Source organism: Mustela putorius, unplaced genomic scaffold (genome assembly GCF_011764305.1).
Source record: "Mustela putorius furo isolate JIRA1106 unplaced genomic scaffold, ASM1176430v1.1 tig00000842_pilon_pilon_pilon, whole genome shotgun sequence".
NCBI classification, from domain to species: domain Eukaryota; kingdom Metazoa; phylum Chordata; class Mammalia; order Carnivora; family Mustelidae; genus Mustela; species Mustela putorius.
The window spans coordinates 2,376,025-2,442,621 of NW_025421493.1; the positions used below are offsets into that span (position 1 = coordinate 2,376,025).

At 41.0% G+C, this 66,597-nt stretch overlaps 1 protein-coding gene and 1 non-coding gene across 6 annotated transcripts; one reads left to right on the forward strand and one right to left on the reverse strand.

Moving 5' to 3' along the window:
• Nucleotides 1–5,880: 5,880 nt before the first annotated feature.
• On the reverse strand, nucleotides 5,881–60,004 carry TRMT2B (tRNA methyltransferase 2 homolog B). 5 transcript variants are annotated; one of them, XM_004777161.3, is made up of 14 exons: nucleotides 59,693–60,002; nucleotides 57,734–57,956; nucleotides 50,377–50,646; nucleotides 49,619–49,673; nucleotides 46,728–46,862; nucleotides 45,826–45,925; nucleotides 44,750–44,820; nucleotides 21,559–21,705; nucleotides 18,845–18,939; nucleotides 18,115–18,329; nucleotides 17,643–17,744; nucleotides 16,728–16,844; nucleotides 16,182–16,281; nucleotides 5,881–6,509 (listed from the first exon to the last, which is right to left on the reverse strand). In XM_004777161.3, exons 3-14 carry the CDS (start codon nucleotides 50,640–50,642, stop codon nucleotides 6,383–6,385), a joined length of 1,530 nt encoding a protein of 509 aa, XP_004777218.1. In that variant the 5' UTR covers nucleotides 50,643–50,646; nucleotides 57,734–57,956; nucleotides 59,693–60,002; the 3' UTR covers nucleotides 5,881–6,382. The 5 variants fall into 5 exon arrangements, with proteins under 5 accessions (XP_004777218.1, XP_044941235.1, XP_044941237.1 ...); XM_045085301.1 differs by having other exon boundaries at nucleotides 6,370–6,509; nucleotides 16,718–16,844; nucleotides 59,693–60,004; XM_045085300.1 differs by lacking the exon at nucleotides 46,728–46,862 and having other exon boundaries at nucleotides 59,693–60,003.
• LOC123393433 lies at nucleotides 28,102–28,205 on the forward strand. The gene has a single exon (XR_006608209.1). It is a non-coding gene; the product is annotated as a U6 spliceosomal RNA (small nuclear RNA).
• Nucleotides 60,005–66,597: the final 6,593 nt, after the last annotated feature.

Here is a 66,597-nt window from a genome sequence, read left to right on the forward strand (position 1 = left end):
CAGCATCCAGAACTTGGTTTCTAAATACCATTCTCCATTAAAAGGAACGAGCGTTCCTTGGAAATGGCTGTTTCCAGGACTGGGGCAGGGAAATGTATGGTTGAGCCTAGGAATCTTGCACCAGAATCTAAGGAAGTGCTTGAAGACTCATTGAGGAATGTCAAAAGGACATGACAGTTTAGCCATTCTGAGAGGGGGAAGTGATACCTCCTTGTAGTTTTGATTTGCATCTCCCTGGCAATGAGTGACATTGAACATCTTTTCATGTGTCTGTTGGCCATCTGTAGGTCTTTTTTGGGAAAATGTCTATTCATGTCTTCTGCCAATATATTAATTGGATTATTCATTTCTTGGGTGACTACAATCAACAACACAAGAAAGAGCAGGTGTTGGTGAGGATGTGGAGAAAGGGGAGACCTCTTGCACTGTTGTTGGTGGGAATGCAAACTCATGCAGTCACTCTGGAAAACAGTATGGAGGTTCCTCAAAAAGTTAAAAATAGAACTACCCTACAATCCAGCAATTGCACTACTAGGCATTTACCCAAAGAATACAAAAATACTAATTCAAAAGGATACACGCACCCCAGTGTTTATAGTTTTTTATACATGCACACACACATACACACACACACACACACACGATTATTATTCAGCCATAAAAAAATGAAATCTTGACATGGATAGAGCTAGAGAGTATTATGCTAAGCAAAATAGGTCAGAGAAAGACTTCACTCATATATAGAATTTAAGAAACAAAACAAACAAGCAAAGAAAAAAGAGAGAAAGAGAGAGACAGAGAGAGAGAGGTAAGCCAAGAAACAGACTCTTAATGATAGAGAACAAACTCGTGGTTACCAGAGGGGAGGAAGGTAGGGGTGGGTTAAATAGGTGATGGGGATTAGGGAGGGCACTTGTTGGGACGAGCACTGGGTGGTGCATGGAATTCTTGAATCACTAAATTGTACACCTGAAACTAATATTACATTGTATATTAACTAACTGGAATGAAAATAAAAGCTTTAAAAAATGGGGGTGCCTGTGTGGCTCAGTCGGTTAAAACCTCTGCCTTCGGCTCAGGTCATGATCCCAGGGTCCTGGGATTGAGCCCCACATTGAGCTTCTTCCTCTCTCTCTGCCTGCCTCTCCCCCTACTTGAGATATCTGTCAAATAATAAAAATCTTTTTAAAAATGTACCAAAAAAGGACATGGGAGCCAGCCTCAAGGGACTATCACTGGACAAATGAGAAGATTTGAGCCAATATTACAAAAAAAATGTCTGAACTGAGTGTATAATACTGAATTTAAATATGAAAAACACTGAGTCAAGTGACATGAAAATAAGTCAGTAAAACTAGCTACTACTGGAACTATTACATCAACTTCTTACTCTGAAAATTGGTGTTCAAGGAGAAAGAATAAGGTTTTTACTTCCCCTTTTTGATTCATATTCCACAGATGAGGAAAATCTCATCAAAACACAAGAAACACAAAACACAAAACAGCTAAGAAATATAGACTGGGTGACAGAATTAGGAAATCAACATTTTCCAACTCCACTTAAATCACCAAGCCAGGGAATACATTTTAAAAATCAGAAAACCAAATTACTAAATAAGGAAACAATAACCAACATATAATGCTAAAATCTTTAGTTTCTGGGGGACAGGACAATCACACTATACCAAAGTAACACCCCACAGATTTCTTATTAATAACAAAGAGAAAATCACATGGAAAGTTCAGAGGGCCACCACCTAAATCATCACCCTAAGAGTGGACAACTGACACTACGTGCCTCCTGATAAGATGTGACTGTCATAAAGCACACAACATTGCTTATGAAGAATTCTTATCAAAATATGGTTTAATTTAATCAAATCAAGCTTCTGATCCCAAGTACTTCACATTTATGGGAAATTCAGGGGCTGGAAGGAAGAGCTAAAGACCACCATAAGGAAACAAAGCATCCTATCCCGGGAGGGATATAGGATCAGTCCTTAAAGCAGGACAGTCACAGAAAAACCAGGATGGCTGGTGACACTATAGTCATATTCCTAATGTGGGGCAGAGCCAGTCTCTAAATGCTAGTACCATTAAAAAAAAAGTGGAGAGACTGTTGTAAATTAAAAGAAACACCACACCCAAATGCAACCTATAAACTGGCTATAAAAGACATTTAGGAGGGTGCCTGGGTGGCTCAGTGGTTGAGCCTTGGCTCAGGTCATGATCCCAGGGTCCTGGCATTGAGCCCCACATCAGCCTCCCTGCTCAGCGGGGAGTCTTCTTTCTCCCTCTCCCTCTGGTGTGCGTGTACTCTAATAAATATATAAAATATATATTTTATATATTAAATAAAATATATAAAATAAATTTTTATATATTTATCTAATAAATATATTAAATAATTTTTTAAAAAGACATTCGGGGTGCCTGGATGGCTCAGTCAGTTGGGCACCTCCCTTCAGCTCAGGTCATGATCCCAGGATGGAACCCTGCCTCGTTGTTAGGCTCCCTGCTCAGTGGAGAGCCTGCTTCTCCCCTCTCCCTCTGATGCTCCCTCTGCTTGTGTTCTCTCTCTCTCTCTCTCCCTGTCAAATAAGTAAATAAATATATACATACATACATATACACATAAATACATAAATAAACTAACTTAAAAAAAAGACATTTAGGAGACAGCTGGGGTAATGTGAATACAGAGCAGTGCTACTCAGCCAGCCTAGAAATGTAAATGAACAATGTCACTAAGAACATTGTTTTTTTTTTTCAGCTGAATTTTTTTGTGACAAAACTTTCTCAGTGAAGTAGGCAGCGCATTGACTTACTACAGTTCAAGCTCCTTAACTCCCTGTGTACCATCAGGTAGTTTGCAAACCATACTTCAGGAAGCACTGGTTAGATATTAGACAATATTTGCAAAGATTGGTGAGGCAAAAATAGGTGAGGTGAAAGACCTGCGGATCCCCTTACCCAAGAATTCAACACTGCCACAGGATGCAAACAGCAAGAGGTTCTTTATTGTTTCGCAGGCGCCTGCAGGTGGTCAGCAGCTCCTGCTAGCTGAGCACACCAGGCTGGGGTAGTGCAGGATTTTTATGGACAAACAAGTTTCGGGAGGGGCTGAGCTGACTGATTGATAGCTTGAACAGGCATACTTGGCGTCAGTGGAGTGGATCAGGGGACCCACGTGCGAAAGCAGACAAAGCAATCTTACAGAAGCAGAACTGGCCGGTTAGCCCACGCATGCGAATGAAAGCACTATCAGGATATTGAAGGCCTGGTTACTATCAAGCCAAGGCCATTTTCCCTTTAATGAGGTCCTAACATAAAGACAATTGGGAGTCTCCTGGTGAAAAGTTACATTCCTGCTATCAAACGTAAGGTAACTTCTTTGTTGTAAATCTCAAGGACATTTGCAAACCAAGGGAGACTCCTACCCTGCAGGACTGTGATTTCTGCAAGTTAACTATTTATAATGCTACACATATGGAGGGGAGCGGGTGAAGGGGGGGGTGCAAGGCGCCAGCTTTTGCTTTGTCCTCAGCCAGCCTCTTGCTCCTTAGAGTTGAGGGTTTAAGCAATTTTTCATTTCTTAGCAAAGCATTAGAAGCATTATTATACAGAAGCCAGAAACAGCTGGGTTAAACACAGATTTTCGCTATTCGTTATCCTGTTATGCTGCTTGCTGACTCCCTTATCTATCGTCAGCTGGCCACAGTTTCTCAGCATAAACTGGTTATAAAAAGAATGTTAAAACTTATAGGCTATAGTATAATTCTGACCTGGGGTCCTTCAACGTACAGTTAATTTCTTTCAGCTGTGCTTACAGTATGATGTATCATAGAGTTACACAGAAAAAGGTCCTGCTTAGAAGATGCATGCTGAGGGATTAAAGGTGAAATGTCATGTCTACAACTTACTTTCAAATAGTTTACCAAAGAGCAGATACACAAAGCAAATATGGCAAAATGCTAACATTTGTTGAATCTCGGTGAACATACTGGTGTTCGTTGCACTAGTCTTCCAACTTTCTTGTCTATTTCAAAGTTTTCAGGATAAAGATGACAGAAGCATGATTCTAAAATCATCTTACAAGATAATGACACCAACAAAATTAGCAGGAAGCTGATTATTTACAGCTAATTCTATATTCCTTGGGGAATACCTAAGTTAAAAACATAAAGATAAGTAAAATTAGCCAGAATAGGCAATGAAAAGTGCATTCCAAGCTGAGGAACAGAGTATGAAAAGGACCAGAATAGAAGAAATTTATCTTTTCCAGGGAAAGGAATTTAATGCATATAGAAAAATGAGGCTGTTCAGATTATGAAGGGGTGTTGAGGGTGCATCAAGAATTTTGGACTTTTGGGGCACCTGGGTGGCTCAGTGGGTTAAAGCCTCTGCCTTCAGCTCAGGTCATGATCCCAGGGTCCTGGGATCGAGCCCCACATTGGGCTCCCTGCTCAGCAGGGAGCCTGCTTCCTCCTCCCTCTCTGCCTGCCTCTCTGCCTACTTGTGATCGCTCTGTCAAATAAATAAATAAAATCTTTAAAAAAAAAAGAATTTTGGACTTTTGGTGGCACCTGAGTGGTTCAGTTGGTTGGGTGTCTGCCTTTAGCTCAAGGTCGTGGTCTCAGGGTGCTGGGATCAAACCCCCCCAGGGTCAGGCTCCCTACTCAGCAAGGAGTCTGCTTCTTCCTTCCCCTCTGGCCCTACCCCTCAATCATGCTCTCTCTCGCTCTCTCTCAAATAAATAAATAAATAAAATCTTAAAAAATTTTTTGAAAAAAAAAAAGAATTTTGGATTTTTTAAAAGCAGTAAGAAGTCAATAATATTTTAAGCACTGGAGAAACACAATGACATTGGCATTTTAGAAAATGCACAACGGCTGCAGAGAATGGAATGGATAGGGGCAAGAGTGGATAGAGCAGCAGCAGTTAAGAAGATGGCCTTCTGAGGGGTGCCTGGGTGGCTTGGTGGGTTAAACGTCTGCCTTCGGCTCAGGTCTGATTCCAGAGTCCTGGAATTGAGTCCCGAGTGAGACTCCCTGCTCAGCAGGATGTCTGCTTCTCCCTCTTCCTCTGCCCCCAGCTTGTGCTCTCTCTCTCTCTCTCTCTCTCTCAAATAAATAACAAAATAAATAAAATCTTAAAACAAAGAAGATAGCCTTTTGGGCAATAATGTAGTAAGAAATTATGGAAACCTACAGGGATGGAGATTTGGTAATATGTTGGGTGGGGGAAGGAGATAGAGAAGAAGGACTCAGATATAATTCCCAAGTTTTCGACTTGAGTGACTGAGTAGATTGGTATATTCATCAGGACTGGGAATGTAGGAGCAAGAACAAGTTTGGGGGACAGATGTGAAGCTTGCAACATTAGACATTGAGTTTGGAGTATCTAGAAAATATCCAGGTGGAACCCCCTTTGTAGGCAGTTGGGTATGAGACTGAGAGCACTAACTCTGGTTTCTGGCTTAGATAATTAATAGATAGTTTTTCCATTTACAGATATGGCCAACAAAAGGAGAAGATAAAAGTCGTTGTCCCATTACATAAAATGAAAAATCAGGCAATGAAAATAAAACATCTGACTTCCATAAGTCAACACTTTTTTTAAATCACTTTATTTCCTTCTAGCATTTTTTTAAAATGGATATGTATATAGTAGCCTTAATAGCCACATTTTTTTTTTGAGAAGGAGCCTTCTCCAGAAGTGTTTAGGATTGAGAAAAATACTAGTTGACCCAATATCATTTTGTAAATCAGATTTTTGTACATGTCCTTAGGCTATTAAAAGATTCAAAACATAATCTAAATTGTTGGGGAAGTAACCAAGGACAACTCTAGAGCTGAAGAAATTATGGACCAGAGAATGTCAGTTTCCATATCCAGTTTATTATAGTATATACTGGATCATTAGGGGATTCTGGAGCTTTCTGTGTTCACACTACATAGCACAATTATAGGTATTCAGTCTCTTCTTTGAAGATCTTCTTTCCCAGTGTCTCTACTATAACCAATTCTCCTTCCACAGTTGAGAGCTGATTGGTGCTATTGTTCCTACCATTTTTAAAGGGTATTCTAGAACTTTAAAGCCTAGAAAACCCAAAGGAATGAAGCTCTGAGATCATGCAGTCACCCCACAATCACATTATAGCTTACTCTGCTTTTTTTTTTTAAGCTAGATTTTGGGGTACCTGGGTGGTTCAATGATTAGGCCTCTGCCTTTGCCTCGGGTCATGGTCTCGGGGTCCTGAGTTCGATCCAAAGGCTGGTTTCTCCAATAATGCTCTGAGGATCTACAATGTAGCAAGATGCCAAACCCGGAAGGAACTGAAACTTCAGCCTTAACAGCCTGCAGTCCCGCAGGAGGCTGCTTATCGAGTGAAGAGGAGCACCAGCTCACAGTGTGGGGTGTGGGGGAACAGATCCACAGGCACAGCTTTTCTCAGGACAAAAGGCTCACCAAGAAGCTTCTTAGCCAAGTCTGGAGGACAGCACAGCCTAGAGAAACAGAGCATAATATCAGTTTCTCAATACCAAGGAGAACCTATAGGAACACAACTTCTTAAAAATTAAGCCGTTCCGGGGCACCTGGGTGGCTCAGTTGGTTAGGTGTCTATCTTCAGCTCAGGTCATAATCCCAGGGTCCTGGGATGGAGCCCCACATCAGGCTGCCTGCTTCTCTCCCTGCTTGTGTGCTCTCTCCCTGCCACCCCCCATCAAATAAATAAAATCTTTAAAAAGAAACTTAAGCCCTTCCCTGTATTCTGACAGTCCCTTATGTTTCTCTCAATAATAGCATTTATCATATTTAGTGTAACTAACCTGGGTTTTTTTTTAAACCTTCTTCTTCAGTGGACTATAACCTTTTCAAGGGTGGAAACAAGGCAATAACTGCTTATTATTCATCTCTGTGTTCCCAGTTTGTGATACAGAGTTCAGTAGTGAATGGAGCAAGCTGTCTAAGTCATATATGCTTCTGTATAATTTGTATATGAAAGGTAATTAACAGATATTACTTGATTAAATTATTCTACTGAAATGTTTCAAAGCAGATTACTCTTTTCACTTATCTCAAAGATAGTCAAGTAAAAATAAGCACAAAAATTCACCTATAAACTCACCAAGAACCACTGCTGACTTCTCAGGATGTATCTTTCTAAATATGTATATTTAAATTGGTTTCTTAAAATGGAGTCACACTGTACATATTGTACATAATGCTTTACAACTAGTTTCTTCAGTTCATCATAGATCATGTCCATCTTTCCACTACATGTCAGGTTACCTCATATTTATTGGCTATATGGTATTCCATTAAATGTGTTAATCATAGTTTATCTGCCTAATCCCTAGCTACTGGAAATTTAAGCTGTTTCTAACACTTTGCTATTTCAAAAAGTCCCTCCATGAGTATCCTTAATAGTTACATCTTTGCATACATTTTTAGTTGTTTAGTAGAACTGCTGAGTTGAAGGGCCTATATGTTTGTAAGGCCCTAACATATATACCACTAAACTGTTCTAAATAAAGGTTGTAGCAATTTATTCTCAAACCAACAAAAGAGAAGAGTTCTTGTTTCCCTGGGTGACTCTCAACAGTTTAAATAGCACTGTCCCACTGAAATCAGAATAAGGCAAGATATTCACTATTCCTTCTATAATGGAACATGTTCTTTAAAAATTTTTTTAAAGGTTTTCCTTATTTATTTGAGAGAGAGCCCAATGTGGAGCTTGATCCCAGGACCCTGAGATGATGACCTGAGCCAAAGGCCAACCCTTAACCAGCTGAGCCACCCAGGTGTCCCTAAAATGCAACATTTTCTTATCCAATGTAATAAGAAAAAATGTATTGGAAGGAGAGAGACAGAACTGGTTTTGGGATGGTGGTCACATGGCCAGCTACCAAGCAAGATGATCAACTAGAAAACAAATAAAATGAATAAAAGAATGAGGAAGCTGGACACAAAGTTGGCAATAACCACTTAGAAAAAGTAATGAAAAAGATCCCATTCATAATAGCAATAAAAACTTTACAATATCTTATATTAACCTTAAGAAGAAAAGACCTATATTGGAAAAAATTAGAAAAAGCTTTATCTATCTAAATAAAGATATATAGATACAGATATAGATACAGATATAGCTTTAGAGAATTATGTAAGACTGGAGTAATTCAGGGTGCCTGGGTGGCTCAGTGGGTTAAAGCCTCTACCTTCAGCTCCAGTCATGATCCCAGAGTCCTGGGATGGAGCCCCGCATCGGGCTCTCTGCTCAGCAGGGAGCCTGCTTCCTCCCCTCTCTCTGCCTGCTTCTCTGCTTACTTGTGATCTCTGTCTGTCAAATAAATAAATAAAATCTTAAAAAAAAAAAGACTAGAGTAATTGAAGAGACATACCATATACTTGGACAGAAAAAATACTGTAAAGATTTCAATTCTCCCTAAATTAATAAGTTCAATGTACTTCCAATTACAATCCCAAAAGGATAGTTTTGATAAGTTGATTCTAGAGCTTTCTTAGAAAACAGCTGAAAATGTTTAAAGTAAATATCCTTTTTTTAAAGATTTTATTTATTTATTTGACAGAGAGAGAGAGATCACAAGTAGGCAGAGAGAGAGGCAGAGAGAGAGGAAGGGAAGCAGACTCCCTGCCTAGCAGAGAGCCCGATGTGGGGCTCAATCCCAGGACCCTGGGATCATGACCTGAACCAAAGGCAGAGGCTTTAACCCACTGAGCCACCCAGGTGCCCCAAAGTAAATATCCTTTAACTTAGCAACTCCACAACAGGAATTTATCAACTATACATATTATCACATACACGTACTCATCACTTATAATACCTACATACTGCATATTATGTACACAAGGATATTCATTGTAACATTGTGGTAACAACAGAATAGAAACAATCTCAAAATTCATAAGCAAAGGACTAGTTAAATGACATATTTAGGTAAGTTAAAATTACATAGCCTATTTAAAAAATTAAGTAGACCTGTAAGTATTGATGTAGATTCTACATCATTGTAGAACAATCTCAAAAATCTAATGTTAGTGAAAAAAAGTGAAAAGCATGGTGCAGGCGTGCCTGAGTGGCTCAGTCGGCTAAGCATCTGCCTTACGCTCAGGTCATGATCCCAGGGTCCTGGGATCGATAATAAGTCAAAATAAATAAAATAAAATAATAATAAAAAAAGAAAAGCATAGTGCAGAATAGTGTTTTAGTCTGTTTCTATTTGTTAAAAAAAAGAGAAGGATGGTATGTATACATACACATATGTGTACAGACACACATACACACACACAAACTTGTATAGTCACACAATCTCTCTGACAGGCTACACAAGAAACCTAAGAGTAGTGACATCTGAAGGATTAGGGGTCAGGAGTAAGAAAGAGAGCCATTACTCACTGTATATTCTTGTATTATTTGAATTTTTCTACCATATGCACATACTGTCTTTTTTTAAACAAATATTTTATTTATTTATTTATTTGACACAGAGAAAGAGAGAGAGAGAGAGAGACAGCAAGAGAGGGAACACAAGCAGGGGGAGGGTAAGAGGGAGAAGCAGGCTTCCTACTGAGCAGGGAGCCCAATGAGGGGCTCGATCCCAGGATCCTGGGACCATGACCTGAGCTGAAGGCAGATGCCCAGTGACTAAGCCACTCAGGCGCCCCATATACTGTCTTTTCAAGATAAATTTTTCTTACCTTTTTGAGGTCATGTTTATTGTTTTACTCACTATGTTAGCAGAATGCTAGCTTTACTCTAAATCATTACATTTTTGAATTTATTGTCTTGTATAATAAATATTTTCATTATATTAAAAAATGAAATAATAGGTATTCAGTGAAGTCTCCTTCCCAGCTAGGACACCCATCTTCACAGTTCTCTCTCTCCATGGATAGCTACTATTATCAGTTTCTTATATAAATTACCAGTTTCTCTATGCCGATACAAATATAAATCCATATTCTCCTAGTCTTTTGTATTTTTTTACAAAGACAGTTTACAATTATATAAACAATTCTGCACACCTTACTATTTCCACTTAGTAACAGACCTTAGAACCAAAATCAAAAGCTACAAAAAAAAAAAAAACAGTCTGGACATACTGAGAATTAGTATTCTTGGGGTGCCTGGGTGGATCAGTTGGCTAAGAATCTGCTTTCAGCTCAGTTTATGGTCCTGGGATCAATCCCCGCATCAGGCACTCTGCTCAGTAAGTCTGCTTCTTCCTCTCACTCTCCCTCTGTGCAATCTCTCTCAAATAATTAAATAAAATCTTAAAAAGAAGGAAATTAATACTCTTATGCTTCAAAGGACATCACCGAGAAAGTGAACAGAGAACCCACAGAATGGGAAACAATTTTGGCAAATCATGTATCCGATAAGGGAGTAGTATCTAGAATATATTAAGAAATCTTAAAACTCAATAATAAAGAGACAATCCAGTTTAAAAATGGGCAAAGAATCTGAATAGACATTTCTCCAAAGGAGATTTACAAATGGATGACAAGCACATGAAAAAATGCTCAACATCATTAGCCACTGGAGAAGTGGAAACGAAAACCACAAGGACATACCACTTTTTATCCATTAGAATGAATATAAAAGACAGACACTGACAAGAGTTGGTGAGGATGTGGACAAACCGGAAGCCTAACAGGCTGCTGGTGGAAATGTAAAGTGGGACAGCTCTTTGGAAAAGAGTCTGGCAGTTCCTCAAAAGGTTAACATAGAGTTACAACATGACCTAGCAATTCCACTCCTAGGTATGCATCCAAGAGAAATGAAAGCAAACATCTACAGAAAAAATTGCATATGAATGTTCGTAGCAGCCTTATTCGCAAGAGGTAAAAGGCAGAAACAACTCAAATGTCCATCAATTAACACATGAATATATAAAATGTGATATATTAGGGTGCCTGGGTGGCTCCCTGGGTTGGTTAAACATCTGCCTTCAGCTTGGGTCATGACCTCAGGGTCATGGGATCAAGCCCCGAGTTGGGCTCCCTGCTCAGTGGGGAGTCTGCTTCTCCCTGTCCCTGTGCCCACACCCCCTCTGTTAGTGCTCTGCCTCTCATTTTCTCTCTTGAATAAAAAAAAAATCTTAAAAAAAAAGAAAATGTGATATATCCACAAAATGAAATATTCAGCCATGAAATAATATCCATAAAGACGTAAAGTAGATTAATGGTTGCCTAAAGCCTGGGGCTTGGGGAAAAATGGGAAGTAACAGGTGAGAGGTACAGGGTTTCTTTCTGAAGTGAGGAAAATATTCTGGAAATAGTGGTGATGGCCACACAAGTCCAAGAACATACTAAAATCCACAGAATTATGCACTTTAAATAGATGAATTTTATATGTGATTATGTCTCAGTCAATCTGTTTTAAAATAACACACCTTAGAGATCTCTCTAGATCTGTACACAGAACATCTGTATTCCTTTTTATAGCAGCACAGTATTGCACTGTATGGCTAGAGCGTTGATTTTAACCAGTTCCACATTGATGGACTTTTAGGATATTTCATCGCTTGCTGCTTTAATATTGCAATAAATAACTTTGTATCTATGTCATTTTAGGTGTGTGTCAGTACATTTGAAAGAACAAGCCTCAGGGAGACAAACCGTAAGACTCTTAATCACATGAAACAAACTGAGGGCTGCTGCGGGGTGGTGGGGTAGGAATAGGGTGGCTGGGTTATGGTCATTGGAGAGGGTATGTGCTATGGTGAGTGCTGTCAAATGTGTAAGCCTGATGATTCACAGACCTGTACACCTGAAGCAAATGATATATGTTAATTAAAAAAAAGAAAAAGCCTCAGGAATGGAATTTCTGGTTTAAGGGGTATATATACACATTTACAATCTATATAGCTAAATTTTCCTCCATAAAGATGCTGCCAATTTACATTTTGACTAGTAATTTTTTAGAATTCATGTTTCCTCTTAGGATTGCCAACAGTGTATTATCAAACTTTTGAACTTCTTTCTGCCAATCTGAAATATAAAAAGTGGTATCTCGGGGTCCATTTAATTTGCATCTCCATTATAATAAAAGAGACTGAGCATCCTTTCATAGTTCATAAATTTATATTCTTTCTTCTGTTCATTTTTCTTGTGTTTTCTTTTTATTTCAAGCTTTTATTTAAATTCCAGTTTGTTAACATATAGTATAATATTAGTTTCAAGAGAATTTAGTAATACATCATTCACATTCAATACTCAGTGTTCATCACAAGTGCCCTCCTTAATCCCCATCACCCATTTAACCCATCTCCCTGCCCACCTCCCCTCCAGCAATCCTGTTTGTTCTTCCACAATTAAGAGTCTCTTTTATAGTTTGCCTCTCTTTTTTCCCCCATGTTCATCTGTTTTACTTCTTAAATTCCACATATGAGTGAAATCATATGGTATTTTGTCTTTTTCTAACTGACTAATTTTGGTTAGCATAATACACTCCAGCTCCACCCATGTCATTGAAAATGGCAAGATTTCATTCTTTTGGATGGCTGAGTAATATTCTCATGTGTGTGTGTGTCCATGTGTATATATTCACACACATATATACACACCACATCTTCTTTATCCATTCATTGGTCAATGGACATTTGGGCTTTTTCCAAAATCTGGCTATTGTGGACATTGCTGCTATAAACATCAGGGTGCATGTGTCCCTTCAAATCACTACTTTTGTACCCTTTGGGTAAAAACCTAGTAGAGAAATTGCTGGATCACAGAATCGCTCTATTTTTAACTTTTTGAGGAACCTCCATACTATTTTTCAGAGTGGCTGCATCAGTTTGCATTCCCACCAACAGTATAAGAGGGTTCCCTTTCCCCACTTCCTTGCCAACACCTGCTGTTTCTTGTGTTGTTAATTTTAGCCATTCTGACAGGAATGAGGTATTAGCTCAGTGCAGTTTTGATTTGCATTTCCCTGATGATGAGTGGTGTTGAGCATGTTTTCATGTGCCTGTTGGCCATATGCATGTCTTCTTTGGAAAAATGTCTATTCATGTCTTCTGCCCATTTCTTAACTGGGTTATTTGTTTTTTGGGAGTTTGGTAAGCTCTTTTTTTTTAAGATTTTATTCACCCATTTATCAGAGAGAGAGAGAGAAAGCACAAGCAGGAGGAGCAGCAGGCAGAGGGAGAAGCAGGCTCCCCACTGAGCCAGGAGCCCAATGTGGGACTTGATCCCAGGACCCTGGGAGCATGACCTGAGCCAAAGGCAGCTGCCCAACTGACCGAGCCACCCATGCATCCCAGTTAAGTTCTTTATACATTTTGGATACCAACCCTTTACCAGATATGTCATTTTTAAAAATCAATCTCTAAAAGTTTATTATAAATTAAGGAAAAAATTCTTTATGATATAAACTACAACTATTTTTCCAATTTGTATACTGTCTCCCATCTTTGATTTTGGTGCTTTTTATCATGGAAGTTCTTGATTTTTTTTTAACAGTTTGAGATTCACATACCATGCAGCTCACTCATTTATACTGTTCAGTGGTTTCTAGTATACTCACAGAGTTGTCCATCTACCAGAACAATCAATTTTGGAATATTTTCCTTAACCCAAGAAGGCATCATGCACTCTTTAGCCCTCCATCCCCATTTCTCTGCAACCCTCCAACTCTCAGCCCTAGGCAACCACAAATCTACTTTCTCTCTCTTGATAACTGCCTAGTCTAGACATTTCCTATAAATGGAATCATGTAAGATGTGGCCCTTTGTGTCTGGCTTTTGGATACCTGTCCTTTATTATAAAAATGATTTGCAAATGTTTCCTCTCATTCTATGAGTTGTCTTATCACTTTCTTGATATTATCATTTTGTAGCACAAAAGCTTTTTTTTTAACTTTGATGATGTCCAATTATACACGCACACATCCAATACATGTATTTTTTGCTGTTACTGTTGTTGCTTGGGTTTTTTTTTTTTTACTTCTTTTTTATACTTCTTTTTTTTTTATTTTTGTTGCTTGGGTTTTTGATGTCATATCTAAGAGAGCTTTGCCTAACCCAAGGTCAAAAAGATTATTCCTGTTTCAACTCTTACATTTAGTTCTATGATCCATTTTGAATTCATTTCTGTGTATGGTGTAACAAAGGGAGAAGTTATTTTTTTTTATGTTGGCAAACTTAACTACCTTTCACTATATGGCTTTTGAATGTTCATAGTTAGAAAGGGTACTGCACTCCAGGATTATAAAGAAATTCTCTGATTTCCTAGGGTACATTTATGGTTCTCCTTTTTACATTTCAATTTCTGACTGCTTTTTCCTGGTGTAACAGGTGTGAAATACAGATCCAACTTTTTTTCACCCTCACTACCCAGTTGTCCATCACCATTTATTGAACAGTCCATTTTTTTCCCATTGGTGTGAGGTGCCACATTTATCATACACTCAAAAACATTTTTAAATAGTATAACAAAAATTAAAGTAAAGGACAACTGGAAGAGGTAAACACGTAAGAATAGACAAGGAAATGAGACTGTGAAAATACATGGGCCTGTGAAAAAGCATGGGCCATGCTTTTATTTTGGGTAAAAGCTCTTTGACAACTTTCTCAATTCTTTTCCATGGTTACCAATCTGTGTAGGTTTACTTACATCCTTTGCAATTAATAGTATCCATTTTCATTTTCCCAGAAAATTGCCCACCTAGGTTTTCAAATGTATTGTAAGCAAGATGTACAAAGTACTTTCTCATTATTTTTAAAAATTTCCTCATAGCTGTAGTTCTGCTTTTTCTCATTTAAAACTTTCTATTTTTATGTTTTATTCTTTTATATTCTTGATTAGATTTATATATTTTTTAATTTTCTTCTTCTAATCTTCTAAATTCTTCTAATTTATTTTTCATCTTTTAATAACATCTTCTTGCTTATTTGTCAAGTCTACCAGGCTTTTTTTTGTTGGGTAGTTCATTCATTCATTTCTGGATTTTATCTAACATTAATTTTTCCCTTCAGTTTCCTTTAGGTTTATTACTTTTTTCTAGATCACTGACTTGACAACTCGGCAAACTTAACTACCTCAACAGCTCAATTCATTTACTTTTTTTTTAAAAGATTTTATTTATTTATTTGACAGACAGAGATCACAAGTAGGCAGAGATGCAGGCAGAGAGAGAGAGAGGGGGAAGCAGGCTTCCCACTGAGCAGAGAGCCCGATGCAGGGCTCGATCCCAGGACCCCGAGATCATAACCTGAGCCGAAGGCAGAGGCTGTAACCCACTGAGCCACCCAGGTGCCCCTCAATTCATTTACTTTTAATTCTCACTTATTTCATCCAAGTATATCACCCCTACTTCATATCCACCTATGTTGCTCAAATATTGCAAATTGTATTGCTTATGTAAAAGGGAGAGAGAGGGAGGGAGGGAGAAAGAGAGAGACAGAGAAAAGGGAAAAAACTTTTCAAAATTCAAAAGAATTGACCAGGGTCAGAACTGGAGTGAAGCAAGAGGCATTCACCTTGGGTGCAAAATTTAAGAGGGTGTCAAAAAATTCAATAATCAAAACAAATAATATATTTTAATGCAACATTTTAGAAAATAAAATTGGAAAAAACCTGCAGACAGACTCCCTGCTTTTTAAAATAAAGTTTTATTGGAACCAGGACCAGGATTAGAGTAAGGTGAGTGAGACAGGGTTTAGCAAGCACAGGAGTGGATCTTGCTTTTTTTTTTAAAGATCTTAATGTGTTTTTCATCATGGATTTCTTGGGACTAATTTTGACTTTTGAAAGTGATGTATTATAAGTATATCTTAATTACCGAGATTTTGTGCACCCTCTCACTAAATTTTCCACCCAAAGTAAGTGGCTTTACTTGCCTTACTCAGGACTTGGCCCCACAACTAACTGTTGATGTAGTATAATGACTTCCTTCTGTCTCTCAGGAAAAAATAATTTAAAAAAGAAGTCAATCGGGGGTGCCTGAGTGGCTCAGTCATTAAGCATCTGTCTTAGGCTTAGGTCATGATTCCAGGGTCCTGGGATCAAGTCCTGCATAGGGCTCCATGCTCGTGGGGAGTCTGCTTCTCCTTCTCCTCTCTCTCCATCTGTCCCCCCTTCTCGTGCTCTCTCTCCATAAATAAAATCTCTAAAAATATTTTTAAAATATAATTAAAAAAGAAGTCAAGACTCACTCAATGATATTCCTTGTGGCTTCACCATGGGGCTTGCAGGAAACAAAAATCAGTGTGTGGATAGCCCTGCAGTTTCGAATGGCTCGAACCACCTGATAGTCTGAAGGAAGAAACACATTGCTATTACTATAACTATTTTTGTTTTGTTTTGAAGATTTTGTTTATTTGAGACAGAGAGGGCGACAGAATGAGCACAAGTGGGGGTGGGGAGGGGCAGAGGGAGAAGCAGGCTCCCCACTAAACAGAGAGCCCCACATGGGGCTCCATCCCAGGACCCTGGGATCATGACCCGAGCCAAAGGTAGACACTTAACAAATGGAATCACCCAGGTGCCCCGCTATTAATGTAATTAAACTATCATGGTCCGGGTTATCAGAAACTACCACCTGGCTAGCACCTAGGATTGGTTAGGAATAGAGAAGTAGGTTCAGAGCCAGCCCACTTGGAGCCCCTTTAGCACTGTATGGGAGAGTAAGGGACTAAAGACGGTGGACACCATAAGAACACCCAACTAGCTGTGTTAACAGGAAAGCTACCCATTCTTACGCAGTCCTGCCCGAGCTGGGTTCACCACAGCAATGACCTGCCCATCTTCCTTTGATTTTAGTAGCTGTGGTAAAATCTTCTCTGCTCGACCAGTGTGGAATTCACAGTTGGTGATGCCTATAGAAGAGAGGTCCACATGACAGAATTCAAAACTCAAGCCCAACAGTGAGGGAAGGGGTGGGGGGGGTGTTTCAGCTTTACAGAAATGTACAGGAGCCAGGGCTCTGCCATCTTCCCTTTGGGTCTGGCACACCTCTGAATAACAAGGAAAAAAACCCACTTTGGACCTGCCTCATTGTTGCTAACACACTTTCTTTTCCAGTATCTTAGTAGGCCTTTCAGCTTGAGATACTAGAACATGGTATTTTAAAGCTTAGCAACTTGTAGCATGTAAGTACCTATACCAAGAGGAAAACCTTGACTTTTACTCAAGTGCTCTTTCTGCCAAATTAGAGAATTTCAGAGCCTCAAGGGTTGTCTGGAGGTAGGGTAGAGGAAACAAGGAGACCTGTTTTCTACATCAGAGTTTGGCATATGATTTTGTTCAAAGAAAAGGTTCTGTTGCTAATAGTTGTTTGAAATCTACTGTATTATGTTATAATGCCTCATGAGTCTAATGTCATGAAGGCTCTTCTATGTTCCCAAAGTTTTGCTAAGTTCTCCTCCTATCATGTAGGCCTGTTCATTGCCTCAGGCTCTTCTTCTGGACAGAAGAAAAAAAGGGGGGTGGAGATTAGCTATTGGGACCTCTTTTAGAAAACCATTAGGACCCAACTCTAATCACTCCAAGACACCCACCCTCCCTCCCTCTGCACAGGTCATGGATACAGCCAATACCCTTGCCCACACAATCCTTTACACAGCACAGAAACAACTGCAGCTCTTCATTTTGTCTCCAGAATGTGAGCAATGTACCATTGAAGGCTGCAGTCCACCTGGCATCCTCTACTGCCTGCTCCACCAACTCAATCCCAAGGATCTGGGAGGCATACTGAGCCAGAGACAAACCAATCACACCTGAGGAAGTAAGAGGATAAGAGGAGGGTATTTTAGGATTTGTTTCTTTTATTTATTTGTGAGATAGAGAGAGAGAGAGAGAGCACACAAGTAGGGGGAGCAGCAGACAGAGGGAGAGGGAGAAGCAGGCTTCCCACCAAGCAAGGAGCCCAATGCAGGACTTGATCCCAGGACCATGAGATCACAAACTGAGCCAAAGGCAGATGCTTCGCTGACTGACCCCCCCCCCCCCCCGCGATGTCCCTATTTGAGGATTTTAAACCAGTGATGGTGTGTCTGCACCATCACCATCGCCTCCCCACCTGGGCCCTGGCTGCTGGGTGGATGGAAGCTAAGCAGCATGTAGATTCTGCCCTGAGCTGTCACTTGCCGGTTCCACAGCAGATATCAAGGAGAATGGTGTTAGAGTTCACTCTGCTCAGCTCCCCCACTGTCCTATACAGCACCTCTGCACCAGCAGTGTTAATCTGGAAAAAGGCATCTGGAGAGATGCGGATCTTCAAGCCCAGGAGATCTTCAAATAGGTGAGGTTCCCCAAACAGGAGTTGATAGGGGGACTGCTGATGGCTGCAACGTGTCACAGTGCTGGAAAAGAATCCTTTTTAAAGATGTTACTTATTCATTTGAGAGGGAGAGCACAAGCAGGGGGCAAAGGGAGAAGGAGAAGCAGACGTCCCGCTGAGCAGGGAGCCCGATGCGGGGTTTGATACCAGTACCCGGGGACTACAACCTGAGCCGAAGACAGCCGCTTAACCAACCGGGCCACCCAGGCTCCCCTGGAAAAGAATTTTTTAAAAAGCATTTTGGAATAGCAGGCCGTTCCCTCTCTAGTGGTTTGGGGGGTGGGCAGCATCTCAGTGCAAAGATGCAGCCTCCATGGCATGGCCCTGAGAGGTCTGGAGGAATTCCCTCTCAGAGGATAGAAGTATATGCAGATGCCCTCTCATCTAAATCCAGCCTGGCTTCCGGGACCTGACTGGTGTACAAGAGCTGGGATCAGTTAGTCCAGTTCCTCCACAGTCAGAAGCCCTCCCCTCAGTAAGCCACAACTCAGAATATGGCAAGCCATCCTGCTTGCTGTCTGGCTACCCCAGGTTTACCTTTCCTGGAAGTAAAGTGATGTCAAGTCGCAGACAGCTCCTGGCCCAGTGGTGAAAAACTTCTTTATAGCCTCCTTCTGAACCCCAAGCTCCTCCTGCTCAGATCACAAAATCAGAGGAGTCAAGCAAAGACTCATCTCAGACAAATTTTCTCTCCAAGCTCTACAGTAATTAGCTCTGCAGTAGTCAAACAAGAAGGCACATTTCTCAAGTCCTATTATAAATAACACAACATAAAGCAAGGTTCTGTATGACAGAAAAAAAAACCCACAAAAAACGATATTTTCCCATCTTGGCAGAGACACTGCTTTGCTTATCAGCTTTTGACAAATCCTATACAGTAGACATAGTGCTTTCTCTAGTTTAAGCCTCCTTAATAGTTTTCTAAAGAAAGTGTGAGAGTCATCCCTATTGTAAACAAGGAGCTAAACTAAGCTTTTGTCTCATTATAAAGAAGCAATAACTTTTCAATTTCCTTTATACCTCTCTACTTCAAATATCTCAACCACCCACCCAAACACCACCTCAAAGAAAAGAAAGAGGGCATGGAAGGGAATGATCATGGTAACTAAATTCTTTCTTTGGATTCCAAACATTTTCAAATTTTTGAAATTTTGAAATTTGAAATTTTGAGCCTAAACATTAGCTTGACACAGGATATACCACAATAAACTATGTCGGAGTTCTAGAGTTAAAAGGCCATGAATTGTATTTTGGGGATAAATACCCAGTAGTGTGATTACTGGATCATAGGATATTTCTATTTTTAACTTTTTGAGGAACCTCCACACTGTCCATACTGTTTTCCACACTGGCCATACCAGTTTGTATTCTTACCAACATTGCAGTACCCTTTTCTCCACATCCTTGTCAACACTTATAGTTTCTTGTATTTTTAGTTTTAGTCATTCTGACAGGTATGAGGTGATTATCTCATTGTGGTTTTCACTTGTATTGATGAGTGATATTGAGCATTTTTTCACGTGTCTGCTAGCCATCTGTATGTCTTCTTTAGAGATACATCCATTCATGTCTTCTGCCAATTTTTTAATTCAAGAATGCTAATTCAAAGGGATACATGCACCCTGATGTTTATAGCAGTATTATTTACTATAGCCCAATTACAGAAGCAGCCCAAGTGTCCGTCAATGGATGAATGGATGAAGAAGAGGTGGGGTGTGTGTGTGTGTGTGTGTGCGCGCGCGCGTGCAATGGAGTACTATTCAGCCATCAAAAAAGAATGAAATCTTGCCATTTGCAACAATATGGATGGAGCTAGACAGTATAAATGCTAAGTGAAATAAATCTGTAGGAGAAAGACAAATCACATATGATTTCACTCATATGTGGCATTTAAGAAACAAAACAAATGAGCAAAGGGAAAAAAGAGAGAGAGACAAACCAAGAAAACACTCTTAACTCTAGAGAACAATCTGATGGTTACCACAGGGGAGGTGGGTAAGAGGACAGGTGAAATAGGTGATGGGGATTAAGGAGTACAGTTGTGATGAGCACTGGTGGTATGTATGGAATTGTCGAATCACTGTATTGTACACCTGAACCTAATATAACACTGTATGTTAACTACACTGGAATTAAATAAATGAATGAATGAATGGTTTTTTTGACATATGTAAATTAAACTTACTAATATATTTTATTGTTATCTCACCAGTACTTATTGAATCTCCCATTAAATTAACATTGTATATTTTCCTGTAGTTCTCTCAGCTATTAGGTGTATGTAATTTTAAATTGTTTTATTTTCCTTTTAAATTGAACCTTCTAGTCTTCTTTTTTTTATCTCTAGTAATACCTGCTGCCTTAGAATCTACTTTGATATTAACAGTTCTGTTTAAACAAATATGCATATTTGCATATGCATAAAAATATGCATAAAAATAAAAGGCCAGGGATGGTGTCAACTATACTCAATTTTTTTAATTACAAAAAAAAAAAAAGGTCAGAAATCAATGACGTGGGTTTATGCCTCAGCTTGGCTATTCACTGGCTCTTCAACCTTGGGTACTTCATTTTTTTAAAAATATCTTATTCATTTATTAGACAGACACACAGAGAGAAAGCACAAGCAGAGGATGCTGCAGAAACAGAAGGAGAAAAGGCTCCCTGCTGAGCAGGGAGCCCCACATGGGGCTTGACCTGAGCCAAAGGCAGATGCTTAATGGACTGAGCCACCCAGGTGCCCCAAACTTGGGTACTTCTATGCCTCCATTTGCTCATCTAAATGAGGATGACAATACTTTTCCTTCTCTTGCCTACTTTACAAATGGGTTGAGATGATCACATTAAGTATAGGAATACTTTAACATAGGAATGTTTGAAAGCCCTAAGTGAATTACAAATGTAAAGTATTATTTGAGTTATGAAATTCTGACTATATTCTCCTCTCTTTAATTGGCTTTTAGAGTCAGTAGAATACCTACCAACTTCCACTTGCAAAGTTCTTTTGAAAATACTTGGGAGTCCTTACCTGATAATTAACTTGGTAACCTCACCTCAGTCTGTGGTTTCATTATGCCAGCAGTGCCATTAAAGAGTATCCTCGCTATCTGCTCCTCCTCACTCACTACTCCTCTTCCCAACCCACACATATAGTCTGTGGATGTGTAGTTTCTGCTGTCTGACCTGAAACTTCCCAAACCAACTGTAGGATAGTGTAAATAAGCTGCCCCTTACCATTCTGTGAGTCTCACCTGTTTTAATTCCTGGGGATGGAAAGTGATGATGGCCATTGTGTGCCCTTGGCTATTGGTGCGCACTATGAGCTCACGCCAGTACCCACCTTCATGAAACAGAAGGCAGGGTTCCAATGGGGACTGCCGAAGGAATACTTCATAATACTAGGAAGAAAACAGTATTGTTACACAGACAAATCTAACAAGTTTCACAGCTGATTATTCCTGCTGAGTGATTATTATAGGCTAAATGCAACCAGCCCATGTGTATGTTGAAGCCTTACCCACTGTATCTCAGAACATGACCATATTTGGAGATAAGGTCTTTAAAGAGGTGCTTAAATTAAAATGAGGCCCTAATACAACTGACCGGTGTCCTTTTAAGAAAGAGAAAATTGGGACATACACAGAGACACCAGGGATGCCCAAAGAGATGAAAGATCATGTGAAATCACAGAAGATGGCCACCTACAAGCCAGGAGGCAGGCCTCAGAAGAAACTTCTATCTAGGACTTCTAGCCTTCAGAACTGTGAGAAAATACCTTTCTGTTGGTTAAGCCACACAGTCTGTGGTCCTTTGTTATGTACCTGGCAGACTGATACACATTTTGGTACCAAGAAGTGGCATGCTATTGTAAAAAATATCTAAACCTATGGAAGTGGCTTTGAAACTGGGAATGGGTAAAGGCTGGAAGCCTTTTGAGGTGCATGCTGGAAAAAGCCTAGATTGTCTTGAAGAGACTATGGGTAGGAATATAGATATTAGAGGTAATCTGGTGAGATCTCAGGAAGAAATGACAAGCATGCTATTGGAAACTTGACCAAAGTTGATTGTTATAAAGTGAAAAAGAACTTGGACGAATGGTGTCCTAGTGTTGGGTGGAAGGTAATAATTCTAAGTGCTGAACATGGATATTTAGCTAAGGAGATTTCTAAGCAGTGTTGACGGTGTGGCCCGGTTTCTGCTTACTGCTCATAGCAAAATGTATAGAGAGGAGAAAAATACATTGAAGAAGGAATTTTTTTAAAAGATTTTTATTGGGACGCCTGGGTGGCTCAGTTGGTTAAGCCGCTGCCTTCGGCTCAGGTCATGATTCCAAGGTCCTGGGATCGAGTCCCACATCGGGCTCCTTGCTTGGCGGGGAGCCTGCTTCTCTCGCTGCCTCTGCCTGCCTCTCTGCCTGCTTGTGTGTACTCTCTCTCTCTATCTCTGGCAAATAAATAAAATCTTTAAAAAAAAAAGATTTTTATTTATTTATTTATTTATTTATTTGATAGACAGAAATCACAAGTAGGCAGAGAGGCAGGCAGAGAGAGAGGGGGAAGCAGGCTCCCCGCTGAGTAGAGAGCCTGATGTGGGGCTCAATCCCAGGACCCTGAGATCATGACCTGAGCTGAAGGCAGAGGCTTAACCCACTGAGCCACCCAGGTGCCCCTGAAGAAGGAATTATTAAGGGACGCCTGGTTGGCTCAGTTGGTTAAGTCGCTGTCTTCAGCTCAGGTCATGATCCCAGGGTCCTGGGATGGAGTCCCGCATCAGGCTCCTTGTCCAGCAGGGAGCCTGCTTCTGAAGAAGAAGGAGAAGAAGAAGAAGGAGGTGAAGGAGGTGAAGGAGAAGAAGGAGAAGAAGGAGAAGGAGAAGAAGAAGAAGCAGGAGGAAGAGGAGGTGAAGGAGGTGAAGGAGAAGGAGAAGAAGGAGAAAGGAGAAGGAGAAGAAGAAGAAGGAGGAGGAGGAGGAGGAGGAGGAGGTGGTGAAGGAGAAGAAGGAGAAAGGAGAAGGAGAAGGAGGAGGAGGAGAAGGAGAAGAAGAAGAAGAAGAAAAAGAAGGAGGTGAAGGAGAAGAAGGAGAAAGGAGAAAGGAGAAGGAGAAGAAGAAGAAGAAGAAGAAGAAAAAGAAGAAATAATTATTAAGCAAAAATGAACCAGAACTTGAAGATTTGGAAAAATCTCAGCTTATCCATATAATATGAAGCCTGTTCCGCAGGCAAAACTGAGGTTAAGGCTGGACAATCTTTTTTTTTTTTTTTTTAAGGCTGGACAGCCTTTTGATAAAGACATTACAGGTGTGACTCATGGATCCAATCAGCCATCTCAGCAGAACCCAAGAATACAGAGAAGTCTGACCAACAGAAACTGCTAGCTTAGACTAAAGCAGACATAAGGTATAATGAGGACAGGCATAAGATATAATGAAGGAAGGCTATCAGACTTCTGGGATTCCACTAGACAGGACAATAGACCTATCTGACTGCCAACAGGTGTTATCACTCAAGAAAAAAGAATGACCCCCAAGGCAATTCAGAGATCAGGAGGGCTGAGGCTGATGCTGTGCCCAGAGGGGACAGGCCCCAGGACAGCAAGGCTGTATCCTCACTTTCAGTGGGCCAGACTGCCAATGTCCAGGGCCTGAAGCATCAGCCTGACACATCAACGCACCAGTAGACCAAAGGACAAAGCATCAAGCCAAAAATTCTAATTGAGCCTTAAAATCTAAAGGAATTTGCACTGCTAGATTTCAAACTTGCTTGGAACCTATAATATCTCTCATCTTTCCAATTTCTCCCTTTTGGAATGGGAATGACCACCCTCTTGTCTATCCTACCTTTGTATTTTGGAAGCTGATAACTTGTATGGTTTAACATGTTCACAGCTGAAAAGATTTTTAAAGATTTTATTTATTTCAGAGAGAGAGAGAGAGAGCGAAAGAGAGAGCATGAACAGTGGGCAGGGCAGACAGAGAAGAAGCAGGCTCCCCACTGAGCAGACAGCCCAACGAGGGGCTCAGTCCCAGGACCCTGAGATCATGACCTGAGCCGAAGGCAGACACTTAACCGAATGAGCCACCCAAGTGCCCTTGAAGGTTTTTGCCTTAGGATGAATTATACCTTGAGTCTCATCCACATTTGATTTAGATGATATTCAGATAAGGCTTGGGATTGAGGGTTGATGTTGTAATGGGTTAAAAATCTGGGGCTGGGGGTGCCTGGATGGCTCAGGTCATGATTCCAGGGTCCTGGGATTGAGCCCTGCATTGGGCTCTCTGCTCAGCAGAGAGCCTGCTTCTTCCCCTCCCCTCTCTCTCTGCCTGCCTCTCGGCCGGCCTACTTGTGATCTATGTCTGTCAAATAAATAAATAGAGTCTTTAAAAAAATCTGGGGCTGATCAAAAGAAATGAAATCTTGCCATTTGCAACAATGTGGATGGAACTAGAGTGTATTATGGTGAGCGAAATAAGTCAATCAGAGAAAGACAATTATCATATGATCTCTCTGATATGAGGAATTTGAGGGAGGGTTGTGGGGGGTAGGGAAAGAAAAAATGAAACAAAATGGGATCGAGAGACAAACCATAAGATACTCTTAATCTCACAAAACAAACTGAGAGTTGCTAGGGGGTGGGGGTAGGGATACAGTGGCTGGGTTATGGACATTGGGGAAGGTATTGCTATAGTGAGTGCTGCAAAATGTGTAAGACTGATGATTCACAGACCTGTAGCCCTGGGGCAAATAAATACATTATATGTTAATTTAAAAAATTAAAAAAATAAAAAATCTGGGACTGTTAGCCTGGCACATGACTCTTAATCTTGGGGTCATGAGTTCAAGCCCTATGTTGGGTGTAGAGCTTAAAAAATTAGGAGCTGTTGGGAAGGGGTGAAGGTCTTTTGCATATAAGAAGAGCATAAATTTGGAGGGTCCAAAGGATAGAGAGTTATAGGCTGAATTGTGTCCCCCTAAAATTCATATGTAGGAAGTCCTAATCTCCAACACCTCAGAATGTGATTATGTTTAGAAATAGGGCCTTTAAAGAGGTGATTAAGTTAAAAAGAGGTAGTTAGGGGGTGCCTGGGTGGCTCAGTCATTGAGTGTCTGCCTTCGACTCGGGTCATGATCTCGGGTCCTGGGATCGAGCCCTGCATCGGGCTCCCTGCTCAGTGGGAAGCCTGCTTCTCCCTCTCCCACTCCCCCTGCTTAAAAAAAAAAGAGGTAGTTCAGATGGACCCTAATCTAATCTGACTGTTGTCCTTACAGGAAGAGGAAATTTGGACACAAAGTCACCAGGTATGCAGGTGTAAACAGAGAAAAAAGACTGTGTGTAGAGACATAGTGAGAAAGTGGCCATGTGCAGGGCAAGGCAAGAAGCCCAGAAGGATCCAAACCTGCTGACACCCTAATCTTAGACTTCCAGCCTCCAGACTTTGAGGAAATAAATTTCTGTTGTTTAAGCTGCCAAGTCTGTGGTATTTCGTTATGGCAGCTCTACCAAACTAATACAGTGGTGTAAGAAACGTGATCCCTGCCCTGCGACCTTACAGAGGAATATTACCCATTGTATTCCAAACACTAAGTTCCATGAAGGCTTAGAGCTGTAGCCTTAGTGTGGCACACAGTAGGTGCTCAATAATTGTTATTCAAAGAAAGTATGACTGAATGAACAGGAAAGGTGTTTCTATGGAGAGTCTCAATTTATTCTATATAGAGTATGAATCACAATAATCTTCTATTTCTGTGAATTCTTCCTGGAAGCAATTCCTAATATAGCACTAGGTTGCCATGATTCCACTCTTACTTATAACTACCTGATAGAAACCCATCATTTCTATATTCCGTCAGATAACCAGGTACCAACTACACCACGGCTTATCTGGATGCTTCATTTCCTCCTTGTGAGTACAAGTCAGAGGCAATCCTGATTTAGTGGTCGGGAGAGCAAAAATCCTTAAAGCTAAACTTTTTCAAACACAAGCCAGTTGCTATCACAACAAGACACATGTGTTCTAGTTCCACTGTATTTTCAAATATAGCCCAAGTGATACATGGAAGGAGGAGTTATACCAAAAAAATAATGCTGCCTGAGAGGGTAAAATCAATTAAGGCTGCACTTAATCACTTTTGCTATGCTGTCACATACATGCAATAGAGGACACGCTTAACTACACTGAACATATTTTTCAAATTTTGAGGTTGGTGACTTGAAAAAAGACTGGTTCATCTGTTTGTTACTGGCTGGTTAGAAAGCAATGCTTTCTGGAAGCAAGATTCAAAGGTCACTGGGGTCCTGGAAGGATGGGAAATTGAAAAACTGAATCTGACCTAAAAGATAATGGTAAATAGATGGGAAATACAACTCCGCCACTGTATGAACTGAGACCTTGGTTTCTTCATTTATAAAATGGAGACTGAAACTCCAATTCCTGTATGGCAATCCCAAGGAATAAAGAATGAGAGGGACTTCTGGTTAAAATAACAGAATAATCCTCATAGAAATCCTACTAAAATGGGGTTGCCTGGGTGGCCCAGTCAGTTAAGTGTCCGACTTTTGACTGTGGCTCAGGTCATCATCCCAGGTCGTGAGATCGAGCCCCGCACTGGGCTCCATATTGGGCAGGAAGCCCGCTTAAGATTCTCTCTCCCCCTCTCCCTTAGCCCCTCCCTGTCCCTGCATGCAAGTGTGCTCACTCGCTCTCTCCTAAAGAAATCCTACTAAAATGAAATAAAAGAATAAAAAAGACAAAAGCCTATTTAAGCTCATTACTTACCAATTCTCCCTTCTCTTTCTCCTGCACCATCATTTTCCTGCCATCATGTTCCTATAGAACATCTCCATAAATATATAAGCATGCTCTTACTCTTCCACATTTAACAAAGAAGGGGAACTTCCTGACCCCACTTTCCCTACCAGTCACTGTTACATTTCGCTGTTCATCTTTGCAGAAAAACTCAAAAGAACCGTATATATTCACTGCCTCCCACTCCTCTCCTTCTTTTCACCCACTAGAATCGGGTCCCCACCACTCCACCAAAATGGTTCATGTTAAGGTCACCAATGATGTCCTTGTTATACAATTCAACATCCATCCATCCCACCACTACCATCACTGCTCTACATCATCTCTCACTTGGATTACTGCAACAGCCTCCCAACTGGTCTCTCCTTGTTTCGATCCTTTCCTCCAATAATCCATACACAACACAACAGCCACAGTGATTCTATAAAACCTAAATCATATCATGACATAACCCCCACACCAACAAAACCTCCCATGGCTCAGAATAAAAGTCAAAGTCCTTACAATGACCACCCCGGGGCACTACATAACCTTGCCTTCATTCACCATCTCACCCCATGTCCAACACTTCTGGGCCTACTTTCAGTTCCTCTAAAAAGCCTGTCATGTTCCTACCTTAGGATGGGTTTTCTCTTTTTCCAGAAAGCTCCTCCCTCAGACCTCTACATAGCCCACACCCTTTCAGCCTCTAAGTTTTAAATGCAAGGTTTCCCATCCTCAGCCCTACTGACATTTTGGGTTGTCTGATTCTTTGTTGTGAGGAGCTGTCCCATGTGCTGGAGGACGTTTAACAGCATCTCTGGCCTCTACCCACTAGATGTCAGTAGCAATGCCCAATCATCCCCTAGTGATAAAAACCAAAAATGTCTCTAGAAAATGCCAAATGTCCTATGCAAGGTAAAACTGCCCCTCCCCGGTTGAGAGCCACTGCTTTATTCAAATATTGTCTTCTTCATGAACCCTACCCTTGACCCCATCTAAAATTACAACCCATGCTCGCTTCAGGAGTATATATACTAGGATTGGAATGATATTGAGATTAGCATCGCCCCTGTGCAAGAAGGACACACAAATTCATGAAGCATTCCATATTTTTATCATCACAAAGGATAAACACTGAATAGAATCAAGATTTAATGCTCTATCTCTTCTCTAAATAAGCTTACTTAGTATTTTTAAGTTCTAGAACAACAACAAAATTACAAGCTATGCTTCTGCTAACCCTAGCATTTCTTATCCTCCTGATACTGCTGTACTTTTCCCATGGCACTTGTCTTAATCTGGCTGGGCCCCTATAACAAAAATAATGCAAACTGGGTGGTTTATAAACAAGAGAAACTTATGTCTCACAGTTCTGGAGGCTGGGAAGTCCAAGATCAAGACGCTGGCAGATGCAATATCTTACAAGAATCTGTTTCCTCACATTCCCTGCATATTTTCAGACCACAATGGTTTGAAACTTGAACTCAATCACAAGAAGAAATTTGGAAAGAACTCAAATACATGGAGGTTAAAGAGAATCCTACTAAAGAATGAATGGGTCAACCAGGAAATTAAAGAAGAGATTTTTTAAATGTGTGGAAACAAATGAAAATGAAAACACAACTGTTCAAAACCCTTGGGATGCAGTAAAGGCGGTCCTAAGAGGGAAGTATATAGCAATACATGACTTTCTCAAGAAACAAGAAAGGTCTCAAGTACACAGCCTAACCTTACACCTAAAGGAGTTAGAAAAAGAACAGCAAATGAAGTCCAAACCCAGCAGGAGAAGAGAACTTCTAAAGATAAGAACAGAAATCAATGAAATAGAAACCAAAACAACAGTAGCACAGATCAGCAAAAGTAGAAGCTAGTTCTTTGAAATAACTGATAAGATCAATAAACCCCTGGCCAAACTTACCAAAAGAAGAGAGAAAGGACCCAGATTAATAAAATCATGAATTAAAGAGTAGAGATCACGACCAATACCAAGGAAATACAATTATAAGAACATATTATGAAGAACTATATGCCTAGAAATTAGACAATCTGGAAGAAATGGATTCATTCCTAGAAACATATAAACTACAAAACTAAGACAGGATGAAATAGAAAACCTGAAAAGGCCAATAACCAGCAAGGAAACTGAAGCAGCAATCAAAAAACTCCCAACAAATCAGAGTCCAGAGCCCGATGGCTTCCCAGGGGAATTCTACCAAACATTTAAAGAAGAATTAATACCTATTCTTCTGAAGCTGTTTCAAAAACTAGAAAGGGAAGGAAAACTTCCCAACTCTATGAGGCCAGCATCACCTTGATCCTAAAACCAAAGTCCCCACCAAAAAGGAGAATTGCAGACCAATATCCCTGATGAACATGAATGCAAAAATTATCACCAAGATACTAGCCAACAGGATCCAACAGTACATTAAAAGGATTATTCATCAGGACCAAGTGGGATTTATTCCTGGGATGCAAGAGTGGTTCAACAACAGAAAATCAATGTGATACATCACATTAATAAAAGAAAGGACAAGAACCATATGATCCTCTGAAAAGATGCAGAAAAAGCATTTGACAAAATACAGCATCTTTTCTTGATTAAAACTCTCCAGCATGTAGGGATAGAGGGAACAAACCTCAATATCATAAAAGCCATAAACAAAAAGCCCACAGCAAATATCATTCTCAATGGAGAAAAACCGAGAGCTATTCCTCTAAGGTCAGGAACACAACAAGAATGTCCACTCTCACCACTATGACCCAATATAGTACTAGAAGTCCTAGCTTCAGACAACAAAAGAAATTAAAGACATCCAAACCAGGAAAGAAGAAGTCAAACTCTCACTCTTGGCAGACGACATGATATTTTATGTAGAAAACCCAAAAGACTCCACCCCAAAATTGCTGGAAGTCATATAGCAATTCAGGAACGTAGAAGGATATAAAATCAATGCAAAGAAATCAGTTGCATTTCTATACACTAAAAATGAGACAGAAGAAAGAAATCAAGGAATTGATCCTATTTATAATTCTACCCAAAACCACAAGATACCTAGAAATAAACCTAACCAAAGAGGCAAAGGATCTGTACTCAGAAAACTATAGAACACTTATGAAAGAAATTGAGGAAGACACAAAGAAATGGAAAAATATTCCATGCTCATGGATTGGAAGAACAAATATTATTTAAATGTCTATGCAACATAGAGCAATCTACACATTCAATACAATCCCTATCAAAATATCATCAACTTTTTTCACAGAGCTAGAATAAATAATCCTAAAATTTGTTTGGAACCATAAAAGACCCCAAACAGCCAAAGAAATGTTGAAAAAGAAAACCAAAGCTGGTGGCATCACAACTCTGGACTTCAAGCTGTATTACAAAGCTGTAATCATCAAGACAGTACTGTACAGGCACAACAGACACATAAATCAATGGAACAGAACAGAGAACTCAGAAATGGACTCTCAACTCTATGGTCAACTAACCTTCAACAAAGCAAGAAAGAATGTCCAATAGAAAAAAGTCTCTTCAAAAATATGGTGTTGGGGAAAATTAGACAGCCATAAGCAGAAGAACAAAACTGGACCATTTCCTTACACCATACACAAAAATAGAGTCAAAATGGATGAAAGACCTATATGTGAGAGAAGAATCTATCAAAACCTAAAGGAGAATACAGGCAACAACAACCTCTTTGACCTCAGTCACAGCAACTTCCTGCTAGACACATCTCCAAAGGCAAGGGAAACAAAGGCAAAAATGAACTACTGGGACTTCATCAAGATAAAAAGTTTTTGGCCAGCAAAGGAAACAGTCAACAAAACCAAAAGACAACAACGGGAGATATTCGCAAATGACTTATCAGATAAAGGATGAGTATCCAAGATCTATAAAGAACTTATCAAACTCAACACCCAAAGAACAAATAATCCAATCAAGAAATGGGCAGAAGACATGAACAGACATTTCTGCAAAGAAAATACAAATCAAAGCCACAATGAGATACCACCTCACACCAGTCAGAATGGCTACAATTAACAAGTCAGGAAACAACAGATGCTGGCGAGGATGTGGAGAAAGGGGAACCTTCCTACACTGCTGATGGGAATGCAAGCTGGTGTAGCCACTCTGGAAAACAGTATGGAGGTTCCTCAAAAAGTTGAAAACAGAGCTACCCTATGATCCAGCAACTATACCACTAGGTATTTACACCAAAGAAACAAATGTAGTGATCCAAAGGGGCACCTGCACCCCAATGTTTATAGTAGCAATGTCCACCATACCTAAACTATGGAAAGAGCCCAGATGTCCATCAACAGATGAATGGAAAAAGAAGAAGATATGGGGTGTGCGTGCGTGCGTGTGTAATGGAATAGTACTCAGTCATCAAAAAGAAAGAAATATTGCCATTTGTGACAATGTGGATGGAACTAGAGGGTATAATGCTAAGTGAAATAAGTCAATCAGAGAAAGACAATTACCATATGATCTCATTCATGTGTGGAAATTAAGAAACAAAACAGAGGAACATAGGGGAAGGGAGAAACAAAAGATAAAATCAGGGAAGGAGACAAACCATAAAAGACTCTAAATCATAGGAAACAAACTTAGGGTTGCTGGAGGGGAGGGGAGAGAGGTGGGGGGATAGGGTAACTAGGTGATGGACATTAAGGAAGGTACATGATATAATGAGCACTGGGTGCTATGTAAGACTGAAGAATCACTGAACTCTACCACTGAAACTAATATTACACTATATGTTAATTAATGGAATTAAAAATTAAAAAATAGAAAATAGGGGTGCCTCAGTGGCTCAGTTGTTTAAGCATCTGCCTTCGGCTCAGGTCCTGAGATGGAGCCTCACATCGAGCTTCCTGCTCTGCAGGAGCCTCCTTCTCCCTCTCCCTGCCATTCCCCTGTTCGTACTGGCTCTCTCTGTGTCAAATAAATAAATAAAATCTTTTAAAAAATTTTAAAGTAAAAAAATAAAAATAAACCTGTTTCCTCACTAATGACTGTCTTTTTCACATAACCTCCCATGGAGGAAAGGACAAGCTAGCTCTCTGGGGTCTCTTTCATAAGAGCACTAATCCTAATCATAAGGGCTCTGCCCTCATGACCTAACCACCTCCCAAAGGCCCCACCTCCTAATACTATCACCTTGGGTGTTAGGATTTCAACATATGATACTTGGGGTCACACATAGTTTCAGACCACAGCCACACTTATCACCTTCAAACATACCATATAACTTATTTTATCATGTATTTTAAAAGTCTATCTCTCTAACTAAAATGTAAGTTCTACAAGGGAAGGGATATTTTCTTCATTATTATACCCTAAGCACTTGTAGGTACTCCATAGTACTTGTTGAATTAATACATGAAAGGAAGAACAAAGATAATGATAGAGTAGAAAAGAGCAAAATAAAGTCTTAGGAGATGGAAAGCAGACTCAAGTGCCAACCGAAGCAAGATGAAGGAAACAATATCCAGACTGCCCTACAAAGGGGGACCTGATGAGATATAAGGCTTATCTGCTACATACAACCCTGGAAAGTCTCAAACTGGAAGGTCCAATTAAGGCACAAGGCTTGAAAGAGGGTATGGGGCAGAGCCTGGGTGGCTAAGTCGGTTGAGCCTCGGACTCTTGAGTTCAGCTCAGGTCATGATCTCACAGTCCAGAGATGCAGCCCCATATCACACTTCATGCTCAGCGTGGAGTTTGCTTGACTCTCTCCCTCTGTTCCTCCCACTGCTGCTCTCTCTCTAATAAATAAACAAAATCGTTTTAAAAAAGAGGGTGTGACTGAAAGTCTAGACACAAAACTGGTAAACACCCTCATCCTACCAAGAACATCCATCTTCCTGTAGCAAGAGACTGGAGATCTTTTTCTCAGGAGAAAATGAACCCACAAAAGCCCTGAATTTGGAGGTACCAGGCATTGTTGTAGTAACAGAGGGGTGGGAACAGGCAGATTCCATTAAGTCCGTAATCTGAATGGTGGAGATCCTACCCCTTTTCCTTGCCTTAATTCTAAAAGCCAGCAGCGAGGCAAGAAACTTCGAGATAACTCTCTCAAGAAACAAAATAGCTCCAGAGGAAGGATCTCCTTAGACAAACATATGGGGACACCCCAACATAATCACCAACAGTAAAGACAAGAATCAACAAACCCACTTATGCTGAACTACCATTCAGGTTTTTAAGACCTCACTCTTAAATAATAGTCAAGTATCATCAGCTCTTTGGTTAAAGTCTCCATTGTGAAAGACAATGACCAAAACAGGAAAAAATTCCTGAAGGAACAAACAATTCAAAGAACAGAAAACACACACACACATACACACACACACACTACATTACTTAATTATATTACGAAAAAAAGTAGTTATAGAAAAGGATCAGAGAACAAGAAAAATCTTTTGAAAATTAAAGGTAGGATAATGGAAAACACTTCATTAAAGATGTTGGCTTTTATATTAAAAAAATTTAACAGAAAGGAAAACAAAAAGGCAGAGATAGAAAATAGGAGAAGAATGAGAAGCAGATTACTGGCTCAATCCATGATGTCCTAAATTCAAATAATAGGAGATATAAAGAAAATACAGAAAATGAAGTAAGAAATAATACAGGAAAAATTCCCACATCTGAAAGCATTAGCTTCCAGATTGACAAGTCCTAATTTGTACCCACCAGAATGAATGAGAAACAAAGGCCCACTAGGTCATGAAGTTTCAGAGATAAAGAGATTCCCTAAGAGCTTTTAGAGAAAAAGAGGAGAGAAATTACCTACAAAGGATCAGGAATTAAAGTAGCATTTAGACTCACACAACACTGGTGGCCAGATGACAAAACCGTATCTTCAAATTTATAAAAGCAAAGTATTCAAACCCAAATCTAGAAATCTAGAAAAAGTTTCAGTGAGATGTCAGGGAAGAAAAGACACTTATAGACATGAAAAGATTCTAAAACTTTACCTCCTAGGCACCCTTCCTCAGGAAGCTAATAGAGGTTGTATTGTGGAGGCCAAGAAAAACAAGGCTGTACCCACCTCGAGTCTAGCCCTGACAAAGTGCAGCCATCTTGATGTTCCAGATTATCACAAAATATTTCTTGGGTTCTGATCTACTCAGGTTAGCACTTTAAACAGTCTCTCTCTCCTTTAATGATTGATTTTAACCCCTGGATTCAGCTGCCTCTATCTTTCATAACTCCCCTACACATTCCTTAACTGATCAATGTTGACCCAAGTAAGTAGGGACAACTCTACACCCCTACTCAGCAGGAAGAAGTTACAGAAGATGAGACCTTCCACCTTCAACAACCTTAAAGATTTAAGGGTCAAAATTGTTCAGGGGAAATGTGGAGGCCGAGAAAATTAAGGCCATCCCACCTCAAGTTTAGCTGATGTGGGAAACAGAGGCAGAAGAAAATCATTAAAATTCCTCACCTACTGACAAGCCCTTGAAACAGACAGAGTGGCTCTCCCCTGGGGACTTAACTGCCCTCACCTTGAGGTTTTGCTAAGAACAATCCTAGCCTGACCGACCCCCTACTCCAACAGGTCCGACCAGAATCCTGTAGGTCTACTTTAACAATTCCTTTAGAAAACTTTATCTCTAAACCTCCAAGATAGTGTGGCGAATCATTCCCAAGTATATGGCCCACTGATATACATCTAAAGGGTCTCACAAGAAGATTTTTATTATTGGTAATAAATAACCTCTCTCCCAACAATAGCTAGCCCCTCAAGGTCCTGGAGACCTTGTTTCCGAAAGTCCTTAGAGACTTACACCATCCCTAATCCCCTTTGTCCTCACCTACCGCCAAGTCCACCCCTACTCTGCCTTTAAAAACTCTGACTGTAATCTGGTTCAGGGTCCAAGTCCCTACTCCGCTGTGTCAGGTATACTTGGGCCCAAGCTTATGCTTGTCAAATAAACCCTCATGTGATTGCATCGGTGTTTGGCTCCTTGGTAGTCTTTCGGATGCGAAAACTTGGGCACAACAGTATTCCAGCCAAATGGGGGTATAAACCAGAAAAAGGAAGACAGGAGAGCAGCAAAAGGAGTCCTGGGATAATAGCCATGCAGAAGGCCTCAGGAGCCTAGGATGGAAGATTCTAAGAAAAAGGTCTTTAGGGAAAAAACAACTCAAGTTGTTGAGCATATGGAGAATGCAGATGAATGTTTGACAGAACTTTTAGAGTACTTGGAAAAAATTAGCAATTAGGTTCTAGAAAACTAAACCAATGGAAAAATAGGGCAATTATCTATGCCAATAAAAAGTTCTAAAAATCCATCATACCAAACAGAAGCATGCGGCTATTAAAAAGGGGGGGGGGAGTGCAGCGGTGCCTGGTTGGCTCAGTTGGTTAAGTGTCTGCCTTTGGCTCAGGTCATGATCCCTAAGTCCCAGGACTGAGCCTGGCATTGCGTTCCCTGTTCAGCAACAGGGCATCTGCTTCTCCCTCTCCCTTTGCCCCTTCCCCCACTCATGCTCTCTTTTTCTCACTCTCGCTCACTCTTTCTCTCAAATAAAAAAATAAAATCTTAAAAAAAAAAAAAAAAAAGAAGCGCAGGGGCGCCTGGGTGGCTCAGTGGGGTAAGCCTCTAACTTCATTTCAGGTCATGATTTCAGGGTCCTGGGATAGAGCCCCGCATCGGGCTCTCTGCTCAGCAGGGAGCCTGCTTCCTCCTCTCTCTCTGCCTGCCTTTCTGCCTGCTGGTAAACTCTGTCAAACAAATTAATTAATTAAAAAAAAAGAAGTGCAATATTACAAGAAAAAAATCAGGTACAGGGACGCCTGGCTGGCTCACTCTACTCTTGATCTCAGGGTTATGAGTTCAAGCCCCACATCGGGTATAGAGATTACATAAAAATAAAACCTTAAAGGGACACCTGGGTGGCTCAGTCTGTTAAGCATCTGCCTTAGGCTCAGGTCAGGTCCCAGGGTCCTGAGATTGAGTCCCTCATGGATTTCCTTGCTCAGCAGGGAGCCTGCTTCTCCCTCTGCCTGCTGCTCCCTCCCCTTATTTGTGCTTTCTCGCTCTCTCTGACAAATAATCTAGAAGGAAAGGAAGGAGGGAAGGAAGAAATCCTTAAAGAATTTTAAAAAACCACAGGTGCAGAAGAGGGCCCACATTAAACTCTTTCAGCTAAGAAAAGCTTACTTTTTAAAAAAATAAGCAAAATCAAAACTTGTTACTTATAGAAGGAAGGAAGGAACAGGGCAGAAGGGACAGAGATGAAAGCTAGACCTCTATAGACCTTATTTTGTAGATCTGACTTTGGAAATATGTAAATATTTTACAAAGTTGTAAAATTAATCAAAATGAAAAAGAACTTAACCTCTAAAATGTGAAAATAAGCAAAATGAAAAAAGTTAAAAAAGAACCTGTGTATCAAGTATCAAGTTAGTGGCTTTTTTTTTTTTAAAAAAAAGACTGTATTTATTTAGAGAGAGAAACAGACAGTCTGAATAGGGGGAGGGCAGAAGGGGAGGGAGAGAATCTCAAGCAGACTCTGCACAGAGTGCAGAGTCCAACACGGGGCTTGATCCCAGGATGGGGCTTGATCCCAGGACCGTGAGATCATGACCTGAGCTGAAATCAAGAGTCGGATATTTGACTGCCTAAGCCACCCAGGCACCCCAAGTTAGTGACTTAACTACAAAAAAAGGTAGTATTTCAAGAGGCACAATAATGTGACAAAAAGAACTGGATAGGGCGCCCGGGTGGCTCAGTGGGTTAAAGCCTCTGCCTTCTGCTCAGGTCATGATCTCAGGGTCCTAGGATCGAGTCCCACATCGGGCTCTCTGCTCAGCTAGGAGCCTGCTTCCCCCTCTCTCTCTGCCTGCCTCTTTGCCTACTTGTGATCTCTGTCTGTCAAATAAATAAAGAATTGGGAGGGAGACAAACCATAAGTGACTCTTAATCTCACAAAACAAACTGAGGGTTGCTGGGGGGAGGGGGGTTGGGAGAAGGGGGTGGGATTATGGACATTGGGGAGGGTGTGTGCTTTGGTGAGTGCTGTGAAGTGTTTAAACCTGGTGATTCACAGACCTGTACCCCTGGGGCTAAAAATATATGTTTATAAAAAATAAAAAAAAAAGAAAGAAAGAAAACCTTTAAAACAAAATCTTGAGCTCTTTTCAGTTATCACTTATTGGTAAGTAATATTGGTACTCACATTCTGAAATTGTTATATATATATGGAAATATATATCTATATATAGTAGGATAGAATAAATAATTATGTTAATGTCAGGACTCAAATTTTCATTCTTAAGACAAAAGATAAAAATATAAAAATCAAAAGATTTCAGTAAAAGTTCTGTCATTCTAAATTTGATTTTAATATATCAAATGAGCTAACATTTTCTCCCTAAAAAATATTCCCTGGCTCTGCCCACTAGAAGGCCTTAAAGTCTTACCAACCCAGTATAAGTAAGCACACCTAGCAACCATACTGTGCTTCCAAATACCATTTCCCACTAAGAGACAAGGATTCCTTGAAGAAATGGCTGATTCCCAGTCTCAAGCAGAAAAGACTAGATGTGCTAGAAATATCTTATCATTCCAGAACTACCAGGGCCATCCAAGGCTGAGACAACTTAAAGCAGTTCCAGTTGGCTAAAAATGGAACAATTTGTGTACCAAAAAATAATAGTAAATTCAGTGGACTAAAACATATGAAGTATGTTAAAAATCCATGATTGCAGGGCACCTGGGTGGCTCAGTGGGTTAAGCGTCTGCCTTCAGCTCAGGTCATGATCCCAGGGTCCTGGGATTGAGCCCTTGGTCAGGCTCCCTGATCAGTGGGGAGGTTGCTTCTCCCTCTCCCTCTGCACTGCCCGCCCCCCGCAGTTTGTGCTCACTCTCTTCTCTGTCAAAGAAATAAAATCTTTTTTTAAAAAAAATCCATGATTTCATAATGATACTGAAACAAACAAATTTAACTGAACATCTTCTGAAGAAGGTGAAAGAACCTAGGATTTAGGGGCACCTGGGTGGCTCAGTGGGTTAAGCCTCTGCCTTCGGCTTAGGTCATGATCCCAGGGTCCTGGGATTGAGCCCCACATCAGGCTCTCTGCTCAGCGGGGAGCCTGCTTCCCCCTCTCTGTCTGTCTCTCTGCCTACTTGTGATCTGTCAAATAAATAAATAAAATCTTTTTTTAAAAAAAAGAACCTAGGATTTACCCTGTCTTGATTGTATCAGTACATCAAAGTAACCAAACAGCTGATAAGGAAAAGTCATTTTTAGAAGAATTCTAACTAATAAATGAAGACATGATAGTCAATGATCACCAATGACTCAAAACTATTAGGTGAAAATCTGATAGGAAATTTTTTAATGAGTGGATCAGGCTGATGACACTGAATTGATGATTCAATTTTAACATCACTGAAAGAGAGCCCATCAGACATATATGTATTAAAAAATTTTCTCACCTCAAGTTAAATCTGAATCTAACGATGTAGATCTACCAGTTTATAGGAAATAGAGAGGACAGAGGAAAAACATTAAATGACATCATGAGAATTCAGTGAGCAAAATCCAGAACAAGAATTTCCACAGGAAAACCAACCAGTTTCTTCAAAAAATAAATTGCAAGGACAAAAAAATTAAGAGGGAAGGGTACTTACAAATTAAAAGAGAATGAAGAGACATGTTAGTAAAATGCAATGTGTATGCCTTCTTTGAATCCTGATTTGAATAAACCACCTATAAAACTCCAACTATTTATGTGATACATCAGTGTCGAACCTAAACATTTACTGGATATTTGATGATATTATGGGATAAATTTTTATTTCTGGATGTAATAATGGTATGAAGTTATCTTTATTTATATTTTTTTAAAGATTTTATTTATTTATCTGACAGAGAGACAGAGAGCACAACTAGGCAGAGTGGCAGGCAGAGGGAGAGGGAGAAGCAGACTCTCCACCGAGCCAGGAGCCCGTTGCAGGGGATCATGACCTAAGCTGAAGGCAGCCACTTAACTGACTGAGCCACCCAGGAGTCCATTTTTATTTATTTATTTAAAGATTTTATTTATTTATTTGACACAGAGAGAGAGATAGAGACAGACACAGAGATAACACAAGCAGGGGGAGCAGCAGAGGGAGAGGGAGAAGCAGGCGTCCACTTAGCAGGGAGCCTGATGCCGGACTCCATCCCAGGACCCTGAGATCATGACCTGAGCCAAAGGCAGATGCTTAACAACTGAGCCACTCAGGTGCCCATGAAGTTATGTTTAAAAAATTAAGTGGGAATGCAAGCTGGTGCAGCCACTTTGGAAAACACTGTGGAGATACCTTAAGAAATTAAAAATCAAGCTACCCAGGATGCCTGGGTGACTCAATCTGTTAAGCAACTGCCTTTGGCTCAGGTCATGATCCCAGTATCCTGGGATTGAGTCCCACATTGGGCTCCTTGCTCAGCAGGGAGCCTACTTCTCCCTCTCCCTCTGCCCTAGCTCATGTGCACTCACTCTCTTTCTCTCTCTCTCTGTCAAATAAATAAATAAATAAGTAAAATCTTTAAAAAAAAAATAGAGCTACCCTATGACCCTGCAATTGCACAACTGGGTATTTACCCCAAAGATACAGATGTAGTGAAAAGAAGGGCCATCTGTACCCCAATGTTCATAGCAGCAATGGCCACAGTCGTCAAACTATGGAAAGAACCAAGATGCCCTTCAACAGAGGAATGGATAAAGAAGATATGGTCCATATATACAATGGAATATTATGCCTCCTTCAGAAAGGATGAACACCCAACTTTTGTATCAACATGGACGGGACTGGAGGAGATTATGCTGAGTGAAATAAGTCAAACAGAGAGAGTCAATTATCATATGGTTTCACTTATTTGTGGAGCATAACAAATAGCATGGAAGACATGGATAGTTAGAGAGGAGAAGTGATTTGGGGGAAATCAGAGGGGGAGATGAACCATGAGAGACTTTGGACTCTGAGAAACAAACTGAGGGTTTTGGAGGGGAGGGTGTCGGTGGTTGAGTGAGCCTGGTAGTAGGTATTAAAGAGGGCACGTAAAAAAAAAAAAAGGCACGTATTGCATGTAGCACTGGGTGTGGTACATAAACAATGAATCTTGGAACACTGAAAAAAAATTAAATTAAAAAATATTAAGTTCGTTCTTTTAGAACTCACACTGAAGTATTCACATTTTATATGATATATAATATCTGGAATTTACCTCAAGCTAATCCAAATGGTTTGGTAGAATGTGGGATGGGTGAGAGTATAGATAAAATTAAGACTGGACACATACTGATAGTTGTTGAACCTTGGGAATGGGTATATGGAGTTCATTACACCATTCTCTACTTTTATATGTTTGCAATTTTTCACAATATTAAATGAAAGGAAAATTTTTACAATGAAGGAAAACAAAATCTTAGTACATGTACTTGGCTCAGGAATGAATCTATGACGATCTACGTGGTCATAACAATAGAAACAATAAATATTAATTTAGCCAAGAATTGTGCTATAAATATCGAAGAAGGGCACTTCAGGAAGAGAAACAAAGTAAGGGAGAGAATTTCTTATATGCCATAACTGGAAGTCAACAAATAATAATATGTAACTTGGATAAAGCAAAACACATCAGAATAATGTACTACTTAGAAATAAGAACAACAAGGCTCCTGGGTGGCTCAGTGGATTAAAGCCTCTGCCTTCAGCTTAGGTCATGATCCCAGGGTCCTGAGATCAAGCTCCACATCGGGCTCTCTGCTCAGCAGCGAGCTTGCTTCTCCCCTCTCACTCTGACTGCCTCTCTGCCTACTTGTGATCTCTCTCTGCCAAATAAATAAATAAAATCTTTAAAAAAAAAAAAAGAAAAAAGAAATAAGAACAACAGAAGAAGTACCTAAAATAAATGCTGTGGTTTCTGGAAAGCAAGACTCAAGAGCAAGGAAGGGTAGGACAGAGGAGCATCACTTTTCCTTACTAACCTATTACTATTTGACTTTTTTATTTTATTTATTTGACAGAGAGAGAGAGAGGCAGGCAGAGGGAGAGAGGAAGTTGGCTCCCCACTGAGCAGAGAGCCCTATGTGGGACTCCATCCCACGACCCCGGGATCATGACCTGAGCCAAAGGCAAATGCCTAACCGACTGAGCACCCAGGCGCCCCTACTATTTGACTTTTAAAATTATGTACTTGTATTTCCTTGATAGCATTTTATTTATAAACTGCTTCTTAGGTCTTGGAGCTCTGGCTATCAGCTCCTATAAAATTTGTATTTTGACTCAAGACTCAACAAGAGATACTGAAACCTCAAATCAGGGCAAACTGGGGTTATCCTGTCATCATAATGGAATGCAATGTCACTACCAGGCACGAGGAAAGAGAGATCAAGGTATTTAAAAAATGAAAACAACCTAGGGCTATTCATATGGTATTATTTTTATTCCAGTGGACATCTGGCCTATATTTGAGTACCTACTAGATTGGTTCTTAGATCCCAGTGCAAATTTTGCAGGGAAAGGGAATCCCTCTGGATAGATGTGGAGGGTAAACAATTTGCCTCACAGAAGCTGGAAGGGCTAGCAACTGGGACAAATATTGCAAAGAGGTATCCATTCACCAAACATTTGATGAGCACCCACTATATGTAGGAATCTATGCTAAGTGCTGGGCTACAAAATTAAATAATACACAGTGGCTACCTCTGCAGTCTTGTGTGGGAAGCACTGACACACAACAATGCAATCTGATGTAACAAATGCAACAATAGGAGATAAGCAACGGGAGATTAGATGAGGGTACAGAAAAGGGGGAGCCCTAATCAGACTGAGGAGTCAGATCAGGTTTTCTACAGGATCTAATGCTTTAAATGAATCTTTGAACATAAGCAGAAGCCAAGGGGAGAAGACTGAGGGCACCGTGGAGAAAGGACAGGTTCAGGCAGGAGTGAGATAGCTCAGCAGGGTAACTTGAGTTCCACACGAATGGAGAGATGAAAGCAGATGAGGATGTGGCAGAAGATGAAGCTAGGGAGCTTCTCATGAAGATCTGTCAGTGCAAAGACAACAAATTTAAGCTTTATTCTAAAAGCTATTTGGTAACTACTGAAGAATTTTAAGCAACATTGTGGTATGATTTTATCGGCATTTTAAGGACACCTCCGGCTGCATTGTAGAGAATAAACCAAGGTAAGGGGCTGGAACTAGTGAGACCTCTGTAGTTTGTTGTAGTAGTTTAAGCAAGAGAAGATGGTAGCTTCGAATTGAGTGGTAGTGGTGGTAACGGTGGTGGGAATAGAAGAGGATGGAGTCAAGGTATTTTTAGAAAGGAAAAATGAGGGGACTTTGAGACTGATTAGATATGGCTGGAGGAGGAAGGTGAGGATTAAGACAGAGGAGTCTAGGATGACGTGTTTCTAGTACATGGTACTACCATTTCCTAAGGTGAGAAAAAAAGAAGCAGATTCTCAAAGAGGATAAATTTGGTTTAGGGCAGTATTTCTCAACTAGAGGCAACTTTTTCCCCCAAGAGTCATCTGGAGATATTTCTGGTTGTCACAACTAATGACATCTAATGGGTAGAGGCCAGGGATGCTGCTGAAATCCTATAATGCACCTAACAGCTCCACGCAACAAAAAATGATCCAACCCAAAATGTCAATAGGGCGGAAGTGGAGAAACCATGATCTAGGGCAATGCTGATTTGAATGTGTAGGCCAGTTAAGTAAGGAAGTTTGAGAGACTTTTAGAAATGCACCTCCCAAAGTTCAAGAGGGAACCAGAATGCAAATATAAGTTTATCGATTTGTAGATGGTCATTCCACCTACAACTCTACTTGGGTACAATCTCCCATGAATGTTTTGAAAAGAAGGTTAAGGACAGAGTCCTGGGGGGGCTACCAATGCTTATAGTAGGAAAGGAGAGGGGGAAAAGATGACATGGGAAAGACTAAGAAGTGGCCAGCAAGACAGGAGGAAAACCTTCAGAGAAAGAAATCAAAGAAAGAAAATGTTTCAAGGAGAGAAGAAAGATAAATTAGTGTCAAAGGCAGAGAAAAGTTGAGTGAGTTAGGGAAAGTTTCCACTGGAGTTGGCAACAAAGAGGTCACTGATGACTTTAACAAGATCAGTCTCTATGGGGTATTAAGGGCGGAAGAACCATGAGATTTTTTTTATAATATTTATTTATTTGACGAGAGAGAGACAGCAAGAGAGGGAACAGAAGCAGGGGGGTTGGAGAGGGAGCGAAGGCCTCCCACCAAGCAGGGAGCCCAAAGCAGGGTTCGATCCCAGAACCCTGAGATCACGACCTGAGCTGAAGGCAGATAAGAACAGAGCCAATATGGGTCATAGGGAAGGAGGTACAGAAACAGGAGAAAGAGGGTACATAATGAAGGAGCAAGGATCTAATGGAGGGGGGAGATGAGTCCAAAGTGGTGTTTCAAGGAAGGATAGACAGACTTAGGGAAAGGCCAACCCACCTCTTTCACTGAAATAGGAGAAAAAGAGGGATAAGATTTCAGTAAAATTGGTAGATGTTAGAAGAAGCTAAGAGAGCTTTCATGTGATACCCTTAACTTTTCAGGGAAGAATGAGGTACAATCATCTGCTAAGGGCAAGAGCAGAAGTGAAGGGGAGGGAATTGAGGAGAAGTAAGGGTTTCACTGAAGAGAATAGGAGAAGAAATTTGATGAGGCCCATATAGAAAGACTTCTGGAGAGCAATTCTAAAAGGAAGCTGCATCCTAGCAGCAAAATCTTGGAGGTCAAGATGTGTCTTATTAGAAGGCACCACCCAAGTGTCAGGAATTTAAATCACTAGGAGGGTGGGTGCTGGTAAGAACCAATAGGGAACAAGAGTGTCAGCTGGGGAGTGCTGCTCAGTCCTCATGAGCAAGGCTTTTGACTTGTTTTTTTAAGTTCCACAGGGGCAGGTACCATGCCTATGTGAGCAATTGGATCCCCAGCACCTGGCAGAGTGCCAAATGCGTAACAGGCTCTCAATAAATAGTAGGTGCATGAAAAGGGAGGATATAAAAATGTCTTAGAGGCCAACCTCACCATGTAAATGCCTTACCACTTACATCTCCCATGATATTTCTCAGTTCTGCTCTGCCAAAAACAGTAGCCTTCCAAATATTTCAGACACTTGTCACCTATTAGAATGCCCTCACCCGTACCTCTTTTTCCTAATACTTCCTTCTTATTAAATTCCTTGGATGGGGTAGTTGGGTGGCTCAGTCGTTAATCGTCTGCCTTCAGCTCAGGTCATGATCCCAGGATCCTGGGATCGAGCCCCCACATCGGACTCCCTGCTCAGCAGGAAGCCTGCTTCTCCCTCTCCCACTCCCCCTGCTTGTACTCTCTTTCTCACTGTGTCTCCTTCTGCCAAATAAAATCTTTAAAAAAATTCCCTGGATGCCTGACATGTGCAGTAATGGATGAAGTTCTCTCTCCTGCTCGCCACCCTCCCTAAAATGAAACCCTAGCAATATTCTCTCTGTGTTATAAGGTTCACTTTCAGAAGACAGCCCCTCCTCCCCTGTAGCACCAGAGGCCGCTCTATTATTAAAATGTCAGGGACATTACTGTTACAGATTGCAATGCCTAGGGTTATCTTCAGCCAGCCCTTGTTTTTCATTACCTGTGCCACTTGACTGTGTTTCTCAGGGATGTTTTTCAGATGGTTAGACCGTACACAGACGATGCTTCTGTCTAAAGAAAGAAAACAAATTTGATTTATATGGTTTTCCTGATGAAAGATTATTTAGAAATATCTGGCCATTCAAATCCCCTCCTTCAGAGAGGCATATGCAGATTTAAGAAGTACCTAATTCAAGCTCAAGTTCATTTTTCAGAGAAAACCTGTTTCCTAGTCTAGCCATTACAAAACTGATTCTTAACAGAGCTAGTCTGCAATATTTTCTCTCTTGCCACAAATGCACAGTATGACAAGGTCTGCTTTCTGTTCAGATTTTAAGAGGGAAATAAAATGTAATGGGTTTTGTTTTTGTAACTGAATAATAGAACACTGATGTCATATACTCATTTAATGGAGCACATGATTGGGGGGGGGGACAAGTGCCTGCCCTAATGAACTGTAGTTTAAGGCATATGGGTATTAAAAAGTGTGACTAATAAAAAAAATAATGGTGTTTCAAGTGTATTTATTGAAAATGGGCAAATGGAAAGTTCAGGAATGGAATCTGGGAATGGGTATAGGGATTAAGTCTCGGAAATATGCCACTGTGAACTCCCTTACCACCACTCACCTCCTTTACCAGTTACTTTAAGGCATATTTATCACAGAAAGCTCTAGTTTTCAGGGATATGGAGATATGAAATAGAAAAGGCAACTCTCTAATAAAGAGGAGACTGCTCCCAGTACGGAAAAGGAGCATAAAATGATGATGAGGACAATGGTGAGTGAGCAGTGGCAACATTAACACTTACTAGGTGCTAACTGGGCTTCAGGCATATGACTTTTAGAGGAAGAAAGGGTGAAAGTTGTGATTCCCACTACTACGTGACAATGGCCACCCTCCAGAAGGCATTCAAAATTAACTTTGTGATCCCGTTCTACATCCATGACTTCATCCTTCTCCTTCAAGGCTGCCATGTTTTCCACTCCTCTCCACGCCCACTGATGCTGTTACTGCACCTTCCCTCTCCTCACAGCCCTTGGTTTGCTATTTCTACTAGTCATCGCCTTCAACTGACCTCTCCAAGTTCCCAGGTAGTACCCCACAGTCTTTGGGTTGCCATCTGGACCTCGGTTCACAGAGAAGGTGGACTTATTTCGGTAGCCATTGATGACAGGCTGAAGAAGGCAGGGCAGGAGAAGCACAACAGGACAAACAAAACCAAAGAGAACAGCAATAAAAGGAACGTGAGAATGTTCTCTGGATAAGGACAAATAAATGGTGCTTGTTCGGAAAGTGTGGTATTTGTGAAAGTGCATAGCTGAGGTCAGGACACTCCACAGACACTCCATAGTGGAAAAGAGTTTCAATCTTGCCGTGAAGCTGAAGCAGGGGTCAGCAAACTTTCTCAGTAAAAGCCAGATAACAAGTTATTTTAGGCTTTACAAGTCATATGGTCCTTATCACAACTACTTAACTATGCCATGCAGTGCAAAAGCAGCCCCAAACAATCCATAAACAAGCAAGTTCAGCTGTGTTCCAATAAAACTTTACAAAATAAAGCAGGGGTGGGGGGACAGATACAGCCTAAGAACCATAGTTTGCCAACCTCTGCCATAAATTAAGTTCTGACTCTTTGAGGCCTCATTAGGTTTCCAGTCTGAAATCTTTCTACAGAGGTAATACTGTAGTGGTTGAGACAATGAGCTTTGCATCAAACAGACCTGAGTGTGAGCTTCAGCTCTAGCACTTTCTAGATGTGTGTCCTTGGGCAAATTACTTAATCTCTTCGAACATCAACATCTTTATCTGTAAAACCATAGTGTCCACCCCTTAGGGTGCCTATAAACAGTCAGTGATAATGCATGCTAATCACTTAGCAGAGGGCCTCATCCCCAGAAAGTGCCCAGTAGGTACTAGCTGATATTATTAGCTATTAAGGGGACTTAGTAGATGAAGGATAGGGAAGTGATGGCTTACAGAGGGGATAATAGGATGGAGAAGACAAGAGAGCCCCTCAACTCTGGGTGCAGATGTTGTCACATTGACTCCATTGAGCTTCTGGAGGTAAGACTCCAGTCTCTGTAAAATTTTCTTCTGAGCTTCAAATTTAACCTGCAAAAGAATGTATGTAATGAAACAAAGAAACTTATGCAGTATCACCACAAATGGAAAACAAAGAGGAAAAGAGAAGGCTGTCCCACAGATGACTGGGTCATGGTCTTAGCAGATAAGGAACCCATAGTGATGGGACAGCAACAGACCTAAGAAGGTACTGGGAGAAAAGAGTGAGCTCTTGTGTAAGCTCTTCATTTTAACGGATCTTTCAAGATTGAACACCCAAGCTGTAGGTCAGTGCTGTGATAATAGAAATGTTTTATGCTGGTATTATGTGCTATATAATTTAGTAACCACTAGCCACATGTGGCTAATGAGCACTTTAGATGAGGCTCATGTGACTGAGGAACTGAATTTTTAATCTCATTTCTCTTTTTTAAAAGATTTTATTTATTTATTTTGACAGAGAGACACATAGGGAAAGAGGAAACAGAAGCCAGGGGAGTGGGGGAGGGAAAAACAGGCTTCCCGCCTAGCAGGGAGCCTAATGCAGGGCTCGATGTGGGGCTCGATTCCAGGATCCTAGAATGATGACCTGAGCTGAAGGCAAATGCTTAACAACTGAGCCACCCAGGCACCCCTTTAATCTTATTTAATTTTAGCTAACATATACAGTCAGTCACCTCTGCTGAAACAGGACATATGCATTTCTATGCTATGCTATGCAAAATCACATGAAGGAAATTACAGGGCATTAAGAATATACTTATCTTGATGAGCACTAATATACAGAATTATTGAATCACTATACTGTACACTGGAAACTAATTTAATGCTATATGCTAACTATACTGGAATTAAAATTTTAAAAAAATCAAAGAGCTCATGGGAAAAATGGGGTTAGGCACACACATTCCACAACTTTATCAGTAACGCACATAGAAAGGATAGGAACCTAGCAAAAAGGGTAATACAGTTTTACACATTAAATGGCTAAGAAATGAGGCACCTGGGTACCTCAATTGGCTAAGCGTCTGCCTTCGGCTTGGGTCGTGATCTCAGGGTCCTGGGATAGAGCCCTGCATCAGGCTCTGGGCTCCCTGCCCAGTGGAGAGTCTGCTTCCCCCTCCCCAACCCTCCCACTGCTTGTGCACTCTCTCTCAAATAAATAAAATCTTTAAAAATAATAAAAAATTAAAAATTAGGGGTGCCTGGGTGGCTCAGTCATTAAGCATTGTCTTCAGCTCATGTCATAATTCTAGGGTCCTGGGATCGAGCCCCACATCGGGCTCCTTGTTTGGTGGGAAGCCTGCTTCTCCTTCTCTTACTCCCCCTGCTTGTGTTCCCTCTCTCACTGGGTCTCTCTGTCAAATAAATAAAAAATATTTTTAAAAATCTAAAAATTAAAAATAATAAATGGTTAAGAAATGTATAGATACATACTACAGTAAGAATGGTCCTTTACCCTGACAAAGACCTGAAGTTTGCTTGTGGAGGTGGCTGTCCACTTGTGAATGATCCTGAAGCAGTGAAAAGATGGTTATGTGTCACACACAGAAAGATCTAGCAGCAGACATGGATGAGAGTGGCCCATGCCACATTCAGTGAACTATGGGAACCTGTAGATGTTTGAGACGTGTGCATGTGTTCGTTTTATGTATTCTGTTTTTTAAGATTGTATTTATTTATTTCACAGAGAGAGAGAGAGATCACAAGTAGGCACAGAGGCAGGCGGAGAGAGAGGGGGAAGCAGACCCCTGCTGAGCAGAGAGCTGGATGTGGAGCTTGATCCCAAAACCCTGTGATCATGACTTGAGCGGAAGGCAGAGGCTTAACCCACTGAGCCACCCAGGCACCCCCATTTTATGTATTCTTAATGCAGCTAGTTCTGCTGAGTACAGTTTGTTTCTTTCATCTGGTGTTTCTTGTGGACAAAAAAAAAAAATCACTTGTAAGCCTCTGTGAAATTTGCATTATGTTCAAATTGTTCCTTAATCTATCAATCCCTTGGAACAAATTTGTATTTTTAAGATAAGCATTATAGCAGAATTGACTGTATTTGAAATCAAATAGCCACATGTAGCTCATGGCTACCAGGCTGGAAAGTGCAGCTACGTATAAAGCAGCAAGAGTACTTACCGCTCACATATACAGAGAATAACAAAAAAGCAAGGAAGAAAGGAAACAGGCATTTCCTGATATGCCTTCAGAGTTTGGAAGACCTAACAGGTGTAAAGTTAAAATTTCAGATCCATATTACTCAGCCACCAAAAAGAATGAAATCTTGCCATTTGCAATGACATGGATGGAACTGGAGGGTATTATGCTAAGCAAAAATCAGTCAGAGAAAGACAAATAGCATATAATTTCACTCATATGTAGGATTTAAGAAACAAAACAGATGAACAGAGGGGAAGGGAAGGAAAAATAAATTAGGATGAAATCAGAGAGGGAGACAAACCATAAAAGACTCTTAACTCTAGGAAACAAACCGAGGGTTGCTGGATGGGAGGTGGTGTGGGGATGGAGTAACTGGGTCATGGGGATTAAGGAGGCCACTAAGTGATGAGCACTGGGTGTTGTTTGCAACTGATGAATCACTAAATTCTACCTCTGAAACTAATAATACAGTATATGTTAATATAAAGAAACAATTGCATTTGGAAAAAAAAAACTTTTCAAGATTCATTAACATACTGATTTTAAGCACCTGTTGGGGCATCTGAGTAGAGCTGTCCAGTCAAGCTTCCTACAAGGCTGGCACCATTCCCCCTGATGGAATCAGGGAATGAAAACGTAAGCTGGGTACCAACCTTGAGCTGTTCCTCGTAGCTCAGCCTCCAGAGTGGTGTCACAACGTCAGCTAGCCTTTAAAAAAAATAATTCAGGCACTTCATTCATTATATAAATATGTACTGAGCACCTACTATGCATAAGTACTTCCTGCCACCATTTTCTCTGGCATTTTACTTATTCAGGAAACCTAACTCTCATGCCCCTGGGGAGATACAGTCTGGGAGAAGAGCCCATTTTGGTGCTGTCTACTTAACAAAGCAGAACAGATGGGCAAACTTAATATAAGAAAAATCCAGATTTATCAGGAGGTAATTAATCATATTACAAAAGGCTTCACTGTTGGGTTCCTTTAAATAGCTCACCTCCCTAATGCTTTTAAAATATAATTTGATTTAGAAAATACATTTGTTGCATAAAATGAGGTATATTTGTGTTTGCATGGTTGCAACGGGACTATTCATTTGTAAGCCATCTGATCGCTCCCTGGATTCCTGGTTTTCAGTGTATCTGCCCTGGACCTTTATAGAGACAATGTCCCAGTTTAATATCTCATTTCTGTGAAAAACATACTTAGAGGCAAGGAGAATATTTTCTGCCATCACAAAGCATTTCCACCAACATTATTCAGGTGTCTTCAAAGTTGCCCTGGGTATCCTATCTTAGGCGCCCCCTTGAACACTTGCAATGCCATATTAGTTGCATCAGGAATACAGAATTTCAGTAGGCCCAGAGATTCAGACTTGCTAATGGAAAACGGTATCTGCCTGGACCTTACCTTTCCTGCCAGGAACTATCAAGTGGTCCAAGGTAGCTTGGTTTCTTCTGACTTTTCTGTCCTCTTTGACACTTCTTGGTTATCACGTTGGTGAAGTTTCCCCCACATGCTGAGCCCAAAAAGAGCTTTGACCAACCTGGGTGTTTTGTGGCACACCAGGGGAGCAATCCTGGTTTGGAGAGGGGACCCACCCTGGAGAGGAAAGACCTCGGGCTATGCATTGGGACTCTTCTTTTAATCTCTGCCAACCACAGAAACACTGACATTCACCTGCATGAAAGGTAAACAAACAGAAGTTGGGAAACAGAAGCACAACTCCCAAACCCCTTCATTCATTTACAAACCCTTACAGAAGCTCAGCACCCAGCACAGTGCCTGGCACGGAGTCAACACTGGGTAAAAGCAGGCCTGCTGAATGGAACTGAATTACTGCATATCAGGTACTGGCTTAGGTTCCCAAAATAAAAAGATAAGGAAAATATACACTTTGTCCTCCAGGGAAGAGTTTAACTCTCTGTATACACTCCAATGGCTAGACCCACTCCATATTCTACCCTCCGACCCAAAAACCAATCGGTGAACTACTATTCAGTAAGTGCTATGTGCAAGACATCGTGCCACACAAGATTACAATCTAATAGAGAAGATCAAGTCCAGATGCAGGAAAAGATGACAATAAATAACACAATGTGATTAGTTCCTGACAAATGCCCAGGAAAAGCGTCCCAGAGCAAGTAAGTCTTGTACCAGGTCTTAAAGGATGGTAGGGAGGTAAATCAGATATTTATAGGACAATGGCTAGACCAGTCTGGCTAAAACAGTAATTCATTTTGGGGAACAGAGGAAATGAAGTTGAAAAGTTATATCAAAGTGAAATCTAGAAGAAAGTTAATGCCTGAATTATTATATTAATATTATAATAATACTAATTATTATATATTATATATGATTACATATTATATAATATATGATATATAATATGATACAGTATTTATTACATACAATATATATTATTATATATTAATATTATTATTTATTGTGAAGGCAACAGTGAGTTGATGGAGGCTTTATATAGAGAAACAAAGCTGAAATAGGGAGGTTAATAAAAAGAACTTCAACAGGATGTCCACTCTCACCACTGTTATTCAAAATGGAACTAGAAGTCCTAGCCTCAGCAATCAGACAACAAAAAGAAATAAAAGGCATCAAAATCAGCAAAGAAACAGTCAAACTGTCACTCTTCCCAGACAAAATGATACTCTATACAGAAAACCCAAAAGACTCTACCAAAGAATTGCTAGAACTGATACAGGAAGGGGCGCCTGGGTGACTTAATCGGTTAAGCAGCTGCCTTAGGCTCAAGTCATGATCCCAGGGTCCTGGGATAGAGCCCTGCAGCAGGCTCCCTACTCAGCAGGGAGCCTGCTTCTCCCTCTCCTTCCTGCTTGTGCTCTCTGTCGCACTCTCTCGCTCTCACTCAAATAAATAAAATCTTTACAAAAAATAACTTCTTAAAAAAAAAAGAACAGATACAGGAATTGAGCAAAGTTGCAGGACATACAATCAATGCACAGGGGTGCCTGGATGGCTCAGTCGTTTACGCATCTGCTTTTGGCTCAGGTCATGATCCCAGGGTCCTGGAATTGGACCATGTCTGGTTCCCTGCTCAGCGGGAAGCCGGCCTCTGCCTCTCCCACTGCCCTACCACCAGCTTGTGTACTTGCGCGCTCTCTCTCTCTATGGCTCACTCTGTCTCTCAAATAAACAAATAAATAGTCTTTTAAAAAAATCAATGCACAGAAGTCAGTTACATTTATATATACTTACAATGAGGCAGAAAAAGAGAAGCCCATGGGGTGCCTGGGTGTCTCAATCAGTTGGGCATCTGCCTTCAGCTCACTTTGCCTGCTGCTCCCCCTGCTTGTGTGCTCACTCTCTCTCTCTGTGAAATAAATAAATAAAATCTTTAATAAAAAAGAAAAAGAAATAGAAATCAAGGAGTCCTTCCTATTTACAACTACACCAAAAACCTTAAGACACCTAGGAATAAACCCAACCAAAGAGGCAGAGGATCTGGGGGCGCCTGGGTGGCTCAGTCATTAAGCCTCTGCCTTTGGCTCAGGTTATGACTCCAGGGTGCTGGGATCAAGCCCTACATCAGGCTCCCTGGTCCGAGGGAAGCCTGCTTCTCTCTCTCCCACTCCCCCTACTTGTGTTCCCACTCTTGCTGTGTGTCTCTCCATCAAATAAATAAATAAATAAAATCTTTTTATTTTTTATTTTTTTTAATAAAATCTTTTTAAATAAAGAGGTAGAGGACCTATATTCAGAAAACCATAGAACACTTATTAAAGAAACTGAAGAACACACAAAGAAATGGAAACATTCTATGCTCATGGATTGGAAGAAGAAATATTGGCAAAATGTCTATGCTAGGGTGCCTGGGTGGCTCAGTCTTTAGGCACCTGCGTTGGGCACAGGTCGTGATCCCAGGGTCTTGGGATCAAGGCCTGCATTGGGCTCCCTGCTTGGCAGGAAGCCTGCTTCTCCCTCTCCCACTCTCCCTGCTTGTGTTCCCTCTTTCTCTGTGTCTCTCTCTGTCAAATAAGTAAATAAAATCTTTAAAAAAATAAAACAAAATAAAATGTCTATGCTACCTAGAGCAATCTACACACTCAGTGCAATCCCTATCAAAATATCATCAACTTTTTTCAGAGCTGGAACAAATAATCCTAAAATTTGTATGGAACCAGAAAAGACCCCAAACAGCCAAAGGAATGTTGAAAAAGAAAACCAAAGCTAATGGCATCACAATTCTGGACTTCAAGCTGTATTACAAAGCTGTAATCCTCAAGACAGTATGGTACTGGGCCAAAAACAGATACATAGATCAATGGAACAGACTAGAGAACCCAGAAATGGACCCCCAAATATTAGTTGACTATGGTCAACTAATCTTCTACAAAGCAGGAAAGAATATCCAATTTTAAAAAGACAGCCTTGGGGTGCCTGGGTGGCTTAGTTGATTAAGCATCTGCCTTTGGCTCAGGTCATAATCCTGGGGTCCTGGAATTGAGAACCACATCAGGCTTCCTGCTTAGTAGAGTCTGCTTCTCCCTCTCCCTCTGACCCTCCCCCTTCCTTGTGCTCACACCCTCTCTCTCTCTCAAATGAATAAAATAAATAAAATAAAATAGTCTCTTCAACAAGTGATGTTGGGAAAACTGGACAGCCACATGCAAAAGAATGAAACTGGGCCACTTTCTTACACTGTACACAAAAATAAACTCAAAAGGGATGAAAGACCTAAATGTGAGAGAGGAATCCATCAAAATTCTAGAGGAGAACACAGGCAGCAACTTCTTTGACCTTGGCCTCAGCAACTTCTTGTTAGACGTGTCTCCAAAGGCAAGAGAAACAAAAGCAAAAATGAACTATTGGGACTTCACCAAGATAAAAAGCTTTTGCACACCTGAGGAAATAGTAAACAAAACTAAAAGGCAGCATACGGAATAGGAAAAGATATTTGCAAATATCTTATCAGATAAAGGGCTAGTATCCATAATCTGTAAAGCACTTATCAAACTCAACATCCAAAAAACCCAAAAAAATCTAGTCAAGAAATGGGCAGAAGACATAAAGACATTTCTACAAAGAAGACATACAAATGGCCAACAGACACATGAAAAAGTGCTCAACATCACTCCAAATCACTCCAAATCACACACAAATCAAAATCACAATGAGATACCACCTCACACCAGTCCAAATGACTACAATTAACAAATCAGGAAACAACAGATGTTGGCAAGGATTCAGAGAAAGGGGAAAGTTCTTAAAATGTTGGTGGGAATGGAAAGTGGTGCAGCCACTCTGGAAAACAGTATGGAGGTTCATTAAAAGTTGAAAATAGAGCTACCCTATGACCTAGAAATTGCACTAGGTATTTACCCAAAGATAAAAATGTGGTGATCCAAAGGGGTACCTGCACCCCAATGTTTATAGCAGCAATGTTCTACAATAGCCAAACTATAGAAAGAGCTAAGATTTCCACTGACGATGAATGGATAAAGAAGATGCAGTGTGTGTATATGCACAATGGAATATTACTCAGCCATCAAAAAGAATGAAATCTTGACATATGGAATGACATGGATGGAACTAGAAGGTATTATGCTAAGCAAAATAAGTCAATCAGAGAAAGACATATACCATATGATTTCACTCATATGTGGGATTTAAGAAACAAAACAGATGAACATAGAAGAAGGAAAGAAAAATAAAGTTAAGGTGAAAATAGAGAGCAAGGTAAACCATATGAGATGCTTAAATCTAGGAAACAAATAGAGGGTTGCTGGAGGGGAGCTGGGTAGGGGAAAAGGTAATTGGCATTAAGAAGGGCACTTGAAGTAATGAGCACTGGGTGTAATATGCAACTGATGAAACATAAATTCCACCCCTGAAACTAATTAATACAGTATATGTTAATTAAATTGAACATATAAAGAATTTAAATCAAGAATTTAATAAAACTCTATTATTCTAATCTAATTCTAAATCAAGAATTTAATTAAAAAATAAAAATAAGGGGCGCCAGGGTGGCTCAGTGGGTTAAAGCCTCTGCCTTCGGCTCAGGTCATGATCCCAGGGTCCTGGGATCGAGCCCCGTATCAGGCTCTCTGCTCAGCAGTAAGCCTGCTTCCTCCTCTCTCTCTGCCTGCCTCTCTGCTTACTTGTGATCTCTGTCTGTCAAATAAATAAAATCTTTAAAAATAAATAAATAAAAATTAAAAATAAAAAAGAGGGGGAAAAAGTGAGCTCAGGAGGGCCTGGGTGGCTCACTCTTGGTTTTGGCTCAGGTCATGATCTCATGAGTCATGGGATCAGGCCCTGCATCAGGCTCTGCACTCAGTGGGGAAACTGCTTAAAGAATTCTGTCCCTCTACCCCTCCTCCTACTCACATATGCTCTTGCTCACACTCTCTCTCTCTCAAATAAATAGATAAATCTTTTTTTTTTTTAAAAAGTAAATTCATGTTTGAGGCATGTGTTTTCAATGGTAAGGAAAATACCCAAATGGAAACATCTAACAAGTAAAGAAGCAATACTACGAGTCATGAGAGAAGTTGGGGTTAGGGATTTGATTGAGTGTCTGTAAGTACAAGTTGTAAGATTTTTTTTTAAAGATTTTATTTATTTATTTGACAGGCAAAGATCACAAGTAGGCAGAGAGGCAGCAAAGAGAGGTGGGGGAAGCAGGCTCCCCGCTGAGTAGAGAGCCCGATGCTGGGCTCGATCCCAGAACCCCAGGATCATGACCTGAGCCAAAGGCAGAGGCTTTAACCCACTGAGCCACCCAGGCGCCCCAAGATTTTTTTTTTAAGAGCTTTCAGGGGCACCTGGGTGGCTCAGTTGGTTAAGCGTCTGTCTTCAGCTCAGGTCATAATCCCAGAGTCCTGGGATCAAGCCCCACATTGGGCTTCCTGCTCTGTGGGAGCCTGCTTCTCCCTCTCCTTGCCACACCCCCTGCTTGTACTATTTCTCTGTGTCACATAAATAAAATCTTTTTTAAAAAATTTATAAATAAATAAATGCGAGCTTTCAGTAAAAAGAGCAAAAGACCAATGACTACACCTGGGAAAAAGGCAGTATCAGGAGAACAAGAAGAGATGCTTGTGACCCAGGAGAATGTGGAGCTTAGAGGCCAAGGAAGATGGCTTTAGGTAAGGCCCTGACATATCCAGTAAGTCCGAGGCCAAAGAAGGGAAATAAGGCAGTACTAAGTGGCAGACAGGAGGACCAAATGAAGGTCTGAGATCTTAGGCATGTAGACCCTAGAGTCAGGCAGACCTGAGTGGTTCCCTGACTCCATCACTTACTAGTTAAGTGAGCTTTGGCAAGTCAATTATTCCCCATGGCTTTCCTTTTTTTTAATCTGTAAAATCAAGATAATAGTAGTACCTACCTCATATAGTGGTTGTAAGAGTTAAATAAAGGATAATTAATAAAAAGTACTCAGCAGATTAAAAACAGATGATGAACAAAATACATACATACATACAAATGATGTTTGGTAAGCTCTGAGCATAGCACCCAGTACCTAGCGAAAACTCAGTTAACTGTCATGATGCTTAAAGACAGTAGACGACTGGGTGGTGGTGGCAATACTGATGGGGGGGAGGACAATGAGGAGTAACTATAAGACAAAAGCTGCAAGAACTAGAACAGGTGAGGGCCACACTTTGGAAGGAGGAAGGGATCCCTTTGCCTCCAACACAGGAGTCAGTGCTGTTGCCTTTTTACTTTATGGTGCCTGATCATGGCTGTGTAACTTGTTTGGGTACCAAGGACATGTGAATGGACTTGGCTGGACACCTTAATGATGAGCTATGAAATTACCTTTTTGCCCTTGTCCTCTACATTGGATTATATTCCAATGTTAAGTCATACCTTAATTCAGGACACACACACACACACACACACACACACACTATCCCCGATGTATGTAACAGATTTATTGACAGAAATTCCCCTATGGCTTCCTCTTATTACTGTGAAATTCGTATGCTATGTCTACTGGGTACTTAAAGGATACTGACCTGGGTGCTATAATATTTAGCCCATATACCATTGTGTGTGTTTACCAAACACTAAAGAAAGTAACTGTCACAACATGGAGGCATTTGCAGGGTGCAGGGGGGGACTTCACAAATTTCTAACAAAACAGATTTAAGCTGCTCAAAGTTGAGGTGTTCATAGATAGTACCCAGGAAAAGGCAAGTTACTAAGAAAATAGGCTTTAGGTGCGCCTGGGTGGCTCAGTCATTAAGCATCTGCCTTCAGCTGAGATCATGATCCCAGGGTCCTGGGATCCAGCTCCCCCCACTGGGCACCCTCCTCAGAGGAAGGCCTGCTTCTCCCTCTTCTACTCCCCCTGCTTGTGTTCTCTCTCTCGCTGTGTCTCTCTCTGTCAAATAAATAAATAAAATCTTAAAAAAAAAGAAAAAAAGAAAATGGGCTTTGGAGCCGTATTCTAATCTCAGCTCTGTTGCTCACTAGCTATGTGACTTTCCAGCAAGTTACTTAAGCATTATGAATGTCAGTGCCATCATCTATCAAAATAGGATGAGAACCAGGGTGCCTGGGTGGCTCAGTGGGTTAAAGCCTCTGCCTTCAGCTCAGGTCATGATTTCAGGGTCCTGGGATCAAGCTCCGCCTCGGGCTCTCTGCTAAGCGTGACGCCTGTTTCTCCCTCTCTCTCTCTGCCTGCCTCTCTGCCTACTTGTGATCTTTGTCTGTCAAATAAATAAATAAAATCTTTAAAAGAAACAAAAAAAACAGGACGAGTACCACTTACCTTTCAGGGTTGTGCTAAAATTAAACGAGCTCGGACACCTGAGCTCGGACACCTGCTGGCTCAGTCCGTTATGCATCTGCCTTCGGCTCAGGTCATGATCTCAGGGTCCTGGGATCCAGCTCCCCTCACTGGGCTCCCTCCTCAGAGGAAAGCCTGCTTCTCCCTCTTCCACTCCCCCTGCTTGTGTTCTCTCTCTCGCTGTGTCTCTCTCTGTCAAATAAATCTTTAAAAAAAAAGAATTAAAAATAATAATAAATTAAATTTTAAAAAAGAATTAAACGAGCTCATATATACAAAGTGCTCAGGACAGCGCCTAACAGCAGGAATTTGATATGTGTCATTATCTCTCCTTAGGCTCTGATTCAAAGCACATCACTTGACTTCTTTATGCCTCCATGTGTCCGACCTACAAAACTGGCGAGATGTAATAAAGCATGTGAGTGCTGCTAGGATAAGTAAAATATGCGGGAAACTTATAAAACAAAACACAAACAAGACAACTTTCATAACATTCTGCTTTAGTGCCTGCTGGAGTGTGGTGGACTTAAGGCCTGCCCTGGACCACCTATTAATACCATCAAAAGTGTGTGATCTGTGACAAACATTTTTCTAAAGTGAGACAAAAGTATGTATTTGATATGAAGAAAAACAAAAACTGGAGAGAGGAAATGAGTGAAGAGGTAGGAGACAAAAAGAAGGACGGGGCAGAGTAGAGGCAGACTGAAGGGGGAGGGTGTGCTGCAGGCCCATTTAGGGGTTGGCAGAGGAGGGACAGGGGAGCTGAGGACTGAAGACAGCTATCTGTACCCCACAACATTCAGACTTATTTTGAGTGTGTGGAGTCCTCTCACTGGTGAATGCCACCATGACTGTGCTCCACTTGCCCTATATCCCAGCAGAGGGGTCTTAATGCATCTATGTTTCTTCCTCCAAATTATCAGATATGGTCTAAAATAGGACCCTACTATTGCCAACAAGTCACGGCTCCTGGTAAAGACCTTTTTACCATATTTAGTAATTTCTGTAGTGAAATATATTTTTCAAGGCAGCATAATAATACCAGTCAAAGTGAATTATGTTTCTTTGTTTCTTGATGTCAGAGGGGGCATTTGCCCACAGAAAAGTCTGGTTTCATTTCAGAGATTTTCCTATCAAAAAAAAAAAATGCCCACCAAGAGGCCCAACACCCTCTTTTAGGTGCAAAGCCTCTGTGTGTCTCCAGTTCTGCCCGAATAAACTTCTTGGGAAAACCAGAAAAAAAAAATGCTAGGGTTAAAAAAAAAAAGTGTGTGACATCTACTCAGTTTCTCCTATAGGAATTAATCGGAAAGGGACTCTGGGTCCAGAGCTGCCAGATAGGAATGTAGACTAAGTCTCTAGGGTTGGAATAGCTAACCTGCCTGAAATGCTCAGAGAGGTTCCAATCCGAGACTATGTGGTAGGTCCTGATGCGTGTGAGGCCAAGGAGCTTCTTGGACCAAAATGTTTACACACAGACCAGGGTCCTGCTTACATTCTCTGTTCATCCTTCCTTCAGCTGGCCTGGCCCCCGACAAGGTTCTCGGCAAAATGAGACGGACATAGGGGTGTATTGCAGAGTCCTCACTGCATTGCACGTTCAATCAGGTCCTTCCCCCACCAGACCCCTTCACCAGCCCCTCCATCCCCCTCTTCTTCGGGGAAATTCTACCCACCATGTCTGCAGGAAAGACTATCACTGAATTTGGGCCAAGAGAGGGCTGAGGTCACATCACAGGCGGACGCCAGGCTGGCCGCAACCTTGGACAGCTAGCGTTCTGTCCCGTCCGTTCCCACCTCCTCCGGCCTCAATTCTCCGCCCCGCGGGCATTGGGTTCACTAAACCAGTTTTCTCTACCGTAAGGGTTCCATCGGGCTTTCTGAGCTCTTCACGTACCCCCCTCCCCATACCTTTGCAACCAATAAGTCCTCTTAACAAACCTGAGGCGGCACACGAAAAAGCCAGCGGGCGGCCTGGATCGCTGCCGCAGGGGAGAGTCACTTCCTGGTGCGGCACCGCGGCTCGACTCCCGACGCACACGCAGCCAGACCCGGGCAGGCGCAACAGGACGCGGGGCTCCTCCCAGGCGCGGGTCAGCCTGCCCTGCCAGGGCAGCTAGTTTCGGGGAGCCCTCCTCCCTTCTTTAACGTGGCCCTTCTCTAGAGACCTTTTCAAAATCACCCAACGCCCTGTTGCCCCCTCACCCCCCAATCCCCCCCGCACCAAGGTTTCTCCCCAAGGTGCCCTCTCCTCCCCTCCCAGCGACCCCGCCCACCGCCTGCTCTTCTCCCCGTCCCATTGGTGGATCTGGATAAGCCTAAAAAAAAAAAATCACAAAGAAATTTGAACTACAGTGTGAATAGTGGTGCCCATCTCAGGGTGCTCGCGATTTAACTCAACCAAAATTATGGGCTCAGATCCATGATGGATTGGTTGGAAGATTGGGAGATGAAGGGTAGGGCGGTTTCTTCAAATCGCAACTTTTTTTTGAGTTGGCCTTCCTTGGGGCCCTAGGGACTTTCCAGCATTCGTTCTCCCTCTATATTTTACATTGCTTCAGCAAAGTGTTACATTCTTATGACAAGGTAAACCTGGTTTTACCGGGGCTACTAAATCCTCAGGGCAAGAATTGCTTTTCAACTTCAAAAGACAGAGGAGACTAGCTACTGATGTGGAGAACAAAGGCAGAAGGAAATGCAGATAAAATTAAATATCCTTATAACCCGAAGCCCAATGACAAATACTTGAGGCAGGAGGAGTATAACCTTTCTCCAGGAAGCTTCCAACTGTCTTAAAGTAAATGCCTTGCTAGAGGTGAAAACAACCTTAGTTTGACACTACCGAGGTCTCCAGGACCCTGTCAATCTTTGTTAGCATATGAAAATCCTTTTAGAATTTCCCTTATCTTTACTTCCCCCAACTCCAAAGTATATAATCTGTCCTCCTCACAACCACCCCCCCCCAACAGCAGCTATTTCTGCTGGCGGGTCCAGTCCCATGCTTTAGTAAAACAACCTTTATGCATCAAAGATGTCTCAAGAATTGTCTCTAGGGGACGCCTGGGTGGCTCAGTTGGTTGGACGACTGCCTTCCGCTCAGGTCATGATCCTGGATTCCTGGAATCGAGTCCCGCATCAGGCTCCCAGCTCCATGGGGAGTCTGCTTCTCTCTCTGACTTTCTCCTCGCTCATGCTCTCTCTCACTGTCTCTCTCTCAAATAAATAAATAAAATATTTAAAAAAAAAAAAAAAAGAATTGTCTCTAGGCCATCGGCTCTGGACCCCACCAACACAGCACTACTCCAAAAATACATCAGATACCAATAATTCATTTACCAGCTCCTGGACTACATTCAGTGATTCCTCTAATTTTTAGAGGGATTGGGAGCCCAGCCAAATGAGTAAGAGAATGTTGAAATATACACACATGCGTGTGCTGTAAAAAAAAATGTTTTTAATAAAATTAAAATTTACAGCAAAGTAAGTCCACATTTAATGACACTTAATTTTTATTTTTAATAGTAATTAGACTTTAGTGGAAAGCACTTTATAGCTAAAATTTCAGTTATTTATTCAAAGCATAATATGCCTGTTATGTGCAAGGCAATGCATTAGCCCTAGTGAATGCAGCAGTAGGTTACACATGGCCAAGTGCCTCAAATAACAGCAAACATTAAGTCAGCCAGACCAAAGTTCAAAGTCTGACCTGCCAGATAGAAGGTGTGTGAACTTGGCAACTTAATTGCTCAATGCCTCAGCTTCCCCATCTGAAAAAAATGTCCATAGTAATTGCACCTATCTCACAGGGTTGTGATAGAGTAAATAGGTTAATAAAGTACTTAGAACGGAGTAAGCACACACTCATTAAGTGTTAGCTATTACCAGCCAAAAATAATTTTATATATTGTATAAGTATACACACTTGCACACTCATACATATATACCCTTTAAAAAAAAGAGAGACAGAGATCTTTTACTCCCCATTCCAAAGGCTTGAGCAGGTAAAGGCTTGACTCAATTTATGGCCCTTCCTTTTTTTTTTTTTTTAAGATTCTTTTTTATTTTTTTTCACAGAGAGAGGCACAGCAAGAGAGGGAACACAAGCAGGGGGAGTGAGGGAGGGAGAACAGGCTTCCCGTGGAGCAGGGAGCTCAATGTGGGGCTGATCTAGGACTGTGACCTAAGCCGAAGGCAGATGCCTAATGACTGAGTCACCCAGGTACCCCCGATTTATGGCCTTTCCTAAACACTCTAACAGTTCTTAAGTACTATTTTAACTCAAACCATTGCTTCATATTTCTAGGCTTGCACATTGCTATCAAGTGAGACCAGGCTGGAGAATGCACCTTTGGTTCTCTTCTCCCTTTCTCTCCTCTTAGACCCCTTTTATGCAGATAGACAGCTTTATTCCTTTCTCCACCTCTTCTTTCCTTTTCTTTTCCTTCCCACATCCTTCTGCTCCATTATCATTTCTCATCTTGGCATTCATTATTGTGCCTAGTACTGAGCCAGGTGCCCTAATAGAAGCTCCGTGAATATTTGATGCATTGAATTGAATCCTTCCCTTGTCTATTTGAAAGGGAAGGGCATCCCCCACCTGTTCTGAGCATCCAAGTGAACTCCTTTAAAGCAAGTCTGTCATTTGAGAAGGCAGAGAACCCTGAGGGGTAAAGAGAGAAAAGAAATTAAGGAAGCTATAATGTAATTATTTAGCCATTAACCCTTTTATATTTATTTAATCTAATAAAGCATGTTCTTCTATAAAAGAAAAATCATCACATTTGTAAGAGGAAAAAGAAATATCCCATATTAAAGAAAAGGTTAGACTCTTCAACTGGAAAAGTCAATAAATGGACATGTCATAGGTGACAAGCAATATTGTTTAATTAAATAAGAGTTGAAGCCTAGATAACCTTTGCTTATCTGGATTATCAGCAAACCAAATCACAACAACGTGAAGTTTCTGAAAATTTGTCATTCTTGTTTTGATCTAGAGGAGATTTCAGAGAGGCTACCGCATAAGCTTTCAGAAATAACATGTATTAAAATCACTTCCATTAACCACATTTCTTCAGGTGTGACCACCGTAGAGGCTGAGAGGAATAGATGCACAGGCCACGCCCTCTAAATTACGTTACCCAATGGGAAGACTCAAAAGGGAAGAATACACAACAATGGGCTTTGCTAATTCTAGCAAAGCAGGGGATCTTCCCGGTAGTGAGGGAAGGAAAAGAATGTGAGGATTGAGTTTAATGCTTAAGATTTGAATAACCCGAGAAGAGGTAGAAGCTGCAGCAGGAAAACAAGAATGAGCAATTTGTGTTCAAGGACCAGGAGGAGGCAGGTCAGGCTAGATGGGAGGGTTGTGCTGAAGTCGTTAGCGTTCTAGAAGGCCGATGAGGTCACTAGGTCAGGAAGGATAATCCTGGAGTGCTGGATGAGAGGTTTGATTTAGTTTTTTTTAACAATAGGCAGCTAATGAAGAGTTTTTCAGGAGATGTTTCTGGAACAGAACTCTAGATGCTGTGTGTAGGATAGATTTTAAGGTGTATTGTCTTGGAAGCTGAGGGAGACTGCTGCAGTCATCCAGATGGGAGGCATTTAAGTCTCTCTCTGTACCAAGGCAGGTTACACTGCGTTCTATTTTTTTTAAGATTGCATTTATTTATTTGACACACAGAGAGAGAGACATCGAGAGAGGGAATTCAAGCAGGGGGAGTGGGAGAGAGAAAGCAGACTCCCCGCTGAGCAGGGACAACCCCCTCCCATAGGACTCCATCCCAGGACTCAGGTTATAGCGGAAGGCAAACGCTTAACGACTGAGCCACCCAGGCGCTCCTACACTGCGTTCTGTAAGAATTTCTTAAAATGTGTGGGGCACCTGGGTGGCTCAGTCCGCTATACATCTGCCTACCGCTCTGATCTGAGTCCCGGGTTGGAATCCTATTGGGGGGAGGGGGGGGGAATCCCTGCTCAGCGGGGAGTCTGCTTCTCCCTCTCCCTCTGATCCTCCACCATGCTCATGCGCGCTCACTTTCTCTCTCTCTCTCTCTCTCAAATACATAAATAAAATCTTAAAAAAAAAGAATTTCACAAAATATGGACAAGGGCTCATCTACAATGTAATTAGCGGGGGTGACTGTAACAAGTACTCGTTCATGAGCCCCACCTTGTAACTACAGAATCAAAATCTCAGGGGAATAGAACTCAGAAATATTTGGGTTTTTTAAGATTTTATTTATTTATTTATTTGTCGGAGAGAGAAAGCGAGCACAAGCAGGTGGAGAGGCACACAGAGGGAGAAGCAGGCTCCCTGCTGAGCAAGGAGCCCCATGTGTGAGTCCCAGAACCCCGGGATCATGTCTCAAGCCCAAGGCAGACTCTTAACGGACTGAGACACCCAAGGCACCCCATATTTGAGTTTTTAACAAGCACTGATAGTGATGTTTATCAAATTTTGAAACTTACCGTCACGCATCAACTGAAATACTAGATGATTAGTCAAAAGTTCAAAAAACTCAAATTATGAAAGCCCTAAAATAGAATATAGATAATTATGCATCTGAAACCTGGACATAGGAGGACTTTCTAAACTGAAAACCAGTAGGGAAAAAAAAAACACCAAGTAGGTAGAGTTTACTACATAAACCCTAAGAATTTCTATATGACAAAGATATAATGAACAAATTAAAAAATATATACAACAGACAGAAAAAGATATACAAGTATGGCAAAGGATCATTATCTTTATTGTATAAAGAGCTTATATAAATGGATAAGAAAAACATAGTGTCCCTAACAAAGACCTTGGCAAAGGTTTGAGGAGATAATTCATTCACAGGAAGAGAAACATAATTGTTCTACCTCACTAGTAATGACAAAACATGCAAAGTATATAGATGAGCAAAGATTTGAAAAGATCTGTTATTCCTCGAAGTAGACCATGGACAGTGAGGCAGATGCTCTTGCGCACTGCTGGTTGGATTATAAATTGATATAAAATTCCTGGAAAGCAATTAGAAACAAGAATCTTTTTTTAAAGACAGTCTCTTCAATAAATGGTGCTGGGAAAACTGGACAGCTATATGTAGAAGAATGAAAGTCGACCATTCTCTTACACCATACACAAAGATAAACTCAAAATGGGTAAAAGACCTCAACGTGAGGCAGGAATCCATCAGAATCCTACAGGAGAACATAGGCAGTAATCTCTTTGATATCAGCCACAGCAACTTCTTTCAAGATATGTCTCCAAAGGCAAAGGAAACAAAAGCAAAAATAAACTTCTGGGACTTCATCAAAATCAAAAGCTTCTGCACAGCAAAGGAAACAGTCAAAAAAACAAAGAGGCAACCCACAGAATGGGAGAAGATATTTGCAAATGACAGTACAGACAAAAGGTTGATATCCAGGATCTATAATGAACTCCTCAAATTCAACACACACAATACAGGCAATCATATCAAAAAATGGGCAGAAGATATGAAGAGACACTTCTCCAATCAAGACCTACAAATGGCTATCAGACATGAAAAAATGTTCATCATCACTAGGCATCAGGGAGATTCAAATTAAAACCACATTGAGATATCACCTTACACCAGTTAGAATGGCCAAAATTAACAAGACAGGAAACAACATGTGTTGGAGAGGATGTGGAGAAAGGGGAACCCTCTTACACTGTTGGTGGGAATGCAAGTTGGTGCAGCCTCTTTGGAGAACAGTGTGGAGATTCCTCAAGAAATAAAAAATAGAACTTCCCTATGACCCTGCAATTGCACTCCTGGGTATTTACCCCAAAGATACAGATGTCATGAAAAGAAGGGCCATCTGTACACCAATGTTTATAGCAGCAATGGCCACGGTCGCCAAACTGTGGAAAGAACCAAGATGCCCTTCAAAGGACAAATGGATAAGGAAGATGTGGTCCATATACACTATGGAGTATTATGCCTCCATCAGAAAGGATGAATACCCAACTTTTGTAGCAACATGGACAGGACTGGAAGAGATTATGCTGAATGAAATAAGTCAAGCAGAGAGAGTCAATTATCTAATGGTTTCACTTATTTGTGGAGCATAACAAAAAACATGGAGGACATGGAGAGTTAGAGAGGAGAAGGGAGTTGGGGTACATTGGAAGGGGAGGTGAATCATGAGAGACTATGGACTCTGAAAAACAATCTGAAGGGTGCTCACTTTGGCAGCACATATACTAAAATTGAAAAACAATCTGAAGGGTTTGAAGTTGGGGGGATGGGAGGTTGGGGTACCAGGTGGTGGGTATTAGAGAGGGCACAGATTGCATGGAGCACTGGGTGTGGTGAAAAAATAATGAATGGCCCCTGGGTGGCTCAGTGGGTTAAGCCACTGCCTTCGCTGCCTTCTGCTCAGGTCAAGATCTCAGGGTCCTAGGATCAAGCCCCGCCTCGGGCTCTCTGCTGGGCAGGGAACCTGCTTCCCCCTCTCTCTCTGCCTGCCTCTCTGCCTACTTGTGATCTCTCTCTGTCAAATAAATAAATAAAATCTTTAAAAAAAAAAAGAAAGAAAATATAATGAATACTGTTATGCTGAAAATAAATTAATTAATTGAAAAAAAGAATCTTTTTTTTAAAGATTTATTTATTTATTTGACACAGAGAGAAAGATCACAAGTAGGCAGAGAGGTGGGGGGAGGGGGAGGGGGCCTTCCTGCAAAGGCTTCCTTCCCAGGCTCCCTGTGAAGCAAAGCACCCGATGCAGGGCTCCATCCCAGGACCCTGAGACCAGGGCCCAAGCCCAAGGCAGAGGCTTAACCCACTGAGCCACTCAGGCACCCCAGAATCAAGAATCTTTTAAATTACCAC

Coding starts and splice junctions, on each gene's coding strand:
- TRMT2B (XM_004777161.3), bottom strand. CDS start 50,642: ATGTCAGTGTTTCTGTGGTTGGCAGAGATTAAAAGAAGAGTCCCAATG. Junction 21,706..44,749: donor AACACAGTCAAGTGGCACAG/GTAATGAAAAAC, acceptor TTTTCTTCCTAG/TATTATGAAGTATTCCTTCG. Junction 16,845..17,642: donor GTGGACTGCAGCCTTCAATG/GTACATTGCTCA, acceptor TCTCTTCTATAG/GCATCACCAACTGTGAATTC.